This window comes from Cryptomeria japonica, chromosome 10, assembly GCF_030272615.1.
Source record: "Cryptomeria japonica chromosome 10, Sugi_1.0, whole genome shotgun sequence".
In the NCBI taxonomy this organism is placed as follows: Eukaryota; Viridiplantae; Streptophyta; class Pinopsida; order Cupressales; family Cupressaceae; genus Cryptomeria; species Cryptomeria japonica.
Genome location: NC_081414.1, coordinates 332,177,339 through 332,249,427, shown reverse-complemented (window position 1 = coordinate 332,249,427; position 72,089 = coordinate 332,177,339). Strand labels below are relative to the sequence as shown.

The window sequence follows — 72,089 nt, the reverse complement described above, 5'->3', positions numbered from 1 at the left end:
GCCTGTTAAAGCTTTTACAATAAATCCTGTTAAGAACTGATCCTGTTAGGAATCACCTGGTTAAGGGATTTACAAAATGCCTTAATGAAAAGAAAATAACCTATTAGGAGTAACCTCGATGGAGGATTTGAGAATCCAAGCTAATGGATCACCTTGTTAGAGGATTTAAGAAGTAACCAAGCTTGTTAGAGCTTACCTAGTTTAAGGGATTTCAATTCTGTTGTAATTGTTAGAAAACAAAAGGTTTTCTTGATCTGTCTAAATAGCACTTAATTTGCTTGATCAAATCCTTTTAAGCTTCAATCTGCCTTTACTCAAACTGTAGATCCATTCTCCGGTTAGGCAACCACACACTCAACTGATTTCTGCCAACACTTTGCCAATAAATTTACAAACAACTTCATTGACCTTAAATACAAATCAATTAGGTCAGTAACACAACAAAAACCTAATTCTGTCATAGAGATTACAAACAAATCAGTTCAAGTGTGACCGTTGGATTTACATAGCAATCTATACACATTCTTCAAGAAAATTCCAACCGCTCCATGATCACCGCTTCATCGGACTTGTAACTCATCACGCGCTATGCATTAGATGCAATCCACTTTTCTCATTCCCTAGACAATCAAACAAATGAACAAATGTGGCAAAAACAATATGAACTTATCCTCATACAATGATTACACGTGTTGCCACCATTACCGCTCATCATTAGATCTTAAACCAACAAACTTGATCGGTTAGGGTTTAACAAAAACAACTAGTAGGGTTTACCGATTACATTGCATAGAAAAGGATTTTAACCTTATACACTGGTTTACCGGTTCAACTCACAAACTAACATATCGGTTTACAACATCTTCCTCAAAAGTTCTTCCTACTGGTTACAAGACAGTATCAATAACAACAATCATATCAACAATATCATAAATACCATTACCGGTTTAATTGACATAAATGATAACATAACATATCACTAATGTAATCTTCATGCAAATACCAACAAGCCCTTGTTACCATACATTTATGCAACTGACTCATCCCTTAGAGCACTTTTGGCATAGCAAGATGACTAGGGGAAAGAACGTGCCATTTACTATATCAATAGAACATTAGTGGGCTATGAACCGAACTACACTCCAATAGAGTGAGCATGTATAGCTGTGATTTTTGCATCCCAAAAGCTACGACACTATATGCTAAGTTACAAGGTGAAACTTATAGCAAGTATTGATCCACTCAAATGCCTCCTGAATAAAGCTAGATTGACAGGAAGGTTGGCAAAATGGGTCATGATCCTCAACAAGTTTGACATTGAATATGTGGATTGGAAAGCAGTCAAAATACATATTATAGCAAACAAACTAGTAGAAGCTCCACTTCAAGCTGATCACCCCTTGTTAATTAACTTCCCTAACGAATCAATATTCACCTTAGTGACAATGAAAGTTATACTTTGATGGATCTTTCATTAATCACAGAGTGTGGGCAAGAGTTCTCTTTGTGACAACTCAAGGGGATTCAATCCCTAAATCATACATAATCAATTTTCCCTGCACGAACAATATGGCAGCATACGAGGCTCTCGTCACAGGACTTTGAACCGTTATGCAATGAAAAATCCGATATCTTCATGTGTATCAGGATTCATAGCTTATAATCAATCAAGTTAATTATGATTACACAACTAAAGATGATACATTGATGCCATTTAAGCACATGGTGGACGACTTTAAATAATATTTTGAGTAGATCATCTTTGAACAAGTCCCCTCTGTCCAAAGCAGTTGATGCAATGGTTGTTGGTATTTTGTTATGATTTTGTCATTGATGTCAACACTTACTAACACTTGTCAACTCCGACACTTTGAAGAATCGACAATGTTCACCGACAAGCAAGTGACTTATGCACAGTCACCGGTATCTAGTACACCGACAGGATATATTGTTCACCAACACTTGGAATGATATGGAAAACACCTGGTTATGTCAAAGACATTGTTTGGACACCTTGTCTTGGAGATTTGTTCATTGGCATATTTGTATTTGCATATTTGCTGTTACCGGCAAATAGGTCCAAGTTATGCACCGGCAGGCTTATCTATTCTAGATCAACACGACACGTTTTGGAGATGATTTTGTTGTTATTGTAAATACATTAAGTTGACATGTTGAATCAGATATTGCATCGGTTATTGATTTACTTGTAATCATTTTATTGTAATATCTTTTAGAGCCGACCTACTAAAATTGGTCTTAGGTTATGGTATATATGTAAGATCAATATGCGATTGGGATAAGGAATTGTAAGAAGGTATATGCGAGAATAAGCAGAGCTATACACACAGACATCATTTGAAGGTGAAGCAAGGTATTTGTGAAGACAATCAGAACTACACCGGTACTGAATCCAGCATATGAAGATGCTATTTTGAGTAGTACATTATTATTGGATTTAACCATCCAATTGTAGTCAGTGTGACTCCTATTTGTGTTTGAGCAGTGAGCTCTAGGCGCTTGGCCTTTCTGCATGTGCAAACCCCATTTGTATACACATACTATCTGCAGTAGTATCATCTGATTGTGGGTAAGGTTTCCCACCGTGGTTTTTCCCCTTACAGGGTTTCCACGTACAAATATTGGTGTTATGTGTTGTGGATGTTATTGTCTTTCTGTTTCATGCATTAATCTTTATCGGTACTGTAATTAACTGATAAACTGTCTATCGACATAAAGTTTTGTTTAGCGGTATTAAGAATTAAGGTTGGTTAAGTTGTTTTTGGTTTGAATTTATTTGAAAATTGATTCACCTCCCCCCCCTCTCAGTTGTCTCTGGGACCTAACAATTGGTATCAAAGCTTAGTCCTCTTTTTGCAGAAGCTTAACAGCTTGAGGAGATCCAATGTCTACTAACTATTTCAAGAAGGACAGTCCTAAACTTGATGGAACCAACTATGGTATATGGAAGATCATAATGGAGACACATCTAAATTGCATTAGAAAGGACATCTGGGATGTTACAAAGAATGGCTATACTGCTCCTACATCCGGTCAGCCTAATCCACCTACATTGGGAAAAGATGAAGAAAATGATTGCAAAGCAAGAGAAGCACTTTTGAGCGCATTAACAGATCAACAAATCATGGGATTATTTAATATTTCTACTGCTAAAGCTATTTGGGATCATTTGGAAACATTGAATGAAGGAGATTCCACAGTCAAAATTGCAAAACTTGAAACCTTCCGGGTCAAGTATGAAAATCTAAAAATGGAAGAAGATGAAAGGATTTCTACTTTTATGGAAAGAGTAAATGAAATTGTTTTGGGTATTAAATGTTGTGGAGGAACCTTAAGTGAAGATGAAATTGTTTCAAAAGTTTTAAGAGGATTTCCACTGGCATATAAAATGAAAGTCACTACTATAAATGAGTTGAGAACAATGCCTAATACATCAGTAACTAGGGATACATTGATTGGAAAACTTTCAGCTTTTGAAATTGAGGAATTTGGTCCTATTGCTACTATAAAGATAGATTTATCTTTTAAGGCATCAACATCATCTGCACCATCTTTTGACAAATTTGATTGGAAAGCCTTTTATGCAAGAGAACTTGAGGAAAGCAGGAGAGAAAATGAAGAACTTGAAGCACTATCTGCAAGGAAAATGCCTAAAGGTCCAGTTGGAAGTAAGTATGAAGGTAAAGCACCCTTTAAATGTTTTAACTGTAATAAGATTGGTCATGTGGCTTTGAGATGCCCTGATAGACATGCTAGACTAAGAGAAGAAGCTAGAAGAGCATACAAGCCTAACCTTGAATATCAAAGATACAAATTGAAGAAGAATAAAGATAAATCTTGTTATCTTACTGATGAAGGAGTCACTGATAATTCTGATGAAGATCCAACAGATAATGGATGGGTTTTTGTTGCTATAATAGAAGATCAACCGTCACCTACTGTTCAACCGGTAGAGCAGGCCCTGGTAGCTAAAGTTGAAGTTAAGGATGAATGGATCATTGATTCAGGATGTTCACATCACATGATTGGTGATAAAGGTAAATTCTTGAACTTTCAGGAATACAATGGAGGTCTAGTAAGATTTGGAGATGATAAAGCTTGTTTGATCAAAGGAAAAGGTACTATATCTCTTGATGGCAAGCATAATATTGACAATGTTTACTATGTAGAAGGTTTAAAGCATAATCTTTTGAGTGTTGGTCAATTAGTTGAAAAAGGATTTCAGTTACAATTCAAGAATGGTAAATGCAAAATTATGAACAAAACTGGCTTGGAAATTGCAACCGGAAATCAAACTAGAGGTAATATCTTTCATTTGAATAACAGTGAAAAGACATGCTTGATTGCACATATTGATGAAAGTTGGCTATGGCATAAGAGACTGTCATGTAAATTTTGATTGCATGGTAAAAATCAGTACTACTAAGGCAGTTAGAGATTTACCTAAGATTGTTAAGCTTCACAATCCGGTATGTAAGAAATGTCAATTTGGAAAACAAGTTAGAGCATCTTTTAAAAGTATTCCAGATAAATCAAATAATGCTCTTGACTTAATTCACACTAATTTATGTGGTCTTGCTAAAATTAAAAGCTTACAAGGTGATAGATATTTCATGCTAATCATTGATGACTATTCTAGAATGTGTTGGGTTACTTTTCTCTGAGAAAAATCAGAAGCACATGGAAAGTTCAAACTATTCAAAGCAATGGTAGAGAATGAAATCGGTAAGAAAATCAAATATCTGAGATCATATCAAGGAGGATAATTCACATTTAAGGAATTTAATACATTCTGTGAAGTGAATGGAATCAGAAGATAGTTATCAGCACCCTGGACACCACAACAGAATGGAGTTGTAGAAAGGAAAAACAAAACTATCTTGGATGCAGCCAGAAGTATGTTATCTGAAGAAAATCTACCACATGTATATTGGAGAGAGGCAGTAAGCACAACGGTCTACACATTCAACAAAATTCAAATCAAAGGAGAAACCGGTAAGACCCCTCATGAACTATGGTTTGGTATTACTCTTACTCTTTAATATTTTAGAATACTTGGAAGTAAATGCTATATTAGAAGAGATGAGTATATTGGCAAATTTGATCCTAGAAGTGATGAAGGAATATTTCTTGGTTATTCATCTAAGAGCAAGGCATATAGATGTTTTAACAAGAGATTGCCGAAAATTGTTGAGAGTACAAATGTGAAGATTGATGACAAATTTAGAGGAACTTCAAGGTATATAGACTCTGAACCGGCAACAGAGATACTGACAAATGAATTGAATCCACCGGTATAGAATGAAGATCCAGTTACACCGGTATCATCTGAAGATTCCATTGTAACTGAGGAACAACATCAAACAAAGACACCCCGGTATGTAAGACTGAATCACTCTGAAGATTAGATAATTGGAAACAAGTATAAAGGAGTTATGACAAGATGAAGACTGGCAAATGAAGAGGTATGTCTTATTTCTCAAATAGAACCATCATCAATAAATGAGGCATGTGAAGATAAACACTAGATTAAAGCTATGGAAGAGGAACCCGAACAAATTGAGAAAAATAACACATGGACATTAGTTCCCCGGCCTAAAGATAAAAATGTTATTGGAACAAAATGGGTATTTAGAAACAAACTTAATGAAGATGGTAAGGTAATCAGAAATAAAGCAAGACTAGTGTGTAAGGGATATTCTCAGAAAGAAGGAATTGATTATAATGAAACCTTTGCACCGGTAGCTAGAATTGAGGCAGTCGGATTATTCTTGGCTTTTGCAGCACACAAGAACTACAAAGTATATCAAATGGATATTAAATGTGCATTTTTGAATGGAGATCTTGAAGAAGAAGTTTACATTGAGCAACCTGATGGATTTTCTTTGACAGATAACAAAGATATGGTTTGCAGGTTAAGAAAAGCTTTGTATGGGTTGAAGCAAGCTCCAAGAGCTTGGTATGCAAGATTGGATAAGTATCTTTTGAAGATTGGATTTTCTAAAGGTAATGCTGACAACAACTTATACTATAAAGTGACTAATGATGACATCTTGGTTATCAAAGTTTTTATTGATGATATAATCTTTGGAGGAGAAGATAGATTATGTAAAGACTTTTCTATTGAAATGCAACAAGAATCTGAAATGTCCATGATTGGAAAGATAAAATTCCTTTTAGGATTGCAGATTTCATAGATTGATAAAGGTATATTCTTAAGTCAATCCAAATACTTGAAAGAGTTACTAAAGAAATTCGGGATGGAGAACTCTAAACCGGTAAGCACACCTATGACTACAAATGACAAACTATCACTAAGGGATGAATCTACACCTGTTAATCCGACTAGGTACAAGTCTATGATAGGAGGCCTACTGTATTTGACACAAACAAGACCAGATACTATGAATGCAGTATGTATTGTTTCAAGATTTTAGAGTAATCCTAGAGAAAATCATGAATCAACAGTAAAAAGGATTTTTCGATACTTGCAAGGAACTACAAATCTTGGTTTATGATATCGTAGAGATGAAAACTTTGAATTATGTGCATACACAGATGAAAATTGGGCAAGAGATGTGGATGATAGAAAAAGCACCACCAGCAGAGCATTTTTTCTTGGAAGTAGATTAATTTCTTGGTTGAGTAAGAAACAAAGTTGTACATCCTTATCAACAACAGAATCGGAATATGTTGCAGCAACAACTAACTATACATGGGTATTATGGCTTAAGCAAATGTTGAAGGACATAAAGGTAAAATGCAAGGAACCTATAACTATCTATTGTGATAACACTGCAACAATTGATATATATCTAAGAATCCGGTATTACATTCTAAAACCAAACATGTTTCTATCAAACTAAATTTTCTGAAAGAGAATGTTGAAGCAAAAGAAGTAAAACTGGTTTATGTGAATACTAAAGAGTAGATTGTAGATATTTTCACTAAACCTCTGCCTAAGGAAACCTTTGAATATCTTAGAGATCAGCTTGGGGTCATACCCCCACCGGTAGAGACTTAGACAGTTGATGTTTGTCATCAACTGACATAATTAACAGATAAATCTTTTACTCGGCTTTGATGAGGAGAGTTACTTCTCAGGGGGAGTAGTTGGCATACTGAATTGGTTGGTATTTTGTATTTGAACCTAGATTTTGTATTGGCTTTGGCATTTGATGTCAAAGGGGGAGAGATTGATATGGAAAACACAAGGAAAAAACATGTTACTCTCAGGGGGAGAGATTGTTACTCTCAAGAGATTGATTCTGATTTTTGATTTTTGGTTATGATCTCTTTTGAGAGATTGTTGGTTTTTGGTATTTGGCATTTCTATTTTGGCACTTTGATGGTTTTTCCATCTCGTGTTGCCATCAATGCTAAAGGGGGAGATTGCTGGTATTTTGGTATGGTTTTATCATTGATGTCAACACTTACTAACACTTATCAACTCTGGCACTTTGAAGAATCGGCAATGTTCACCGACAAGAAAGTGACTTATGCACAGTCACCGGTATCTAGTACACCGGCAGGATATATTGTTCACCGACACTTGGAATGATATGGAAAACACTTGGTTATGTTGAAGACATTGTTTGGACACCTTGTCTTGGAGATTTGTTCATTGGCATATTCGTATTTGCATATTTGTTGTTACTGGCAAATAGGTCTAGGTTATGCACCAACAGGCTTATCTATTCTAGATTAGCACGACACGTTTTGGAGATGATTTTGTTGTTATTGTAAATACATTAAGCTGACATGTTGAATCGGATATTGCATCGGTTATTGATTTACTTGTAATTATTTTATTGTAATATCTTTTAGAGTTGACCTACTAAAATTGGTCTTAGGTTATGGTATATATGTAAGATCTTATTGTAAGATCAATATGCGATTGGGATAAGGAATTGTAAGAAGGTATATGCAAGAATAAGTAGAGCTATACACACAGACATCATTTGAAGGCGAAGCAAGGTATTTGTGAAGACAATCAGAACTACATCGGTACTGAATCCAGCATATGAAGATGCTATTTTGAGCAGTACATTCTTATTGGATTTAACCATCCAATTGTAGTTAGTGTGACTCATATTTGTGTTTGAGCAGTGAGCTCTAGGCGCTTGGCCTTTCTGCATGTGCAGACCCCATTTGTATACACATACTATCTACAATAGTATCATCTGATTGTGGGTAAGGTTTCCCATTGTGGTTTTTCCCCTTACAGGGCTTCCACGTACAAATATTAGTGTTATGTGTCATGGATGCTATTGTCTTTCTGTTTCATGCATTAATCTTTACTGGTACTGTAATTAATTGATAAACTGTCTACCGGCATAAAGTTTTGTTTACCGGTATTAAGCATTAAGGTTGGTTAAGTTGTTTTTGGTTTGAATTTATTTGAAAACTGATTCACACCCCCCCCCCTCTCAGTTGTCTCTGGGACCTAACAATAGCAACATTGGGATCTCTCCTAGACATGCAAAGTAATATCACACACTTTGACTTCTTAGTCGAACAACTAATGATCCTAGCTTCTGAAATTCCTCAATCAGAATGTGTGTGTATGATAGTTGCCCCTAAATCCCCATGGTACAAAGATATATATGCATATCTTCATGATCAATACATGTCTCCTAATCTCTTCCACAATCAACAAAAGACTTTGATCTGACAAGCATCAAGGCATGCCATCATTATGGATACCTTATACTAGAAAAGTATAGATGGTACCCTCCTTCGATGTCTCAACACTGAGGAAACACAATTCACTTTGAGGGAAGTACACGAGGAAATATGTGGTTCTCACTCTAGCGGTCCTGCTTTGGCTAAGAAGCTAATGCACAATAGATATTACTAGCCAACAATAGAAAATCATGCATACAAATATGTTCAGAAATGTCAGCAGTGTCAGATACATGGTGATCTCATTCATGTGCCAACACAAGATCTCCAATTTATGACATCACCATGGCCCTTTTCAGAATGGGGACTTGACCTTGTAGGGAAAATCAATTCTACCTCTTCCAATGAACATAAGTTTATTTTGGCTACTACAAAATACTTCACTAAGTGGGTGGAGGTGATACCACTTACATACATTGTTGGTAAAAAAATAGCAAAGTTCCTCCTTAATTACATCATTTGCCGATATGGAATCCCAATGACTATAATCATGGACAAAACTCACCCTTTTAAAATAAAAAAGTGCACAATCTTTGTGATCAATTTTATATCCAACATCGTTTTGCCACTCCTTATTACCCACAAAGCAATTGTTAAGTGGAAGAAACTAATAAAACAATCCTAAAGATCCTCAAGAAAGTTGCCAACGAAGTAGGATGTGATTGGCATTTATAGCTAAATCCTGCTCTTTGGGCTTGCCGAACATGTGTCTGTACCCCTACACGTGCTACTCCATACTCCTTTGTATTGAGATTAGAAGCTATTCTCCCTATCGAGGTTGAGTTACCATCCCTTCATGTCTCCTTGCAACATGTCATTTTAGAAGAAGAATATAGGGTGACCAGATTACAAGAATCAGAGATGATTGATGAAAGGAGACAGTTCCCTAAACCATCTAAAACCATATCAAAACCACCTGAGAAGAAGTTACAACAAAAGGGTGAGAGTCTGATTCTTTGAAATAGGAGACCTAGTTCTGAGGGAAATTTAGAGAAATCTTGCAAAAAGAGAAACACTAGACAAGTTTGAATGGAACTGGTTGGGTCCTTATGTGATCATAGGAGTTCTTGGCAATGACGATCCAGTCTACAACATGCACTTAAAGAAATACTACATCTAGACTCTATATACTTTAGTTTAGTTGCATTAGCTATAGTTTGCTTTTAGTTTTAGCGATAGTTATTTTTCATAATTATAGGTGTCCTAAGTAGGATTCTTCATTTGTACAAAAGGTGTTTGTGTTGTTTTGTCATACACTTACACCCACACAATTTTACATTCAATCCATTTCCTAGAAGACCTATTCATGAATTGCTTTGGAATCTGAGGTTGCTTATCTTTAATATCAATCTTTGGTTAGGATCTGTGCTTGACTTGGAAGAGGATCTCTTGTTATATCTTGATGCCAACATCTTTATATTAATATATCTTACACAACTTAATAATTTACTCTAAATCGTTGTGGTTTCTTAGTTGAAGATGTGACTACTGAAAAATCTAAAATCTTGCTTCAGTGTTGTTGTAATTATCAAACCCATGTGAGCTTCATTGCTTACAAGCTAGTGTGTGAAAAATAAATGGTGATAAAATGCAATATCAAAAGAGATCAAAAGAAAGAATGAGCAAGAAAATAATATAAAAAAGAAAATGTAAAAATGATTTGAAAAAGAACATAAAAAGACTTGTCTTTGGAATATGTGAGTAAGTCCATTAGGAATATAGATGCCTGGCTGACAATGGAGCAATATTTGTGAGATTACAATGATAACCTTGTCGGGGCTATATATGTTTGCTAGCAACAAGGCTCTATCCAGGATGCTTTTGAAGTCAGGATAACTCACGTAGCTAGTCACATTGGATTCTAAGGATACTAATGATCATATGCACTAGAATAAACCCACTTGCACACATGTAGGTAATCAAAGACTAAGTACCTTGATCCAATATGGGACTTCTCTTCCCTTTTGAGCACATATCTTAGTCACTAGACGTGTTCAGTTGAGTTTTCTAAAGATTTTGAGCATAGATTGAGTCCTTATCTTTGAAATGTTATGTAACACCTGATGAATAATGATGAACAACAAATACCCTAATTGGTACTGCGAGGGGGGGGGGGTGGGGGTGAATCAGTACATACAAAAACTTCTCCACAACTTATCAAGTTAAAACAATGATAACGGTTGTCTTCATCACTGAACTTAACCATGACAATACCGGTTAAACATAGTAAGACTTCAGACATCTAAACCAGTAAAACTGAATACTTCAAATATCATTCAACACTTGATAACTACTTCACCAAAACACATATGCATGTGTTGTATCAGTAATACCATAACCATTAGCTTTGCATGCATAATCACCTAAACAAGAATACTGAATCATCACATGAAAAATGCACAACTCATAACACACATATTTTTCACGTGGGAACCCAAATGGGAAAAACCACGGTGGGGATGAATACCCACAAGCTTGTTTTTGGTCTCTTTTGAAGCTCGCTCTATTAGGAGCCTAGTCCGGTTAAAGACTTTACAATAAGGTTCTATTAGGAATCGATCCTATTAAAGATCACCCGGTAAAGGGATGGCTATATACCCTGTTAAAGGTTACCTTGGTAGAGGATTTGAAGAACTTAATGAACTTGAGTCACCTGGTTAGAGGTTTTACAATAAGTCTATTAAAGCTACCCGACAAAGGGATTTTCCTACTATTGAAATGGTTAGAAGACAACAGGTAAAGCTCTGATCTGATAACAACACTACATGCTAAGGCAGGTCCTTTTCAGTTCCTCTACTCTGCAACCACACTCTGCAGTTTTCCACTCACTGGTCTAGAAAGTATCTCATCACTTGGATACACACAACATTTGCCAACACTTACAATATCAAAACTCATCGACCTTATAGACAAAAATTAGGTCGGTAACATAAACCCTAAACCCTAATAAATTTAGGTTTACAATTACAAGCGGTTCAATCCTGCCCATCCAAACACATTACATAGAATGAAACAATCTCAAACAAATCACAAGTAATTCTGCATCATCCATTCTTCACCGCACATAAAAATCAATAACCCATCACACTTTCTTCTCATACCGCTAAGAAAAATGTTCATTCCCTAGGTAGACATTTAATGCAATCGATCTTCACATGCAAGATCCTCAAGGAAATCCTTCACGTGCACAAAACTGACGTGGCATCTCGATCTCATTCTCATCTCTTAGCTAACTCATCATAGAATATCACTGGTTGCATCGCACAAGCTAGATTGTCAAATCAGAAACCCTAGAGCTGAGACTACCAACCGGTAGTCACACTTAGTGAAACCCTGACACCAGTTCACTTCATCTCTTCATACCGGTTCTCCAACTTGAACATCAATAACAACTTCTTCCAATCTTCATACCAGTTCTCTTGTACTTATTGGCATCAATGACAACATACATTATCATCATATCATCATATGCCAACAACACCTATTCAACTGATGTAAGATAATATGGAATGTTCACAAATCGCCCTTGTGCAAATGGAAACTTCTAGTTTAAGTCCATAACATCATTCCTTTGTCTAGTCAAATGGTTTCATGAAACTTTCCTTTATTAGTAGCTATGAATTTGAGATGTCACACAAACTCCCATCATCAAGTAATGATCAAGTTAGACCACCCAACACATCACTGAAAAAATACGTACCCATTTTGGCTTGAAATACATTACCCTTTATCACACATACTGTTACAAGAGAAGCTACAGTCCTATACCTGATTGGGGGCAAATCCTTGATCACCTAAATTTTTTTATGAAAAGTCCTAAAAAAAATCCATAATAAATCAAAGAATGTCTTTGAAAAAATCCATAAAAAAATCATAAAATGTCTTGAAAAATACAAAAAAGTCATAAAAAATCAAATAATGTCTTGAAAAAATCATAAAAAGTCTTGAAAAAATACAAAAAATAATAAAAATACTTGAAAAAATCCCCCAAAATCATAAAAAGTCTTGACAAAATCCATTAAAAATCATAAAATATCTTAAAAAAAGCGCAAAACTTGAAGAAAACCATTCAATCAATTATCTCATGGAGATTAAATACTTAAGTAGATACCTAGTGAGCAATCAACGAAAATCAACAAAATATAAACTATCATACCAAAGTCTACAATCAAATCGATCAAATGTCTTATTAATCAATTCATCCAGCATAAATCATCAACTTGTCTTAACCAGGGAAGGATACACTTGAAACAAGACAAATTGGTCTTACACGGGGTACTCAATCTCTGAAATCAGACATCAACCATCACAACAAGCAATCAAAACATTGACACAAATCAATATGGCTATCGGATTTTGTCCTAGTTAGTCTTATCTTTATCAATTGATGATAGGATGTGTTCCTATGCTACTCGGGGATGTCCACAAGTGACTAGAGGAGCCCAGATGGTTCACGATCCTTAATCTTTGTTTGCTATTTGTGGCATGAATTGATGAAGTTCTGGGGCAAAGGTACTTTGGGTGTTTGTGCTGGTAGGTTCATTCGACAAGTATCCTATGTAAAAATGAAAGTCAAGGATAGCTATGCATGTGACTATCACACATACCTCAACACTTAGTGATATACTGTAAAATGAAGGGATTCACTCCTTATCTGCTAACTGTTTGTTTCTGCAATGGGATATCATTTACACCTTGGTTTCTTATACCCCAATGTGTGAAATTTCATTGTTACATGTAATAAAGGCTCAATGTTGAAAATGTTGAATTGTAATAAAGACACAAGAATTCGTGATGGTATATCATTTTATTTCTATTAATCACTTTTCAATCAATTTTATTCATTTCTTACTAATTCCTCTTCATACTAATATTTGAGTATTTGCTTTCAACTGGTCTTTGTTGTGTGGTTGAGAGTTTGTCAATTGCTAAGAGTAGCTCCCTTTGATCAAACCCTTAGTATTTGAATTAATTTTTGCACAAAAACTTGGTTGTGTGGTTGGGAGTTTGTCATTTTCTAAGAGTGTTTTCCTTTGATCAAACCCTTAGGATACTGAGAAGAAATAATTGAAGACAACAAACAAGTATGCAACAAATTTTATAGATGTTAATGTAATCATGCTAAGTTATGCAAACACTTTGATTATGTGAATGAATGCGACTTCAATGCTCTTGTTAGATCATTTATAGGGTAATCCAACTGAAATAGGATTAGTCCTTAAATACTTCTCCAAAGGACACAATTAACATGTTTCATACTTTGAGTTGACACATAATGAATAATTAGAAGGATTAGGTTGACCTTAAATTTGAATTTGAAGTCTAAAAGTTTTGGGTCATTTCTATGAATAGTATAACCGACTAAGGTCACTTATGTAAATCACACATTTGATCCCACATGAAGAATATATAAAGTTTAGGATCAACATTGGTCCTTAGAAGTGAGAACAAATGGAAACATGCATGATTCAAGTTATGTGCCAACTTTTAACAAAAATCTCTATATTTATATAAATATCATTGCATAAAAGATGAGGTAATCAAAATTAGTCCAAAGCAAAAGCAAAAGATAAGATACACAATTTTCATAAGTGAAGTTGAATGACTCAATATCAATTATGCAAGTAGCCAATACCTATATTGATGTAGATATTTACGCTGAGAGGGGTAAACCTACAATCACAGGCATTTGCCAATAATTTTATTTGTGCATTGGTGAAACTTGTCACACAATTTTGAAATCATCACTCATGAAATATTCGTAATTTTCAATAAGAAGAACAATTTTTTCCCAAAATATCTCCAATAATGGTTTACGTGTTTGACATGTCTCTCTCAATGCCAAATTAGTTATTTTGCAACCAATTACAATAAAAAGCGATTAACATTTATATTAAATTTAATATTTGCATTATAAGAGTTTTCAAGCTTCAATTCCCATTATGTATTTTTGAAAACGTACAATACTGTTTTACAACAGAGGTATAACTCTCTTCTCATCAGAAATATCATATATGTTTATTTTAAAAAATAATTAAACATAAAAATTAATTATACATTAAATATATTAACATTAATTACATATTCTAAAATTATTATTACATTATAACTATATATATATATATATATATATATATATATATATATATATATATATATATATATATATATATATATATATATATATATATATATAAATAAAATTATAAATGACTATCAATAAATAGAAATTAAACATCATATAAACATCATATAGTATAACTAAAAATTGATTATATAAAAATTCATTTAATCTAAATATAAATAAATAAATGAAATTAATATTCATTTTCTTTCTTTATTTATTCAAATTCAAAATCTTATGAAATTAATATTAATTTAAAAGAAAAAATAGAAGTGCCTGGAATGAAGATATATAGAGTAGTCCAGATGTTTTAAAATCTTATTATAGGGTGAGTAGATTTAATTTGCCAGCTATTCTATATGTGCAGAAAATTGCATTCCTTTCCCTTTAACGTGGATGATCACGTTTCTGGTATAATCCTCATATGGGCATTTTTAATTTCAGGGGAAATTTTGCTTCATCCCAACAGGTACGGTTGTAGTAATCTGTAACAGATATTGAAAAAGTCTTTTCGTTTGAGTATTTATTGTTTTATAAGTTTCGAAAAGGTCAGGGTTTAGGAATTAGGGTTTAGCAGTAATGGAAGCCTTCATCACCAGAAGAACTGTTGCCTTCATGAGAAACATCATTAGGAAATCAAAATGTGAGAGAACGCATTACAATTACCGGTGGTCAGCTCATATTAGCACAAAAATATCTGGCAGCGGCCATTTAAATAGCTTTGAAGCCTCACCTAACACCCCTTCCGCATTGGAACTTCATTCGTCCATGCCCAACCCAACATTCCTGGGTGCCCACAAACAAGAAGAAGAAGCGGCTGCACTTAATGAGTTCTTGGAAAGGTTTGAGGGAGTCATGCGATCTAAACTCTCAGAAGCTTATCCGGATGATGGTATAGAAATCATAGATGGTATGCTTGAAATCATAGTTAATAAAGTTGTAGTAGAAATCGAGAAAGGAAATTTCAATGAATTTGATAAAATGAACGTGTCCTCTTCTGAAACCCAAGATTTGAGTGAAGAGATGTGGAAAATTGTATGTGAGGTTTCAAACAGCATTGTTGAAGATATGCGAAATAACCGAGTGAATAGGGAGATTCATTCATATTTACAATCTGAGGAGATGAAAAACATCAGTAGGTTTGCGAAGGATGTTGGCATCACGGGAGACCTTCTCAGGGATTTGAAAATGCATTTTGTGGAAGAGAAGAAATCAGAGATTGAGTATAAGAAGAGGTTAGACAGATTGGTTGGTAAGGAGTCGACTGTAAATTTGTTTGGAAATGGGTATGTTCAAACACAATCTTCTCTGGATAAGGGTGGTTTGTCACAAGGGCGTGCAAAACTGGATTTTTTGGAGTATGGGTTAGATCTTTCTGATCCAAGCTGGACTGAAATCGGCCAAAGGTTGGAAGTAGCAGAGAAAAAGATAACTCCAGTAGAACCTGTTGTGTTGTCAGGAAAAGCCAAGGCTATAACTAAGCAGATCATTTCCTTGTCTGATGACAAAGATTTATCAGATTTATTGACACGCTGGATGGAAAACGTTAAACCATCTAGGATAGATTGGCTTGCCTTGCTGCAACAATTGAATAAATCAAATAAGAATATCTTTTTCAAGGTCAGTGCAATGAACTAAAATTCTGCTTTACGATTCTAGTTTAGTTTATTGAACTAGGGAAACTCTGTAGTGCTACAATGCGAAGCTGGACAAAAAATAATATATCTGCTTTAAACTGGTTAAATGTGGAAATATGTACTGAGTTGCCTTATATAACTTTTTCCAACGTGCTATTGACATATTGCCTTTATTAGTTTAATGTAATGAGAAGAGGTTTAGATTAGCATTGGCCTACAGCCATCATTTTTGGGTCACCTTTCTAATATTTCTTAGCTTGCAATAAATTATGGAAATGCCTGCGAAATTTATAACTTTATATCATTCTACCTGCAGTAGTCAAAGCTTATTCATATTCTAATGGACTTCCATTGTTTGTGAGTCTTGGTTGGTGGGGGGGATTCACCTAATGAGGGAAGGAAAGGAGGGCGATGAGAATGTGAATGAGGTTAGTGATAACAAACCATTGAGATGGTGCAAGTAAATCATGGAATTTAAAAAAAAGTAAATCTTGAAACTTTTTTGTGGTTTGGTAAGCAGAACTCCTACAACTGTCCTTGGTACCAATTCAAATTCCAAGGAACATCAAGGTTTGTTGCGGATCCTTCAAACTGATTTGTAAATGCTCTAGGAACAAAGAAGAAAGAATGTGAGAGTGATACCCTAAAACCTAGTTGGCAAATGCTGACTTGGTAAAAACTCGGCAGACTCAAAATTTGTGACTCAGCAAAAACTTGGGATAAACTCAACAACTTAAAAATTGCTTAGATTTATTTAAAAACAATTTTTTTTTGTTGCAAAATTCAATGACAAATGTATCCATTGAGGCCATAAATGAGTACAAAAGATTTTTCTATTAAATTTGATTAATTTGGGTACAAATTGCATCACCATGTGGAATCTTGATACAATCGATACTGACAACTATTATGAATTTGTGATGATTTCCTTTGAAAATCATCATCATAATTCATAAATCGCATATTACAACATTATACATCTCCCTCTTCCCTAATTTAGTGAAAACTTGGGGAGAGGTTCAAATCCTTGCACTCTACTGGGGCTCCTCACTTGGAATAGAAGGCTGTGCCTGTGGCTCTGATTTGACATCCGTCCTACTAGTAGATGGCAATGACTCCTCTACCTCATTAATGCAATACACTAGCAATCCAGTAGCTCCTTATTTTGCAGCCACATCCTCCATTGCTTGACTTTCAAAATCAAGAATCTCATTAATAGTAAACAATGCGGCTCCTCATTCCGCCCTGTCCAATTGTTATAAGGATCAATTTCATCCAAATCAATGACCTCCTCGGATTTGTCTTTGAAATGTACTTGCTAGAGATTTTTACTAATCACAGATAAGAACGAAGGCCAATTCAAGAGATAATTTATTTCAAGAACATCTTGCAAGCTACAGGCAGTTCAATATGATATTTATTGATATTCAACAATGGCCTTTTTAATTCCAAATCCATTAACAAATGCTACAGCCAGAATCAGTAATAACTTCGAGTGACCAATTCATTACAAGTGTTGAACACAAGCATACCAATTATCGCTCCCAAATGTCATGCCACAAAACCTTGTCATGAGCTCATGATGAATAAATGCAGAGAAGGGCTGTTCACAAACGATTTGCTGATGCTGATGATGATCTGCTACTGCTGTTGATGTCTGATCAGCGAATCTGAACCCTTGTCTCAAGCGCTGTAAACCCTTCTAACTGGCTGCAATACCAAACAAACTGATATTGTTGCCTTCCAATCACCAAATGAACACCTTCAGCCCTAGCGATAAAGATTTTAACAGACTTAATGCTTCCAGAATGAATTAGAATGCTGTTGCAGACCTGGGGCTACGTACAAAGCTGCTTGGACAGGGTTTCCGTCCTGTTCCTTGACCTCAAATTGCAGAGAAAGAAATTCAATATAATGAATCGTATGAATGAATTCCTTGATGCATCGAACCCCTTTATATAATAACTCCAGCAATGCCAAAAGGCCATCGATGCCTCTAGAAGCCTCATCATTGGTGACTTAGCAATATATCCAAGGTTTACCTTAATTATTAAATAGCCCCCCATGAAGATATCGCCTAGAATAACACCATTGTAACTTAAAAGTGGCCCCTTTATTGGTCTTAATGAATCATTAAATATATTGCACTTAAATTTTAGCTTTTTGGGCTAATATTTAATTATTCACTCATTGTCTTATTATTCATTTAATTTTCTAGCCTCAGGGAATGGGGAAAGGCTAGAAATTTCTTCTCCGCATAACCATCACTCAGAAGGGGACATTATAGTCCTCCCTTCTTGGGATTTCTGGCCCTCTAGCAATCGCAAATTGGGATGTTGCAAGATCTCTTCACCTTCCCATGTTGCATCCTCAATTAGTAAGTCCTTCCATTTTATCAGATGTTCCCAGACCACCTTGTTTCTCAACTTCCTCTCTCTCCAATCAGCAATACCTTCAGGGACTATACCAAATTCCCTTCCTCATCTAATGGAGGCAGCTCTGGAGATGCGATTGTGTGCTGGCCCAATGCCTTCTGGAGGCATGAAACGTGAAACACATTATGTATTTTGCTACCTTTTGGCAATTCCAGCTCATATGCAACTTCTTGAACTCTCTTCAGTATCTTGTAAGGCGCATAGAAACGTGGTTTTAGTTTTTTTGTGCCACTCTTCTTCAGTGTGGATTGCTTGCAAGGTTGTAGACGCAAAAAAACCAAGTCCTCAACCTCAAATGATCTCTCAACTTCCGTCTACACACATCTTCTGTTGATTTTGAGTATGCTGAATATTATCTTTTAATGTCTTGAGATTATTCTGATAATTCTGCATTGTTTCCTTCGCATGAGGTGTTGTTTATAACTAGGGAAAGATGGGTTCGGATTGCCTTAAGGCAACATCCGAACCCATTTAGGACTGGGTCCTATCCTTAAGGGGTAGCGTGGCCCCAAGACAAGTCCAGCCCCATCCTCCACGCTACACCAAAAAGGACTCACCCCACAAAATATAAATTGGTGCCAAAAAGGATTGAGGCCGACCTTGGTCAAAAGATCCATATAAATAAAGTTAAAGTGCAAACACAATTCAATCATCAATGCAATCAGCGAATTAGCTCTGCTAATAAAAGTGCGAATTTATCCAAGGATTGTGTGAACTTGTCAAGGATTGTGCGAACTTGTCCAAGAGGATATAGGCCTCTTTTGGTGCAGACTTCAAGTGCTTAGAAGTGCAGATCTGACATACAAAAGGGATCAGATCTGGAGAAGCAAGCTAAGTATTGTATTTGTGCAATTAAGAGAGAATATATAATCTGACCTGTGGGTCTTTAATGCTGGGTTTTTCCTCCTTGGAGGTTTTCCCAGGGTATTTGCGTTTGTCTCTTGTTTACTTGTTTCATTTCTGAGTTTACTGAATTATGGTTTAATAAAATATTACAAATCTGATTAACAAACTAGGGCATAATTAAAAGACATAAATCTGATTACTGATCTAGGGCACAAAATTAACACGAGGGACCTTTCTATCATCAAAGGCTAAGTCCATAAATGATAGTGCTTCATATCCGTAAAGTGCTATGAAAGGAGACATGCCAATGGACATGTGGTAGGTGGTATTGGAGTAATATTCACCTAGGTAAAGCCATCTCACCCAAGCACACTACTGCCCTGAAACATAATTCTGTAGGTAGCCTTCAATCCACTTATTCACTATCTTTGTCTGCCCATCCGTTTGAGGATGGTAGTTTGTGCTTGGTGTCAACTCTGTTCCCGCCAATTTGAATAAGTATTGCTAGAACATACTTAAAAATCTACTATCTCTGTCACTCACAATTGTTTTGGGGAGGCCGTGCAACCTAAACACTTCATTGAAGAACGACTGTACGACTTGCGATGTTGAGAATTTTGTAGGGACAGCAAAGAAGTGTACATATTTCGTTAGTCTATCAACGACTACAAATATGCAATCTTTCCCTTGAATATGAGGAAGTCCTATAATAAAATCCATTGATATCCCTTCCCACCTTTGTTCAGGTATCGGTAGTGGCTGAAGAAGGCATGCAGGGAAAGTATGTTCTTTGCTCTGCAAATCAAACACTCTCTAACATGCTGCAACACATCATCTTTCGATCCCTTTTAGGTAAACCTCTCACGGATTTGGCGATAAGTTTTGAAGAAACTTGGGTGCCTTGCTAAAGGTGTATCATGTAACACCCTCAAAATCTTGGCCTTCAATCTAGATCTTGGTACAAGATAAATTCAGTTCTTGTAATAAATGATGTTATCAATCATCGAGTATCTATAATCTTGTACCTTGCCATCTATCAAATCACAAGCAAATGAATTTTTTGAATACTCGGCCAACAATTGAGATTTCCAGTTAGCTGAAATTTCAATGAGAGAACAAAGTGTTGGTCATCTGGATAAGGCATTGACAACAACATTTTTCTTACCCTTTACATACTCCACATTGAAGTCGTAAGCCTGAATCTTGCTTACCCATTTCTGCTACCGCTCGTTCAAGTCCTGCTCCAGAAAGTACTTAAGACTATCGTTATCCGTTCTGACCACAAATCTAGTTCCCACCTGATACTGTCTAAACTTGGCTAGTGCATGCATAATCGCTAGCATCTCCTTATCGTATGTGGAATACAATCTCTCCATGTCTCTCAATTTCTTGCTCTCGTATGCAATCGGCTGTCAATTCTGCATCAGCATTGCACCTATCCCTTGACTCGATGCGTCTCATTCCAAGACAAATGGTTGTGTGAAGTCTGACAATGCTATTACTGGGCACAAGCTCATGGCTTCCTTTAGCTTGTCAAAAGTCATTTGCGCCTCCTCAGACCATAGAAATGCACCCTTCTTAGTCAAATCTGTCAATGGGAACGTTGGCTGTGAAAAACCTCTCACAAACCTCTTGTAGTAAGAGCACAACCCCAAGAAGCCTCTCAACTCAAATATATTCTGTGGTGGCGGCCAGTCTAGGAATGCCTGTATCTTCTCCTAATGCACTTTCACACCATCTACACCAATGATATGTCCAAGATATAGTATCTCTGTCATCTCGAACTCACACTTGGAAGCTTTTGCATAGAGCGACCGAGCCTCCATGATACTCAATACCACATCCAAATGGTGCAGATGATCATTGCAAGTCCTGCTGTAAATCAAGATATCATCGAAGAAAACCAGAACAAATTCCCTCGATCGATCACGAAATACGTGATTCATGCAGGACTGAAATGTCGCCGGTGCATTTGTGAGCTCGAATGGCATGACCAGGAACTCAAAAGTGTTCGCAATGGCAATTGAAGGCAGTCTAATGAATGTCTTTCTCTCGGACCTGTTGTTTTTTAGGCACATGCAAACACAAAATAAAATACCCAAAACTATCTTATTCTCTCTTGATCAAAGTCTCTCAAATGCCGAAGATTTGCTTAAGGATCACTTGAGATAATTCCATGGTTCTTATATGTCGGGTCACGACGTGTGGATAAGCTCAATGGTTGGATGTGATTATGCTGGAATCACAATGGGACTTACGTTGAATATTTGAATACTTGAATTGCTGGAACTAGGATTCTATCTACTTGCTTGGAGAATTAAAACAGGCAAAAGACATAGGGTTTAGGAATGCTAAGAATGTAGGAACGATGGATAATCTTTGGTGCAACTCAACTAAGCCTTGCTTTGACATGCGAAGCAACAACTCCACAAAGATTAGTCCGATCTTCTAAGGAAATTAGATGATTTTCAAATCATTATCAAGCATAGACACCATTAATTGAATGCATATCAATGATTGAATAACAATTGAACTTAAGCTCATTCAAGTATTCTAGTTGACCACACAAGGCGAATTTGCAATCAACAAATTGCTAGTGGTATGGATTAGGAGTTTCATCATGAATCATACACAACGCTCTATCATTCAACTAATCAACATGAAAGCAAATGAATCGAGAAGTAGAGACTATGTGACTTGTTGAAATAACGCATTAATTCACCATAACTTCAATGAAATCATATGCTTGACTATACCTCTAAAATGCTTTCCCTTCTCTCTGACCCCTCTTGTTATAGGATTTTACCTCTCAACCCTTGCCCCAAAATTTTCAAAAAAGTCAAACTCGCCATTTCTCGCTCATCATTTGATGATTCCACTAAGAGATCTTTGTACCCTTCCAAAGAAATTACCCTCGCATCTATGGTGTCCCTAAAATTGACAAACCTGGCATTCCTCTCCGTCCCATTGTTGACACCATGGGTTCTCCTACCTACAATCTCGCAACCTTTTTAGCCAAACTAATCTCTCCCTTAGTCGGTAAATCCAACACTTTCATCAAAGACTCCACCCATTTTGTTGACTTTATCAAGAACCAAAATTTGGAGAGTCATGACCTCTTAGTGAGCTTTGACTCCCTTTTCACTAGAGTCCCTCTTCCTGATGCCATTGAGATCATCAAGCGTAAGACCAATGATGAGCTTGCCTCTCTTGTTGAGCTTTGACTTAGATCCACATTTTTCTCCTTCCAAGGGGTTATTTATGAGCAAGTAGATAGTGTAGCCATGGGTTCCCCCTCTCTCCTATCACTGCTAACCTCTACATAGAGTACTTTGAAGAATATGCCCTCTCCTCTTTTCTCCTCAAACCAAAATGGTGGAAGCGCTATGTGGACGACACCAATGTTTGTTGGTCACATGGACGGGAAAAATTAGAAGAATTCCATGCTCACCTTAATAGCTTAGCCCCTTCCATCTCCTTCACCATTGAGATGGAGTCTGATAACTATATCCCTTTCCTTGACATTTTGCTCTCTAGGAAACTTGACGGTACTTTAGCTCGGTCAGTTTATCGCAAATCCATCCACACTGACCTGTACCCTCACTCTTCCTCCCACCACCACCTTGCCCAGAAAGCTAGCATTCTTAAAACTTTAACCATTAGGGCTTGGCACATTTGTGATGAGGACCACTTGAACCAAGAGTTAGCCCATCTTCGTCACGTTTTCCTTTTGAATGGCTATAGCAACAAACAAATATCCAGAACCTTCAAGCCAGCCAAATCTGTTATTTTCTCCAATCCTAAGCCCTTTGGTCCCTTCACCCCCCCTTCTGCCACTCTTCCTTACATCAAAGGCCTTTCCCACAAGATTTCCAAAATCCTTCTTAGGAAAGGCATTTGTTGTACCTTCAAACCAGTTTCAACCTTAATCAAGTGTCTCCCTTCCATCAAGGATCCTAGAGACAACTTTATTAATTATGGGGTTTACAAAGTCATTTGCTCCTGTGGCACCCCATACATAGGTGAAACTAGCCGCTCTTTTAAGACTAGAATCAAAGAACACGATGCAAACATTAAGCATGAGTGTGTTCTCAAGTCAGCCCTTGCTGAGCATTCCTCTTCCACCAAGCACCATGTGTGCCTAGACAAGATCCAAATCCTTTCTATTGAAGATAACTTCTTCAAAAGAAAGCTCAAGGAAGCCATTGAAATCTATAACCATCCATCCAACCTTAATCATGATGAAGGTTGAAACCTGAACTCCTCATGGCATCCTCTTTTATCCTTCCTTAGAAACCCTCGCCTCCCCCCTCCTTAATCTCGCTTCTCTGTTGCCCCCCCCCTCCCCCCCACCCCTCTTTGTTTCCCTCTTCCTTCTTCTTTCCTCTTTTGTAGTCTCCTCTCCTTTGCATCCCCTAGGTTTTCCTTTAGCCCTTTATCCCCCTCCTTTCCCTCTCTTTGTTTGGTTTTTTGATATTCTTGTTTTTCTATATATATATAGTTTATTTGTTCTTTTGTATTCTTTTATTTTTTCTTGTTCTTTTTTGTATATGTATGCTTAATGTGTGTGGGTACACACACACATATACATACATATGTATGTGTGTATATATATATAAATATATGTACACACACACACATGTCCGTGTGTGTATGTGGGGTTGCTGGTGTAGGTGTAGGTTTATACACATACAGATTTTTAGTTACTTTTGTTCATTTGCTTGTTTTTGTTTATTTCTCGTGCGTGGTTTTTATTTGTCTAATTTTTGTCCTCTTATTATTTTTTAATTTCCCTTCTTTCTTATTTTTTATTTTCTCATTTTTTTTTTAATTTTATTTTAATTTTCTATTTATTTATTGGTTCCCTTCTTCAATTCTTCTTCCTTTTTCTTCTAGCTTTTGCTTTGTCTTTTTTTATTTCTTTATTTATTTTTATCTTGTGATATTTGGTTCTTTTTTTGTTTTTGTTATTTAAAAAAAATTGTCCTTGCTTCCCTTTCCTCAACCCTATTTACCCCTTCTTGGTCTGCAATTTCACTCATTCTCATCCCACAACTCTCTCATCCTGATGATGGATCATTGAGTATGATCCGAAACGTTGATGCAAAAAAATTTACTTAGTTGAATTCCAAAAAACAAAGACAACAATCTTGATGGACTGTGGAAATCTAATCTCATTGAAATCATATGCTCTTTACAACAAGATTTTGGCAACAATCTTTGCCTTCTCCCAATCTAACTTCTACTCTAATTGCTACCTACTATTCACTATTCACTATTACTAACTATTAACCTTTACAAATGAAGAGTTTGAGCTTTATATGGAGAGCTCATTACAATTCAAAGGCTCAGATCGATTTGAGATCAATGGTCGAGATTACAAGATGAAAACCCTAATTAGGGTTTGTTACAACAAACTCTTCTTAGCCAATGAAATAATTACAGCATTTGGACACATGTCCTCTTTAGCATATTTGACCAATAGATAATTGTTGGTGTTGGAAATAAGCCACACCTGGACCGACGAGGGACTGGTCCAAGAGGGGCCAGCAGCTTAGTGGTAGAGCACTCCAACAGCGTATGGAAGGTCCTAGGTTCGAGTCCTAGCTGGTCCATGTCTCAACATGGTATCAGAGCCAGGTCCAGGCTAGGAGCCCCAAGCACACGAGAGGTGTGGCTTAAGGGGGGGTGTTGGTGTTGGAAATAAGCCACACTCGGACCGACGATGGACTGGTCCAAGAGGGGCCAGTAGCTCAGTGGTAGAGCACTCCAGCAGCGTATGGAAGGTCCTAGGTTCAAGTCCTAGCTGGTCCATGTCTCAACAATAATGGGGGTAGGTACATTGGAGTTTGTGCACCCAATGGATGAGCTTGGTTCATTGAATCCGGACATGCTGAGGTGAAACCTTCTGATTGTTGGAATGGTGACAAGGATGCCACCTCAATTTGCTTGTAGACTTGGTAGATCATCATGATGGAATGTTGAGTGATATCTCTTGATATTCAACATTAGTCACTTGCTTAATGTGGTGATGATGATGAATGCGTGTTTCCAAATTATATCATGTTAATCAAGCTGATCTTCTAACTTTGATCAACTCTTTTTTAACTATCCTCTTGAATGTCTCAATGCTGAAAGCCATGAAGGTGCAAGGTGTAGATGTTGACTTCCTCTTAGTCTTGAATTTTGATGTTGCCTTGGAATGAACCCTTGATGTCACAACTGCCTCTTCACTCCTTTGGAATTCTTTCTTTGTGATTCCCTTCATGCAGTTGATTCTTTCATCTGCATATTTGGATGTGTGGATCATGCTCTAGTATTAGTGAATCCTTCTTGTGTAGTCACCTTCCTTGATACCCTTGTGTTTGCTGATGAAGTTTTCCCCTTGAAGTTGCATGATGGTGTAGGTCTTGCAATCTCCTCTCTCTTATTCCTTCAAGGTGTTGGTTTGCAATTTGCATCATCATCCTTTCTCATCTGCAAAACAAAACAAATATGTTATCAAACACACACCCTCATAATTTGATACGATTTCTGATTTTTTATGTGTTGCAGGTCTGATGTAATGTGAATTCTCACACAATTCTACCTTTATCTGCTTTCAAAGTCAAAATCGCCCTCTTTAAGTCTATTTTGATCAAATGCAATGATCAAAATGATTACAAAATTACTGTCTGAGATGAAATTCACTGTCTCTTTAACTGCAGATCAGAATTAGAGATTGTTTTCAATGAATTAAGACACCCCTCTATACAGGCGCTATTGGATGGAGGGATGTATCTTTTCATCTCAATTTAATTAAGCCGACTTGCTTTTCAATTTTTTTTTTTATTTGATTATATTTAAGATTGATTTGTCTTTGCCCGAGTCAGTTTTATTCACTTAGCTGGCATCTATTTTCTTTAATATCCATCGGGCGTTTTGGAGTTAAAGCATGATTGCTTAATGTGTGGGGCCCCTCATTATTCTTAGGCGGTGCTAAGACTTTTCTTCATGTTTTGTTTTTAGGTGGGCCCCTCTTTTCTCCTAGATGGTGCTTCTTATATGCCTTGTTTTGTCTTTGATAGGAAGTTCGCTCTAAATCAAGTGCAATGGAAGTGCTTAAAGGGGAGATCAGTCCAATTTTGAGGCAAAGGAAGTGCCTCTAGGAATGTTCGCTCAAAATGAGTAGCAAAGGAAGCGCTACATAAGAAAATCACTCCATTTCCCAAGAAAAGGAATCGCTCTAAATCAAGAGCAAAGGAAGTCACTTCTAGGTGGAGATCGCTCAAATTCGAGAGCAATGGAAGTCACTTCTAGGTGGAGATCGCTCAAATTTGAGAGCAATGGAAGTCACTTAAAAGGAGATACTCTCGAATTTCAATGCAAAGGAAGTGACTTCTCATGAAGATCACTCAAATTGGGAGGCAATGGAAATGGTCTAAAAAGCATCGCTCAAAAACATGAGCAATGGAAATGCTCTCTCAAAGGCATCGCTCAAAAACATGAGCAATGGAAATGCTCTCTCAAAGGCATCTCTCAAAATTTAGAGCAATGGAAATGGTTCAACAAGGAGATCGCACAAAATCATGAGCAAAGGAAATCACTCAAATTATGAGGCAATGGAAGTGCTTGATAGAAAATCACTCTTGTTTGAGGGCAAAGGAAGTGCTTTCCATGCAGTTCGCTCAAATTTGTGAGCAAAGGAAATCATCCTCAATATTGATTTCATCCAAAGAAATGGGACTCGGACTCGGCTCGGACTCGGCAAGGCCAACTCGGACTCGGACTCGGGACTCGGCTCCAGACTCGGCTGGACTCGGGATAGTGAAAAACTCAAGAAATTTAGAGATTTTTAAATATTTAAAACTTGTTTCAGACACCCTTTATTGAATACACCTTAAAGACACAATAACATCATCAAACTCGGCTCATTTGATTACATACACAAGTATACATCAATCACATAAGCATAAACGCAAATTGTAGCTGAAGAAAATAACAAACATAGATATATAAATATTGTCAAATGTATACAATATTACAAAACTCATGGAATAAAAAATCCATGTCATCATATGATCATCATCAAATGTTTCATACAAATACCAAAGGTAAATACAACTACAAGTCTATGGCTCAGAGGAGCCTGCACCCTCCAGCCCCAGCCCCCTGCGAAGGCGTCTAAGGTAGGTCCTGGATGATTCGACTGCCATAGCCGCTCCCCGTGACACCATGCCATGCTCACCAACATCAGGAACATCCGTGTCACTATCTGCCCTCTAAATCTCCTGTTTGTGCTCGTGCTCTCCGCTCCTCCTCTGCCATGGCTACAGTCTCAACCTCTATATCTACCTGGTCGATCCAATCAATGTCAGACTCGGAGGTTAAATTTTCTCTACTTCTATTGACGCAGTTTCCCCCATATTTTTCGACGGGGGTTTGGGGGCAGCGCCCCTTGCGCGCTCCCTGTCGCGATACAGGGCGAGGTCGAGGGGCAGCGCCCCGCGAGGCCAAAAAAACTTATTACAAGTCTGAATTAGGGTTTCTTTGAGAGTCTTCCTTAGGGCTTGGTTTTTCTCTTGTTGCTAATTGGGTCTTGCTTGGTGAGTGAGTATCATTCTTGAAGGTCCAAGCTAGGTCAAGTTGGTGAGTGATAAAGTCTGGAATGTCATCCTGATCTTCAAATGCCCTGAAATTTGGCTAAGTCTGGAATGTCCTGATCCTGAAATTTGACTAAGTCTGGAAAACTGAAGAATCCTCCAAAAACTAGATTTTGCAATATAACTCCTGGAGGCCCGAAACCACTCTCAAACATCCTGACAGTATATATGGAATATAACTTATACTTAAATGTTATATTCCATAAAATAATCCTGACGGAGAGACCAAAATGTCAAATTTCGCCCTTCCAAAAAAACTTATTACTTTTTTAAAAAACTTTTTAAAATGTTTTTTTTTTGTCATTTTATTAACCCAGCCAGTAGCCGAGTCTGGGGCTCAGGACTCGCCGAGTCTGGCGATTTTGAGCCAAAATCGCCAACTCGGCGAGTCTGGCGAGTTTACTCTCCAGTCTCGGCCGAGTCCGAGTCCGAGCCCCTGGGACTCGTTTGGCCTAACTCGGACTCGGACTCGCCGAGTTTGGGCGATTTCGGGCGAGTCTCGTTTCTCTGATTTCATCCCTTAATACCTTAAGTCTCTTGACCTCTATGCATTAAAGCTATCAAAACACCTTCAATGAATGCCTTTGGAAATGACCTCGCTCCAATTTCAAGGCAATGGAAATACAATCTAAGAGGATCGCTCAAATTTTAGAGCAATGGAAATCTCTTCAAGGAAAATTGCTCAAAAACATGAGCAAAGGAAGTCTCTTCAATGGAAGATCGCTCAAATTTGAGAGCAATGGAAGAGCTTCTAAGAGTTCGCTCTAAATCAAGAGCAATGGAAATCGCTCCAATTTGGAAGCAATGGAAGTGATTCACCTCTTGCAATGCTGATTAGGACAGTCAAAGGAAGTGCTGCTGTCAGTGCTTGAAATGCCTTAGTAACTTTGATTTACATCCATTATTTAATTAATGGGACCCAAGCAAGGCTATGGTGGCAAAGGAAGTCAAAGGAAATGCTATGCCTTAAGGCAAGCTTTTAAATCTCCATTTCAGATTTTGTGGGGCCCAGCAGGTATGAGAGGAGTGTGAGGGAAGTGGTAAGGGGAGCTGCTACGTGGGGAAAGAGGAGGAATGGGATGTTGGAGGAAAGGGAGACATAAGAGGTATGGATGTGTGGAAAGAGTGCTACGGTGAAGGGAAGGGAATTTGGGAGGTATAAGGGGTAGTAAAGGAGTTAGGATATATGGGGAGTAAAGGGGTAGTAAAGGAGTTAGGATATATGGGGAGTAAAGTGGAATGGGAGGGGTAGTAAAAAGGGTAAGGGGTAGGGTGTTATGTTAGAAAATGTAGGAAATGGAAGATGGGTTAGGATAGGATAGGGGTAGGGGGTAGAGTGGTAGGTAAAGGGAAAGGGTAGGCTAAGGGAAGTAGAAGGGTAAGGGGTGTGAGATGGAGGGTAGAGGATGTAGGTGTAGGTGTGGGTGAGGGTGAAGTAGAAGGGTGGAAGGGTAGGGAAGTGAAGGAAGTTAAGGGGTGAGGGTATGAAAGGAGAGGTAGTGGTAGGGGAATACGATAGTGGATGGGTAGGATAAGGGAGAGGTAGTGGGTAAGGAAACAAAGGGAGGTCTAGAGAATGTGGTTGAAGGTAGAGGTAGGTGGAAATGTAGGTGAAGGTGAGGGGATGGGTATGCTAGGATGGGAAAAGGGTTAGGTAGGTGAGAGCATAGGTGAGGGTAGGTGAAGGTGAGGGTGAGGGTATAGGTGAAGGTAGGTGAAGGGAAGGGTAAGATGAATGGAAAGAAATGGAAGGAGATGAGAGGGAGTGAGGGAAAATGGAAATGGAAGGGGAGATGTGAGGGATGTGGTGAAGGCATAGAGGGGTGGAAGTGGAAGGAAGTGGAAAGTAGAGAAGATGGAAGGGCTATGGGATGGAGAGAGAGAAGGTGGAAATGGAATGGTGAAATGGTGATGGCAATGGTGATGGCAATGGTGAGGAATGGAAATTGGTGTGATTGGGTCTGGGCACCCACTGACAGTGTTGGGAGAAGTGGAAGTGATTATGCCTTGGCTGGGCAAAGGGAGTGTTGAACTCACTTCATCCTTAAGAAAGAGACTTGATCAGCTCCTGAACGACTACAAACAAAAGGTTAATAGCAAAGACTCGATAACAACCAACAACTAAGCTAAGCCAACTAACCTAGAAAGCGAAAAAGTGGGGGTCCCCATTTGCAATGGGGTGATGTGTGAATACGTTACAGCAGGACCCATATCTGATGATATCTAGAGTAGAGATCAATCTTTGAAAAATACACGGCCCCTTGTAGCTCATCAATCAACTCGTCGATCCTGGGTATAGGGTATCTGTTTTTTATTGTCCTCTTATTCAATGTTCTTTAATCTATGTACATACGCACGGTCCCATCTTTCTTTTTCACCAGAACCATTAATGAAGTAAAAGGGCTCGAGCTAGGCCGTATGTGTCCCATCTTTAAAAGCTCCTTGATCGTCTTCTCAATCTCTTCCTTGAAATGCCGTGGGTGGCGGTAGGGCGTGGTAATCATTGGCTTCGCGCCTTCTTCTAACTCAATAACATGTTCAAAGCCACGATCAGGTGGACGACCAAGAGGAATGTCATCAAACACTATGTTGTGTTTACCCAATACTATCTGGATGTCTACATGGTATTCTGGCTTGTTGCTGGAAGTTGGTGTGGTGGATACAAAAACACTGAGCTGCCCAATCTACCTCTCCATGTTTGAAAAGCGCCTCCATCCTTCTTGCTGAAATCTCTCGAGGACCCCCAACTGCTATAGCCTTGAGCACCGTTTTCTTGCCAGCAACCATAAACTCAAGTTGCATCTGGTTGAAGTCTTGAACATACCGTCCAAGTGATTCTAACCACTGGAGGCCCAATACAACATCAATATTGCTGAGACTCCCCACATAAAAATCATCTATCGAGGTATAGTCTTCAATCTGAATACTCACCTATGGAATCACCCTAGTGCAACTCAAGTAAATGCATTAGCAACAGTGAAACTGAACCCGTAAATTCTTCAACCTGTACTCCACTCCTCACCACTAACCCTTTATCAATAAAGTTATGCGTGGCTCCACTATCCACTTAAACAGACCATTCTTTGTCCCTTAAGGACACCTCTCAATCGGAAAGGGCGATTGCGTGGAACTCTCAATAGAGTGGCAATGCGAGGAATCTCTTTCGTTGGAGTGGCCTCCAACTCTATCTGTGGCTGGTCCAACTATGCATTATCCTCTTCCGTACTAGCATCTTGCTCATCCTGTTCATCATCTTCAGATATGACTTTAATCAAGTGCACTTTGCCTTTCCCAAGGCAACGATTACCAGGCTCCCACGGCTCCTTGCAGGTGAAGCACAACTTTCTGTGAAATTCATTTCTGGATTCCTGTTCCGGTTTCGGTGGGGTGCTCTTTTGCTGGTTGAAACTTTTTTGTTTTGACAGAAATCCACCGAAGGTCTTCCTTTGAGGCTGAAAGGCAGGTGTTGTCTCCAAGTCAAGTGCTAGACCAATGGCGTCATGAAGTGTGCTAGGCTTTTGAGCCTTCACCAATCCTTGCAGTCTATCACTCAGACCCTCGACAAACAACATAGTAACACGCCTCTCAGTCATTTCAGGAACCTTAACAGCTATTTTCTGGAACTCATTCATATAAGTCTCAACATGACCAAACTGCTTCAGCTAAGCCAACTCCTTGTAATAAACCTCAACATCCTTCCTATCAAATCGTGCAGTCAACTTATTGACAAACTCCTCATATGAATGAATCAAGCCATGATCCTACGACACTAGTCCATGGTGCCAACAATCGTATGCCGCACCCTCCAAATGCATCGTAGCAAATTGTATGGCCTTGTCCTCCTCCATAGGCTTCAGTGACAAGAATGTGTCAAGTTTGTGCACCCAAGACCTGGCTTCCATCAAACGTGGGAAAAGAGACCTTATTTAAAACATCCTTGAATTCTTTAGGCTGTGTGCCAAGCCTAGCTTGTCCTCTACGCCTCCTTTCCTGTCTCTCCAGGCAGAATTTGGCTTTATCCGTCCGCTGGTTCATGAATTGATTAGGTTCATTAGCTGCCTTACATCAACCGGAAGCATTCTGTACTCATCATATGCTACCGTGACATCATCCGTGATTTGAGTCTCCTCTTCCTCTACCTTTGGAACCGCTTCCTCTTCAACTGGCCTTGATAAAAACACAGGTCTTAGAGGCTGATCAGATCTGGTGTTCGCTGTCCTAACAGTGTTAGAGGCTGTCCTACCTTGATGATAATTCCCGGCATCACTTCTATCTCCATCCCGACCTTGTGCCTGCGGTTGTTGGACCCTTAGATTTTGGATTGTAGCTAGAAGCTGCTGCCGAGACTGCATAAATGTTTGCATCATCTATTATTGCTGCTGTGCCATCTGTGCCATAATAACCTGAAGGTTTGGTTGACCATTTCCACCATCATTTCTCTGTTCAGCCATGTTGCCAGAATCAAACAAGGAGTTCTCTTCTTCCAACTGCTGCTTGGCCCTACTCCTGGTGAAGTATCTATGTGATCCTGACTCTCTAGAGTGCATAGAACCGATTCAAGCTGACATGCAACTGATTTAATCACCCTCAAATTGACATGCATAGGAAAACCCTCACAGGCTGGCAGGGTCACTGTGCTCTAATACCACTGAAATATACTTGCTAGAGATTTTTACTAATCATAGATAAGAACGAAGGCCAATTCAAGAGTTAATTTATTTCAAGAACATTTTGCAAGCTACAGGCAGTTCAATATGATATTTATTGATATTCAACAATGGCTTTAACAATTCCAAATCCATTAACAAGTGCTACAGCCAGAATCAGTAATAACTTCGAGTGACTAATTCATTACAAGTGTTGAACATAAGCATACCAATTATTGCTCCCAAATATCATGCCACAAAACCTTGTCATGAGCTCATGATGAATAAATGCAGAGAAGGGCTGTTCACAAACGATTTGCTGATGCTGATGCTGATCTGCTACTGCTGTTGATGTCTGATCAGCGAATCTGAACCCTTGTCTTGAGCGCTGTAAACCCTTCTAACTGGCTGCAATACTAAACAAACTGATATTGATGCCTTCCAATCACCAAATGAACACCTTCAGCCCTAGTGATAAAGCTTTGAACTGACTTAATGCTTCCAGAATAAATTAGAATGCTGTTGCAGACCTGAGGCTATGTCCAGATCTGCTTGGACAGGGTTTCCGTCCTGTTCTTGACCTCAAATTGCAGAGAAAGAAATTCAATATAATGAATCGTATGAATGAATTCCTTGATGCATCAAACCCCTTTATATAATAACTCCAGCAATGCCAAAAAGCCATCGATGCCTCTAGAAGCCTCATCATTGACGACTTAGCAATATATACAAGGTTTACATTAATTATTAAATAGCCCCCCATGAAGATATCGCCTAGAATAATAACGTTGTAACTTAAAAGTGGCCCCTTTATTGGTCTTAATGAATCATTAAATATATTGCACTTAAACTTTAGCTTTTTGGGCTAATGTTTAATTATTTTCTCATTCCCTTATTATTCATTTAATTTTTTAGCCTCAGGGAATGGGGAAAGGCTAGAGATTTCTTCTCTGCATAACCATCACTCAAAAGGGGACATTACAGTCTTCTACCTTTCTTGTGCAAAGTTGAAGGTCGCATTGTACAAAGACAAGGTCATTGAGGTGTTTTTGAGTTAATTTATTTTGTTTTTTCATGTGAATGGTCTCAAACAAATTCCAGTTGTGTTACAATGAGATGCACAACAAGGTTGACACAAAAATACAAAGGGATTTCTTCTATGTTACCCCAAGTTTCCGGAACGGGGGGACGAGGAAACGGGTTTCCGGGACGTTTTTTTATTTGCCCAGATTAGGGGACGACTAGCTATATATATATATATATTTTGATAATGAAATTTAATAATAGCAAGTAGCAACATAATAACATTGAGAAGATAAATCATTAAATATTACCTTAGGTTAGGATTGTCTTTCCAAATGTATCTGCATGCAAAATGGAACTTTACTTGTCAGTAAAAAAATGTGAATATTGGCGAACTTTATTTGTGCTTTCTTTATTTGCCAATAGAAAGAAATACAGGATTTGTCATTTTTTATCCATTTCCTATTTGTAAATAAGAAAACTATTATCTGTTTGTACAGTTATGCATGAACACAACACAATGAACACGTCCATCTGTGGTCGAGAGCCTATTTTCACTTGTTCGTCATATGCCAAATGGTGAAGACTCAGCTAATTGTGCCATTGGTGGTTTGTTTTTCTTTTTACTCATGCGTGATTGTCCCATATGATATCGATATCATATTATATGATATTGATATAATATATCGATCGCCGGTGATAATAATGAAGTTAATAAACTTATTACCTTTTCTGCAGACTATAGATTATAAATTATAATTTATTAAATTTATAATTTATTAATTTGTAATTTTTAAATTATAAAATTATTATAATATTTATTATGTATTAATAATTATTAATAAATTATAAATATTATAATATTATATAAGCGATTTAAAAAAAATAAAAAAAACTTACTTTGTTATAAAAAAATTACTTTAACAATCAGGGATCCAAATTTAAAAACTAAAATTAATTGCTCTTAAAATAATAATAATTTTTTTAATTTTTTTTTTTAATGCTGTACCTGGGGAAAATGTTGACTGTCCCCGAGTTTCCGGCCGTCCCCAAGTCCCTGAAACTGGGACGGTTTCCGAAACAGGTGCCTTGAAGCCGGAAACGCGTTTCCGGGTAACATAGGATTTCTTTGATGATTTGGGGTATTTGCACCTGAATCTACCCTCCAAGAACTTACAAAATAAGATATTCACGAGTTAGTAAGAAAACCATATTTTATCAATAGAAAAATTGAAATTTGTAACTTGCAAAATGCATGTGATGTAAAGATTCCAATTTTTGTTAATTAGTGATTGAGTTTCTCTTCCTCAAATAGCTAGTGCAAAGAAAAAAGCTTACCCCTACAAGTTTTGTAACTATGCAATTCTTGAAGAGTGAGGCCTCTCAATTCTGTAACGTCCCCTACTTGGAGCTGCCATAGTTTCAATAATTTATCAATCATTACTGAACAAATTACCAAGCTATCATACTTAATAATTAATTCAATTATTCATAATTTATACTTTCTAATGTTGATGGATAGTTTCGGTCGAATCCTCTGAGCCGACTATACCATCAAATGTGTGAAGGGCCTTTTCGCCCTTACACATTTAAATATGTTCGATTTATATATATTTCTGATTTTCATATTGAAACCGTTGGATCTGCCACATTGGAAGACATGTAATTATAATGTAATCTTTCACTAACAAAAAGATGTGTTGGTTTAGATATATCCGATCACTAATGAAGAGGCATAATTGTTAATTAGAAGCCGACCCTTGAAGGATCATGTTGTTTGGCATCACCAATACATGGGTATATAGTTCTTGTTCCCTTTCACTTCCAAGGCGATTGATTCAACATTACAGCAGTCTGACTTTTCTCTATCTTCAGCGATTCATATCAAGTGGATCGTGTTCCTTCTCTTGCAGATCGGAGTGCATACATTCTACAGCAGTTCACATCATTCACTCTGCAGTCCATTGATATTCATCTACAGCAGTTGGTGAATTAACCAAGGAAGACCGAGTCTTACAGCAGATCGTAGATTCTCTATTGTGGATTGTTGTCATTCCTATATAGCTTCAAGAGTGAATCCAATTCATTGTAAAGACATCTATTATATTGATAAATACAATAAGGAACATTATTGCTGGGTTTTTCACCTTCAAGAGGAAGGTTTTCCCAGGATAATATCGGTGCATTTGTGTTTGATTTATTGCCTATCTAATCTGGTCATTAAAACTTAACATCTAATGCAATGTTCAACCCTTGTTACTACCCAGTCCTAAAAGGAGATGATTATGTTGCCAAAGCGCTTAGATACCAAAACACAATAGGCTCCCTCAAAGTTTACGGATGCAGGCCCTTACCCTATCTTGGGACCATGCCCTCAAATTTTACGGGACTCTGATCCTTACCCTATCTTGGGAATCATCCTAGTGGCTGGATTTAGACTGCCCCTCTTTGGAAACAATTCGGTCCCTTCTTCTTAGATATTGACAGTAGTAACAAGAATGGAATCATATATATATTCTTCTTAATGTTTACTACTTTAAGAGTTCTTTCTGTTATATAATCTGTCATTGATTTTGCTATTTGACTGGTTAATTACTTAAGACATTATATAGATTCTTTCATTTATATTTCACAATTAATTATAAATTTACTGCAAAACAGTATCAGAAAGAATTTTCAATGCTGTAGTAAATATTGATTCAGCATACCGTTTACAGGATCAAGATGTATTCACTTATTGACATCGCCACTGATCTCCATCCTTTTCTTTTTTCCCTCCCCTCCTCCTTTGGAGTGATTTGAGAGTCTCTTTAATATGCCATGAGGAGATGTGGATATTAGGAGTTGCATCTCTTTATTATTTGGCAAATCAAACCCTTGGTTTGGGATGGACACGTCCCTTCCTAGCATCTCATCATAGTTAATTGTTAGGGTCCTAATCACACTTTTACGTTGATGTTGATTACATGTGTGAATAGCACCATTTACACGAATATTATTTATTAATAAGACATACGTTAATCCCACCTTCTGAGTGCTGGCCATCTTAAGAGAATTCGAATACAATTCCTTGTGATTGCTGAATGTCCCCAATACACATAACATTATCATAATGTCGTTATGTTCACATTACCAATCGTTCTATTAAGGAGTCGATATATTAATTCTACTTTGATATCTTAAGACTTGAATCATCTTTGGCACTCGCTGCTATATCATATGAACGATTTGCCACCTAATCATTGCCTCCTTATATGTATCTAATATTATTGTTGACTTGGATTTCATAATGATGGTGAGATACAATTGTCCCATATACAACTCCAATTTTCATTGCTTTGCCATATGGTTGGTCTTAAGTCATAATTGGTAGCTGCTTGTTTGCCCATCTGATTATTGTTTTTGCTAGTGATTGACACAAATGTGTCCTAGGTTTGCCCTGCTAGGACTACACCATGTTTAGTCTCAGAACTGGGGACATTACAATCTTCCCCTCCCAAATTTGCTTGTCCTCAAGCAAAGACAAGTGATCATGGAAACCTATGCGTAATCCATCCTACATTGCGCTATTATGATATTATCATACATGTCTCCCCCCTTATCGCTATTTGATAGTAGAAACTTGCCCAAACTTAAGATAAGTTTTCTCTCATCTTCAAAGAAAGGGAATCAAAGCCATCTCGTATTTGCAAATTGATTAGGTTGTATGATGTTATGTTTGTCTTTTAAGTTAAGGCAAGGGCAAACCATCCATTTTCTGAAAAGAGAAGCTTGACACACATTTATGACCTCGAATGCAATGTTCTTAAACAGTTATAAGTACTCACTAAGCATGTTCAAGGAAGGCGCAGACACACATGAAGCAATCATATTAAAATTTGTAAGTTATGAAGCACCCATTTAATACAAAAAACATTCATGCTGAAAATACATGAGCAATCTCATAAGATACAAGGCACATCCATGGATACTCCTGAACACGGTCATAACACATGGAAAGTATAAAGTAATTGCATGAACACTCGCAAGGCTTGATGTATACATATAAGTATTGAAACATAAACATAAGTAATGCTTGAAGCAATACCCATAAATTGACATGAGATATGAAGCATACACGTCACATAGAGGCTTAAAGCATACATATGAAACACATACAGATTAAACACTTTATGCATAAATCAAGTATGAAGCATACACATGAATACATAAGACATGAGTCACACACATGAATACGCATAAGGTGTATAGCACAAATCATATAAGGCAAGGAACATCTACATAAACATGGAGTATACACATAAGTTATGAATACATGTAACACATGAAGTATACATGTGAATACACGAAGCATAAAGTATACATATGAGGCATGAAGTAACATGCATAAACACCACAAGACATGAAGTGTACACCTACGACATGCAATAATGGACACATGTAAGGCAAGAAGCAACACACACATGAGTATATGTAAGACATAAAGTAATGCACTATGTAAAGCACAAATCATGTATATGAATACATGCAAATCATGAATCACATATGAAAGACATGAAGTAATACGTAAATACACATAAGGTACAAGCATATATGAGAAAGGCACTCAGAGAATGCACATGGAGTAAACACTCTTGAAACACATCAGTCATGAAGTAAATATGCTCAAGATATGAAGCTTTCGAGAAATGCATACATAAAATGCACATGGAATAAACATGTTGAAAACACATCAATCATGATGTGAAGCATATTCAAAACATAAAGCATACATTAGGAAGGTGCATGATGTAATCATGCTGAAAATATGACAAACATGGAGCAATCACATAAGTATACATATAATACAAACGTAAATGAGAAAAGTATATGTATATACAATGGAGCGATCATGCTGAAGACACACAAACACATAAATATCCGCAAATTGGGAGGTATACATATACATGAAATATACATAAGGCATGTGAATACACTTAAAGCATGAAGTATACACTTAAGACAAGAAGTATGTATGTAAAACATAAAGTATAGGCATAGGACATAGAGCATATACATGAATATACTTAAGGCAAGAAGCATTCACATGAATACACCATGAAGTATGAAGTATACAGGTAAGGCACATAAATTTGAGCAAGACAGTAAGTATTCACATATATAGACTTAAGGCAGGAAGCTTGTACATAAATACATGTCGATATGAAGCATATACGTTTCAAAGCATGAAATCTGCAAGTAAGGCATGAATATATATACCGCATGAGTCATATACACGAATATACAAAGGACATAGATCATACATATGGATACACATAAGGTGTGAAGCACCTATATGAATGCACATAAGGCATAAGGTACAAACACAGGGCATGAAGCATACATACAAATATACGAGCATACAGTTAAATACAATCAAGACATACCCATACATTTGAAGCATTTCAAATTACATAAAGCATTAAAACTATACTCATTGAATAGATGCAAGGCATGAATCATAAAGGCACGTAAGTCATTAGATATACGCATGAAGGGCATAAGTATATATAAGGTGCAAATACACGCAAGGTATGTATCATGCATGGAGTTTGAATTTAGGAATCACAAGTATTTGCAAGGTAGGAGGCATACACTTATAAAAGCAATGTTGGCTTTATAATTAACTCTAACTATATGATGGTTGTGTAGTTATATCCCACAGGATGGCAGGTTTATGCTTTGATACCAATTGTAATGTCCCCTACTTGGAGCTGCCATAGTTTCAATAATTTATCAATCATTACTGAACAAATTACCAATCTATTCATAATCCATGATTTCTAATGTATTGTTCAACCCTTGTTACGCTTCATGCCCTGTGTTATGTACCTTATGCCTTATGTGTATACTTCATGCTTTAGGTGTATAAGTATTAGGTATTGTACATTGTAATCATCCATAACTTATCAATACCGAAGCCTATTCAGAAGCTTTTTTGGTTTAATGTAATTCTCAAGGTTGCATAGCAAGTTGGTTTCTTTTTTCTTTTTATGTGATAAGTGTTTTGGCTGCAAGTGATCTTTGGGTGTTGTGTGGTTCAACAATCAACTCCAACACCTTGCCATCATTGTGCTCCGTCATGAGATTCAAGATCTTTGTGTGGTTGTATTTTGTGACCTTCCTTCCATCTGAACGATGTTCTTCAGCCAACTAAGCTGCCCAATATCTTCAATGATAAGGTCAATGCATTGGGCCGCATAAGGGCTCTAAACAAAGTAGGGTGTTTTGCCTCTATCATGTGACTAGTTGATACACACATAGCTACATAGTCCTTAACTACCCAGACAAGGATCTCCACCTCTACCTCCATCATTACTTGATCCAACTAGTTGCACAAGGTGTTGGTATTTTTTTAATTTTTTGGAGGTATCAATTGTCTTCGAAAACATTAATTGTCCTCTTGAAGCCATGAGGAAGTTGATTAAAGTTTGTTTCTATCATTTGTCCACTCTTTTGATAAAATGCTGCAGTCGTCCTTTTGCCAAATTATTTTTTGTTCATCTACTAGTAGGCTTGTGTTTTTGAATGTACCCTACAACAATGGCCCACTCAATTCATAACAACTTAGTACTTTGAACTGTTTATCTGCCACAGTCAATGCTGTACCATTGTTGAAAATCTACTTGCAAGTCAAATCCTAGCCAAGCCTGAAAATGCCTAAAAATCCCAAATGTAAAGCTCAAATAGTTGAATACAACAGAATAAAAATAGATTAATAAAATCATATCCAAAAAATATGAGTTTTTGAGTGAGTCTACAGTGAGTTTTTTAAAAACGTCAGCAGCAAGTTGTACCATAAGTAAGTCACGAGCCTTTTTGACTTGTGAATCTGAGTGAGTTTTTCATCTATGTTTTAATTAGGGTTTTGTTAGTGCCTTTGTCTTTTAATAAATCTTTGATTGTGTAGACCTATTTTGCTAGTAGAGCATGTGGGTGTAGTGTGCTTTAATGTTATATTGGTATGTTAAGTCCCATGTAGGGTTGTGGGAGAGTTGGTAAGTCCATGGTACATTTTTATATGAGCTATTGAGAGAGAAAATAACATTACCATGTCTCGGCTTTTGATTTATGTAATTATGTTTGTCACTAGGAACCCCAAAGGAACTTATACCGGACTAGGGTGGGTTTCGATAGTTGGGCCAAATGGGTAGACCATGATGAATACCCCATCTCAGTAACCAGGCCAAGGGTAAACCCTGGCCAAACCCATAGGGTTCCCAAAAATAAATGTGGATTTTTAAAAGAAAGTATGCCCCTAAAAGTGCATTTTTTGAAGAGTTTGGAACTTGGTTAAAAGTTGGTAAAGTTATGAAAATGACATACACTATGAAGGTCTCTATCCTGCTCTGGTTTTAAAAGTAAAAACTAAACATTGTTTTGGGCTGCATTGGGTTAAAAGCAGTCTTTTTGCTTGAGTTTTCCTCCCAATTATATCCCAAGAATTGAAGTGCATTTTTGCTTTTTGTTGCCAAGTCAATCCTAATTCTGAGTAGTGTTACAATGATACTTGTAGTTGTTGTGATAAGTGAGCAAATCTCTATGGTATTCGTATGTGTGTAGTGTGCTGGTTAGATGTAAGTGGACTCTATGCTGGTCGGAAGGTGTATTGTCCTTTTGCAACATGGTAGGGAGTTGATGATGTGTTTTTATGCACCATGCAACACAAAATAAAATACCAAAGGCACTCTATCCTCTCTTGATCAAAATCTCCTTGGATACTGAATTATGTGATCAACGGAGATGACTCCGAGGTTTCTATAGTTAGGTCTTGACGTGTAGATAGCTCGATGATTGATGTGATATTGCTGGAATCACAAGGTGGACTTACGTTGAATCTTGAATGCTTGAATGTAGTTGGAACGTGGAAAATCACCTGATTTGGAAAAAAGAGCAAAAAGGGACACAAGGGTTTAAATAGCTAGTTTAATCCTAAGAATGCAAGAGGAATGGACACTCATTGGTGAAACTCAACTAATCTTTGCTTCACCATCAACAAACAACCCGACAAAGCTAGTGCGAGCTTCTAAGGTAAGCACTTGATGTTCAAATCACTATTAACAACTAGGATACCTTCAAGGCAATGCATATCAAAGTGTGAATAGCAATTGAAGTTAAGCTCATTTAAGGATTCCAATTGACCACACAAGGCAAACTTACAATCAGCAAATAGCTAGTGGTATGGATATATGAATTTCACCATTGATCATGCACAAAGTTCTTTCATTCATCTAAACAACATGAAAGCAAATGAGAAGTAGAGACCATGCAACTTGTTGAAATAACGCATCAAATCCACCATAGCTTCAATGAAATCATATGCTCTTTACAACGAAGTCTTGACAACAATCTTTGCCTTCTCCTAATCTAACTTCTATTCTAATTGCTAACTATTGATTTCTATCTATGAACTATTATCTATTACTCCACTAGTACTCTACTCTTGTTAACCTTTACAAATGATATATTTGAGCCTTTTATAGCGCTCTCAATACAATTCAATGGCTCATATTGATTCATAAATCAATGGCCAAGATTACAAGATGGAAACCCTAATTAGGGTTTGTTACAACAATTCCCTTTTCGGCCAATGAAATAATTACAAGATTTGGACACATGTCCATCTTTGAATGTGAACCAATGAAATATGAGGTTAGGTATGTTGAATTTTGTGCCTCCATTGAATGAGTCAAGTACATTGCATTTGGACGTGCTGATGTGGAATGTGTGGAACTCCTCAATTGGGTGAGTGATGACAAGGATGCCACTTCAACTTGCTCTTATAGACATGATACCTCATCACAAGCAAGTCTGATGTCTTCAGCAATATTTCTTGATATTCAACTCTTCTTCATGATATTTCCATCCTTGATCTTAGATTCTCTCATCTCAACGTCCCTCATTGAGGTTCCCCTTTTGGTGTACTAGCAATGGTTCTTGAATTTCCAGAGGAAGTTCATGATTGTAAAACATCTTCTCATCTTGTATGTTTTCTCTCCTTCATGCCTTAAAGCCTTGACTTCCTCATGTCACAATGATGTGATGGGAGGTAGGAATGCATTTTTGCTTCTCATGTTGTTTTTGAATACTGAGGTTGTAAGATTCTTTCTTACGGACCGGACCTTCTTTGAGCTTGTCTTCCCTTGACTTTGCTGAGCATTGACTTTCTCCAGCATTGTTGTAAAGCTCTTCAACCTTTTCATTTATCATTTGACTTGGAAATATGATTTCCTCTGTCCTGAATTTGCATTCATCTCAGTTGGTATTCACTTTTGTTTCTAATGTTGCCGCTAACTTGTTCTTGTGAAGTCATGATGATGTTTGGATTTCTTCAGCTACATCTCTTTTTGATGCTTCTTGTTCTTCTTGAGATGTGGAATACATCTTTCATGTTAAAAGGTACCTCTTATTGTGCAATATTTTGAACCCTCTTCCTTGTGGTGAAGTCCTTCCTTGAAGTGCTGTTTTGATCCTCCCACAATCAGACCTGCTCCTGATTTCTTCCTTAGTCACTTAAAAGCGAAAAATAGGGCATCATACACATATAACACATACTATTTTCACCTATCTTATGTATGCAAGTAAGGCCTTGATGAATTGATCATCCAAGCAACTTAATTGAGCAACCTTCAATACAACACAATCAACCTGTTGATGTGTTTTTACGCACATGCGAACACAAAATAAAATTCCCAAAAGTATCTTATCCTCTCTTGAAAAAAATCTCTCAAATGCTGAAGATTAGCTTAAGGATCACTTGAAAAGACTCCAAGGTTCATGAATGTAGGGTCACTACGTGTGGATAAGCACAGTTGGTTGATGTGATTGTTGGTATCACAAGGGGACTTACATTTGAATGCTTGAATGCTTAAATTGCTGGAACCTAGATCATCTGATGTTACAATCTGGTGATGCTTTTTTGTCTTAGACTAGCTCGAATTGAAAAAAAGGCGAAAGGAAAGGATTGAGAGAGTCTATTCTAAGACTTAGAATGTGAGAAGATGGATGAATGATTAGGCGGAATCCTACTGGGCAAGGTCTCACCGTCAAACTGAACAATTTGACACAAGCTCAGTGCAATCTTCTAAGGACATTTCAAAGATGTTCAAATCATTACCATCGAACATTGATCACCATTCAAGTTAATGCATAAACAATGGACGCATAACAATTTAAAGTTAAGCTCATATCATTCCAGTTGACCACACAAGGCACACTTACAATCAGTAAGAGGCTAGTGGTATGGACGAAATGGATTCTACATAAATGCATTCAACAAATTCTTCCATTCAATCTAATTATTTATCATCTAACATGAAGATCCAACAAGAAACCATGCACATTATAATAAAACAACACACTTCACCATAACTTCAATGAAAATGGAGTTCTTTTACAACTTAGGCAACAATTTCTGCCTTCTCCTCCTACTCTACTCTAATTGCTATTCTATTCTTCTATTCTATTCTTCTTCTGCTACTAGCTATTCACTATTAACTATTAACTTCTACAAATGAAGAGCTTGAGCTTATATGGAAATCTCATTACAATTAACGACCAGGATCAAATCTCCATCAACGGCTAAGATTTTACAATGAAAACCCTAATTAGGGTTTATTACAACAAACTCTCCTTAGCCAATGAGAAAATTACATTTAGAGAATGTGGACCAATAGATATTGAGGGTAGTTAGATCGGAGTTTGTGCCTTCATGTATGAGCTTGATTCATTGAACTTAGACGTGTCGATGTGGACTTCATTGATTGGTGGAAGGGATGACGGGGCTGCCACCTCAATCTTGCACTTGTGCTTGGTCAAGGAACGTTGAGCAATATCTATTGATACTCAACATTATTCAGTTGCTCAATGTGATGATTGATGAGAAGCGGACTTTGATTAACTCTTCTGAAACTATCTGCTTCTTTGATCATGTTTGATATTGTGTGATGACCTTGATTGTTCCTCCCTTGTTCTTGATACATTTGATGAATGATGCATTTGGTTGAATGTAACTCTTCAATGTACTGACTTCAGTTCTTGGATTCCCGAAGGGAATTCAAGATTGTAAAACATTCTCTCACCATGTAGGTTATTCTTCCTTCATGCTCTAGTGTTTGCTGATGAAGCTTACTCTTGAACTTGCATAGTGGTGATAGGAAGTATTTGTCATGGCCGAGTCATTCCTTCAAGGTGTTGCTTTGCATCATCTTCTTTGCATGTCTGCAAAACAAAGCAAACATAGTATTAAATACATAACATATGATCTTCACACACATCCTGTTTTAAATTGATCTCTCACTCTGATTTTATGATTTTTTAAACTAAATCTGATTAAAAGAGGAGTGATATTAGTCAGTGAACTTTCTGTAGTTGAAGGGAGTTTGCTGTATAGGAGATGAATTCTCTGTTTATATGATGAATCTGGGCTACTTAGTAGTGAAATTCCCTCCCCTTGATGACTGGATCTGCACCTTCAATGCCTAAATTCACTTTAATGCTGACTGATTCTGCTCCTGCATTGACAAAATTCGCTCATATGCTGATCAGATTTGCTAATGATGTTGATTGGGTTCCTTGCCTTGCTGATGAAATTCACTGTTGAAGGAAGAACCTGCTGTGAATTGGTGATTGAATGATTGCTTTGAGTCCTACTATATAGGTGTCTTAATGAGGAGATGTGTCCTTTTAGGGTGAAGCCGACTTGAACATTTCAACCTCTCCTTTTGGAATTCGAATTTTAAATTGATTTTTTGGCGCCAAAATGTTTTGATCTTGAGGAATTCGCTCAAGATAGAGAGCAAGGTACATGATTTCAAAAAATTCGCTCTCAAGCTTGGACAAGGTACATGCCCTGGTAAAAATTCGCTCTAAGGCTTGGACAAGGTACATGCCTTAATGAAACTGTTCGCTCTCAATCCTTAGCAAGGTACAGGGTCCAAGTGAGAAATTCGCTCTATGTCCTTAGCAAAGTACACTGCCTTAAGGTATTTCGCTTGAAAGTTGGGAGCAAGGTACATGCAAATGAGTATTTCGCTTCAAACAGGCTGCAAGGTACATGGTTCTTAATGAATTTCGCTCCAAATCAAGAGTAAGATACATGCCTCTTGTTGAAAATTTCGCTCCAAATGTGTGGTAAGGGACGGGCTTTTACCAATTTTACTCAAATTAAGGAGCAGGGTACATTGTCTTGGTGGAAGACTTTACTCCAAAAATGATGCAAGGGACAGATTCAAGACAAACTCTCTCTAATCTTGAGGCAAGGTACATGATCTAACCAAATTTGCTCTATGACCTCTCTAAGGTACATGAAATGATAAGAAAGTTCGATCTCAAAATCTTAACAAGGTATATGCTTGAACAAAGTTCTCTAAAATCTCTTTAAGACTTCAAAATTCACTCTTGATCTTCCCTTGGATAAATTCGCTCTTGATCCCTTGCAAAGTACACAACTTGGCAAAAATTCGCTTTGGACCCTTAGGAAGGTACATGTCCTTGTGAAGAAATTCGCTCTATGCCCTTTGCAAGGTACATGACTTGGAGATGAAATTCGCTCTAGGACCTCAACAAGGTACACTATAATTTCGCTCTAGACCCTTAGGAAGGTACGCAACTTGGTGAAAATAATTTCGCTCTTGATCCTCCGGAGCAAGGTACACGGTCTTTAGGAAAGACTCTTGACTTAGTCCTTTCACCTGACTTTGCTCAATTTGTTCAATCCTCAAGTCTTTCACCTATAAATCATTCTTGCAACATGGTGGATGTCATGTGAGAGACTCCATGACTTAGCACTTGTGTTTATTCACCCTCTAGGAGTAGCCATGGTGAACGTCATGATGAGATGATGACATCACGTTAAGGATTTTGTGATGGGCACTTGTGTTCATTTGCTTTTCCACCCTCTGGGAGTAGCCATGGTGGATGTCATGTGTGTGACGCCATGACAACATCACTTGAGAGAGTCTGTGATCATTTTCTTGTACTTGTGTGTTCACCCTCTGGGATGAGCCATGGTGAATCTCATTGTGAGGTGACGATCTCACAATGATGAACACTTGTGCATTTTACCATCATTGTGAGGTGACGATCTCACAATAATGGTTGATATCACGGTGAGGTGATATCTTTCCCTTCCACATATGGGAGTAGCTATTGTGGTCAAACATCACGATGAGGTGACAAGCTTCTTTCATACACATGAGTGTAGTCATTGTGTTAGTCATCACGATGAGGTGATGTGACTTGTAGAGATTGAGAAGGATTCCTTCCTAGATAAGAGGGAGTGTTGATGATATAGCTTCGGTCGGATTCTTACAGGCCGACTCGGCAAGATCAAATGTGTGAATGGCCTATCGGCCTTACACATTTGATGAACCGATAAACTTATATTAATCTATATCTTTATTAGGTCATATGTGCATTATCAGGTTTGATGTTTAAATGTGCCTTATCGATTTGTTAATATGTATGATTATCAAAGGGGCCAACTTTTGGCAAAAGTTGCCATCCCTTAATGGAAGTACACGTTACATCATATGAGGAGGTGCCTCATATTGAAGGGAGCCGACTCCTCTTGTGATGTCATTGGGCTAGATATATAGGAGTTCGGATCTCCTCTCTTTGAGATCACAGACAACAACAGTTTGGCATCCTTCTGCAGATTGAATAACATACAATCAGCAGAACAGTATTCACGTGAGCATAGCTGTAGTATTAACTTAGAAGAGAAGTGCTCGGGGGAGACGATCAAGTATTGTCTATGGTTGGGAGGGCAAATCATTGCTCGTGGTTAATCGAGCACACCTACCATTTAACACACTTCCCAAAAACATTCTTGTCATTAAATCATGAGACACCAAAACTTGTTTTTTACTGCACCATTTTGTAGGGCTTGAAAAAAACTAGACAATTTCAAATGTTATTGCATTTTGAAAATTTGTTTCCAGTTAAAATTATAAAGCAAGTCTTAAACCATTGGTACTTATTATTGTCTAGGCAGCTAAAAAATTATATGTCTAGGTAGCTAAACCACCCATCAAACTTCAAAGGGATCAATTTAAAAAAGAAATGGATAACAAAATGAAAAATCAATGATCATGAAATTGAATCTTAGGTGTCAACAAAAGCTTAAACATTTGATGTTTTAAAGTCTTTCAAAATGGTTTTTTATGATTTTAAAAGGAGAACACAATTTTAAAACGAGACAGCTGTTGGCAAGAAACTCTAAAAAGTAGCCAAAAGAGTTTGCAAATGATCAAGAATATTTTCCCCTCCTATCAAATTCATAGACATTGATTTAACAGCTTTGTTTAAGGATTGTAGACAATAATCAATTAAGTGGCAATGCCTAGGATGCTATGCAGATATCAGTGCTGTAAGGAAAACATAGTGAACAATGAAGTGTTCTTGATAGTTGCGAGATGTGTTAAAAATTTGCTTGGTGCTCCATATGAATGGGGTTTTTTTTCTTTTTCTACAACACTTTATCGAGCAATTCAAAAGATCATTTCCCTAATCCGTGAGATAGAACCAAGATGATGAAGGCAAAAATTGAAGATCAAATCTGGACTCTTAAAATTAATGTGATAACTGAACTTTTTTTGATACTTTTGATACCTATACTCTCAATCTGAATGTGATAACAATTCTTTTTTGAAAAATGTCTTTGCTACAATTCCTCTTCTTAATGTGCTTGGCATGTTATCATAATTGTTTAAGTCATCTATGTTGATGTTATATATAGGAAAGTGTTTTACAATTAATTACCATCTAACATCTAAGTGTTCCTCCTAATGTTATGTATGTTCAGGTGGCAGAATTTGTTCTTAATGAGGATTCATTTGAAGCCAGCGTAAGAGATTATACCAAACTTTTAGATAGCTTTGCAAAGGAAGATCGTTTGGAAGATGCTGAAAGGCTTCTGCATATTATGGAGGAAAAGAAGTTTGCTCGGGATGCAGTGACATGCTCCGTGTTGATTCGCATGTACAGCAAGCTAGGAAATCTTGATCGAGCCAAAGAAGCATTTGATGAGATAAGAACTCTTGGACTTCAACCAGATCAGAAAGCATACAGCTTAATGATCATGGCTTATGTGAAAGCAGGATTACCCAAAACAGGAGAGTCTTTGATGAGAGAGATGGAAGCTAAGGATATTGAACCAGGGAAGGAAGTATACTTGGCATTGCTTAGAGCTTTTGCAGAGAGAGGTCATATTGATGGTGCACAAAGAATTTTCAACACTATGCAGTTTGCTGGTATAATGCCAAACTTGGAATCATGCACCTTATTGGTGGAGGCTTATGGTCAATCTGGTGATCCAGATCAGGCTAGAAATGTTTTTGATCATATGATGAAGGCTGGACACAAGCCAGATGATAAATGCACATCTAGCATGCTAGCTGCATATGAGAAGAAGAATTATCTTGACAAAGCACTGAGCTTGCTGTTGGATCTTGAGAAAGACGGTTTTAAACCTGGGGTTGAAACATCAATCATATTGATTCACTGGCTATGTAAATTGGGTTTGGTAGATGAAGCCGAGCAAGTCTTTAAGGGAATTTCTGCAAATGAAGTAATTCCATGTAAAGTTCATGTAAGTGTTTGTGGTATGTATGTAAGGGCAGGCTTAAAGGAAAAGGCATTATATACACTGAGCATTGTAGAGAAACACATCGAACAATTGGATTCCGAAGGATTTGAAAGGTTGATACAGGGGCTTCTTGCTGGTGGCTTTATCGATGAAGCAAAAAGAATGCACGATGCTATGCAGAACCAGGGTATCATTCCTTCAGACCTTGTCAGAGTAGCCTTGATGACAGCTCAGGCCATTCCTCGCAGGCAATCTGCAGTAAGGGAGGAGATGTTTGGAGCCTAGTCAATGTAAGCAAGAACTTAGATGTATGCATGAATGAGAGTTTAGGATAACGTGAAAGTGTAATAAACTGTAATATTTTGTCGTTGCATGAAAGCCAAGTTTGGTTTGCAAGCAAATTGCAGGAGACTTTTTCTTTTCTTTTTTTAATCTGGCAAAAATCTTACTCCTATTTTCATTTTCCAATATGAGCTATGGATCATTTTGGGATGCTCTCTGTTGCAATCCTTGATTGAGCAGCAATACTATGGTTGCTTATTGCTTAATGTGGGAATGGAAAAAACCCTTAAACTTCAAGACCATTTCTAGAATGTATAGTATAGTTTCTAAATATTCCGATTAAATTTATCCCATCTTTGCAAGATTTAGTTACTTTCTTGTATGTTATTTTAGAAAACTTGTGAGCCTTGAAGCTGTTAAAATTTATTGAACTTCATTCCTATCCTGTCAATATTTGTTGTTTTTGAGTTTCTGATGCCCTTTTCACTTTTTGAATGTTTTGGACCTGATGAATTATTCAAGTTTTTTGCAAATTTCATTATGAATTATTGACCAAATTTATAACTGTTAGATGTTTGAGTTAGAATTCTACATAAAGACAGATTGAAACTCAAAAGCATTCTCTTGTAATGCTGAATCACAATTATTAAATTACCCCATTAACATGATGTTGGTTTCTCTCAAGCCATACTCTCCCAACAATACAACATAAAGCAATACATCTGAATAATTTCAAATTTACAGTCCCAATGAACCAATTGCACGTGATTCCTACAGTTATGTAGGAAGGCCCAACACGTTCTGAGACAATAAATCACAAAGGTCCAGATTTCTATAGAAAACAAGTAAAGTAGCACGAGGTGATCTACAACTTTATAGGCAACATGGCAAAGAGCACAATAAGGTATATGAAATCCCCTTTGGACAATATTGTCATGAGTGAGAATATGGTTAACCTTTGCTAGCTAGACAAATGAATCACATTTTAGGGGCACTTCCATTCACCAAAACATATCACACAACTAGTCCACCAAAGGGGAAAGAACCAACTTTCTGAAAAATTTGTATCCCAAATTGACAAGATCAAAATCACATAGGTTACCTTTTCAAATTAAGGAATAATTACAATATATTATAGGGATACAAATTTTAGACAACAAAGAGTTTGAAAGAACTTTCTAATCTTAAAGGAAGGGAAGAAGCTCAAAGCTCTTCCAGTCGCTCAACATAAACCCATCTTTTTCCACGGAACAACCCTAATCTCTTACCAAATAATCCTAGATGCTCTTCAAACAAATTTGAGCCTTCACTAAACTATCAATATTCTTTAGGGGTAGATGACTATCCTAGAAAAGAGCTATGTTGCTAGTTTAAATATTCCAAGAGAATATCAACTTTAGTATTGTATAAAGAGGCAGTGAAGTTCCATATTGCCAAGCCATGAAGACGAGAAAAAAGTTTTAAATAGAGAGATAGCTGTTGGTTCCCAAACCAACAGTCCCCGAGTCCCAGAGGAATTGCCACTAACTCATCGACAAACTCGGGGAAGGATTTGGCCAACGAACGAGATTCAGTCACAAGGATTGAGATCTCTTGCACTTTTGGCTCTGCGAGACCAAGATGGGTGAACTTATGTAGTGTCTAATAACTTTCAGCTTCATGACACTATGAAAATGTACTAAGGAAGATGGATGAACTCCTGGTTTTGGCTTTAACCTGAGTTTCTAAGCATCTATGCATTTCATTGAGGAGGGGGGTTTCTACATTAATCCTACTCCTAATGCAGAAAGAAATGCAGAAATAAAAGAGATTTTGATAAAGGAAAGATTCTAAAGACTGGAAACAATAACCATGACCAGTGCCTTGTATGGGCAGCAAAGTCAACTTCACAATATGTAGATTTAACATCCAAAAAGGGTAACATGCAACCATCGAGCTTGAAATGTTAATGCATTACACCAACATTCTCCCTTTTGATTTCACCAACAACCATATTTGAGAATCTCATATATACACAACATTATCTCTATACCTTGAAGAAGCAAATTAATCTTTTCCTTGAAGAGAAGCAAACAACAAGATATACACCTAACTTGCAGGGACAAAACAAAGATCCTTGATCATTTCGTTTCATAAAATAGAGCATATATAACAGAGACAGCTGCAAATAAAACCTCTGAAATTGTTTGTATTCAGATTACAAACTGTTTGAAATATTAAAAACTACAAATTGAAAGAAAAACTCTAATTGACATTAAAATTTGCACTACATGCATGGAAGCCTTGCTTCCAAGTTGCTTCTAGAATGAAAAATTACATTCATAATTCTCTAAACTGAGAAGAACAAGAATCATATACCAGAGAGAAGAAAACCCCTTAAGGAATCTCAAAAAGAGACCTCTCTTCATCTTGGAATCTGCATCTTTCAAATCTGCCCTCTTCTTTCAAAGTGCCAAAATTATGCACTTGCACACCTGCTGGAAAATATCAAACATCTGAAAATTACTACTACATGCACTTGTGAATTCTCCTTTTGTACCTTGTTCAAAGTTTGCCATATTTGGTCTCTGTCCACCTTTGACTGGGTAAAAGAAAATTACCCCCTTTCGTGAAATTCAAAATTCTGATTTTTACTGTGGGTTTTCCCCTTGTTCAGAATTAGCAAAAATATCCCTGACTGAAAATGACCTCTTTGTGCCTTGTCACTCCTTGATTCTGCACCTTTATCTCTTAGAGAAAAAGAAACATTTCCCCCTTTGCAAACAAGAATCCATGAGTCTGAAAATAAAATCCCATGTGCAAAAGTTAAAAATCTAGGAGAAAATCATCTCCAAGTGAAGACATTTCCTTTGACTGTGAAAATTCTTTGTGCAACACACTTCACTTGTGCGTAAAAACATATACAATGTTTTTCACTCAATTCCCCTTTCTCAAAGATTCACTACTTAGTGAAAACATTACCCTCTGAGATCGCAAAAACTCTGATTTTAACTTCAATTCTATGCACATTTTCAAAAGTTTTCACCATTGACAAGAAATCACTCATATTAGCACACTATACCACTCACGCTTGCATTTCCAGTGAATCCTCTTCCATAACATTCTGCACAAGAAGTGCTTTAAAACGGGTGTGCCAAATGTGATCTTGGTGTGACTAAGAAACGCTTCGTGTCTTGGTGGAACGGTGCTTCAGCTCAACATTATTCTGTTGTGAAGAATTTTTCACAACGAAGTTTTTCCCAGGTGGTTACTCAGGACAACCCGACTGCCACAACGGTCCTGTTGACGGATGGGGTGGCTTCCCCCATGGTGGGTGTCTCTATTTCTTCGCGGCCTGAGGTGGCTGCTGGGGGTTGTGGGTTGCAGGCTAGTGTTTCTTCAGTTGAGGTTGTCCCTCTCGTTGCTGTTAGGAAGGAAGGTGATGTTGCTGGCTCTTTGGTTACTGGATTTGCCTTGGTTGCTGGATCTGACCGGTCTGCTGGGGCTGTTCCTGTCTCTGGGGAGATTGCTGGTGTGGTCCCTTTGCTTGGTTCTATTGCTAGGGCTGATTCTGGCCCTAGCCCTGTTGGTCCTGCTGGAGTTGCGTCGTATGCTGGTCACTCCATGGTTGCTAGGTTTTGTTGTGACCCTTTCACACATCGCCCCATCTGAATGGGGACCCCCTCTCCTTTTTTTGGTCATGCTTTCTCTTAGCTTAGTTTTCTTTGCTTGCTAGGTGTTTTGAGTGAGTTAGTGGTCGCCTAGGCTAGGTAAGTTAGGGTTTCCTTCTTAGAGCCTGCCTAGGGTTCCTTTCAAAGCCCAAATTTGACTTGCGCTTGGGAAAGTCATTTGTTTTGTGCCTAGAGCCCTGATGTAATTTTAGAGAGATCTTGCCTTTGAAGGATGGAAAATGTATATTTTGCAAAGAAGCTGAAAAGTTTGAGTCAGGATGGGTCAAGGTTGTAAGTTTTAGGGCCAGAGTCTTGTCTTCTGTCGAGTCGAAGTCAATTGAATGAAGCCAATGATCAAAGTATAGGCTCGAAAGGTGAGTGCTAGCATGAGCAAGCTTGGAGAGATATGATTATAAGGAGTTGGCTTGGAAATTCAAAGAAAAGGTTAAGGATGTGAGCTAAAACTCAAATTTCGCTCTTGACCCTTCCAAAGGGTCCAGAGCAAAATTTCCCAAAGACCTAAGATTTCACCTAAGTCATTGAATGGTTGGGTTGATTTGCAAGACTATGGAAGGAAATGCATCAAAGGTTTAGTCTAAGGTGAAGTCAAGGCAATTTCAGGATGAATTAAGCCTAGAATAGAAATTTCGCTCCTGACCCTTCCAAAGGGTCCATAGCGAATTCCTCCATATGGCATTCTGCCTTGCCCAAACTATGAACCAATCCATGTCCCAGTCTTTGTTGAAGGCAAAGCACTTGTTTGGATAAGGAAATGTGGGAGATGAAGTCAAGATTTGAGCCTAAGTGTGAATTTCGCTCCTGACCCTTCCAAAGGGTCCAGAGTGAAATTCTTGTATGACCTTATTTCCTCACTAAACCTTGAAGTAAACGCCAGTTTGAGAGCAAATTGACTTGATCATGATAGAAAAAGGTTTGAGAAGTTAGATCCAAGGCAAAATCGAGAGGAAAGAAGTGAGAAATGAGCTCAAGTATGAATTTCGCTCCCGACCCTTCCAAAGGGTCCAAAGCGAAATTCCCATAACCTCTTCGTTGCTCTTTGTTATGACCAATCTTTTGACTTCTAAGGCATGGTTGGGATATTTTGATGTGTACTTGCCTTTGAAAGGTAGTTTGAGGCAATGGAGTGGTGAAGATCAACCTAAAACTTGACCCTCTATTTTGCCTAATACATCAAAATGACCTTGTTTTGAGCTAAGTGGATGGCAGATTGACTTGATTATGGTGAGGAGAGATAGGTTTGATCAAGTTTGAAGTGAATTGAGGAGAGAAGTGTGAAATCAACCCAAAGTATGAATTTCGCTCCTGACCCTTCCAAAGGGTCAAGAGCGAAATTCTCCATAGACACTATTTTCTTCCTTGTTTAGACCAAAATCCTTGTTCCTTGGACATAGTGGGGGTGGACTGGCATGTTTTTGCCTTTTGAAGTGATTGAAAGTGAAGGAAATTGGGAAAAAAGGGAGGTTTTGAGAATTTCGCTCTTGACCCTTCCAAAGGGTCCAGAGCGAAATTCTCAAAACCTCCCTTTTTTCCCAATTTTGTGTTGAGCCAAACATTGATGGGGGTGAATGGAGCTTGAAGATGTCCCTAGGCATGTATTTGAATGGGTTGTGATTCCAATAAGTGAAGATTTTGAGCTAAAACATGAATTTCGCTCCTAACCCTTCCAAAGGGTCCAGAGAGAAATTCTCTATAGGTCCTGTCCTTGGCCATGGTCCAGAGCGAAATCCTTTAAACTCCCTATTTTCACCTTGTTTGAGCTAGGAAAAAGGCTAGTTGTAAGATCATGATGGCTAGAGGATTTAAAGGTAAGATCAAGATTGTGAAATGATCAAAATGTGGAGTAAATGGAGCAAAATGGCAAAAATCATTCCTGACCCTTCCAAAGGGTCCAGAGCGAAATTTCTTGAAGACAGGTGTTTTACTAGTGGAGATGTCCAAACAAGCCTCCTTGAGGGTGGTTTAAGCCTTTCCCGCATCATGAATATTCTAATAATCATGAAGACTAAGTATGCCTTCATCAAATCTTGAAAAAACTTCAACATCTCCTAGGTTCGCCTATGTCTCTTCAAGACGTTCACAAGCAAATTTCTTCAAGACACATTATTCCTCTCTTAAATCGCTCATCAAACCTCATTTTGAGTAAATAATACAAATTCGCCTTGATTAAACACTTGTCAAATCGGCTAATTCGGCCTATGAGCATTAAAATTCAAAAAATTCACCCTTTGGCGCCCAATTATATTTTTTTTAAAGCTTTAATGATAAGTCGGCCAACTTGGGAAAGGAATTTTATTTTTTATGTTTATCTAAGCAAGGTCGGCCTTTTGGGAAAAAGGGTGAAAGCGCCCTATAAAGGAAGGTGGATTTCAGAATCATTAATCATTCATTCTTCCTAAAGCGAATTTAAGGAGCAGACTTGAAGAGCGAATTCCAGCAGGTATAGGCAAATTTCTGGATTTAGAAAGGTTGGTCAAGGTCTGAATTATCAAGGGCGTTGACTCCTTTGAATGTCACTTGGAAAGAAGGCGAATCCAGCAGCAAACTCCCCCTTTACCCATCTTTTTCAGGTTGATAGCTAGAAATCAAGATTAAGGTATGTGCGATCTGATTTTGAAGCTGTATTGAGGATCTGATTCAATTTTCTATATCAGTCTTTTGGGGTTAAGTCTTCAATAATCTGGTTTGATTCATAGGTGATATCGATTTGAAATTTCATAATTTTAAAGGTTTATCATTTTATTTTCAAATTAAAGTTCAATTATTTCTTTAAAAACTCAAATCACCTATCTAGGTTACTATACCTAAACCTAACTTAAGCCTTTTTGTAGGTAGCAAATGGCGGCCCCCAAGGCAAGTGGATCCTCTACCCGGCAGGCTCTCATTAAAGAAGATCAAAGAGTGATGACTTGGAGACAAGGATCATATCCAAATGGAGCAATATTGGAGACCCCAACTTAGGAAACTTCAATGTGAAGAAGTTTCAAGAAGCACCTTACATAGGCAAGCCATCGCCCGTAGCCAAGAAGATAATTGAGAGTGGGATCATCAAGGCCGCAGGCTTCCCTCCTGCAATCAGATGTCATGAGCTGATGATCGAATGCGCCAGGCACTATGATTCACATTCAAGGGCAATTGTAACCAAAGATGAAACTATCCTCGCCTATCTCTCAGAAGGAGCTATAAGTGAAGCTTTTCATCTTCCAGAACAGAGGGATATGATTTGCAAAAGCCTAGAAGGAGCCAAGTCTATCTTCGAAGATGATCCTGATACCTGTGTAAACTTCATCAATAAGAATTGGTTACTCAAGAGTAGGCCTCGCCTAAATAAGATACCCAATACGCCTCACAGAATTGATTTCCAAGAGGAATTCAGGGACTTGATAACCATGCTCAATCGAATTGTAGGTGCTTCCCAAGCCTTGTTTTTCGACAGATGGATGTTCTTCTTTATACAAGTGATCGTTCAAGGGAAATGAATGTTCAGCTGGGCTAAGATTATTAGCAATAACCTAGATGTGCAGTTGAGGAGGCTAGTCCCTACTAAGTCATTCCACATGAGTTCATATGTTATATATTCTTTAGCCAGATGCTTTGAATATGTAGGACTACCACACAGAGGAGTTGTTGGGAGAGGACCCGGAGAGATAAGAGTATGTGATTCTTATGCTCAATTCCATCATCCACCTAAGAGTTACTACAAGCTAGTCAACGATACTTTCACAATGCATGTCACCAGGACATTACAAGGAGGGATCCACCATCGACTATCTCTAGAAGCATAAGAATTCGTGAAGAAACATGGAGCATGGTTCATTCAATTTCCTAAATTCACTTACATCAGAATACATGGGTGTCCACCTCCTTATATGTTGCCAAGGTATCCTATGGATAGAATAGTACTACTTGAGGTGACTAGATAACTGGCAGCTTGTGCTAAGGCATCAAGACATAAGCATGGGAATGGTATCCCTATACCTATTTCACTTGGAAATTCAATTGAAGTATGTCCTAATTCTCAAGCAGCTGAAGATGCAGAAAAGGAACTATCTCTCTACTCATTCACGTCTTTTGCCTCGAGAGAATTTTGATCCTAATGGTCATATGGAAGAAATAGTTGGGAAGAAGTACAAGCATGTATTTCAAGTAGAGGACTTCTGGATGAATGTTCAGGATGATGTAGAGGTAAAAAGAAAGATGCACTCTCGATTGCCCTTAGATCTTATCAGGAAATGCAAAGTTTATAGAGTAGCAGATCAAGCACAAGACAATGGCAGATATCTTCAATCTTCCTATGAAAAAGAAGACAAAGAAGTGAAGATAGATTGGGATGAGCAAGAAGTAGCAGACTTAAGAGCATTAATGGATCCAGTCCTGAGTTGTACTCGTAGGTGGGTGGATATCCAACATCAAAAGTTGAAGGAACAGAACATAGATATGACATTCAGCTTAGAAACAAGAACGGAAGAAGGAGAGGCTAGTGCAAGTGATAACACTTCTCATTCTAAGGGATCAAAGAGAAAGGAGGGACCTGAAAAGAGAGAATCGTCCAAGAAGAGACAAAAGGTGAATCTTGGTCATCCCTCGAGTGCTTCTTCTAGACATGAAAAGGAGATAAGTCAAGGAGAGGATCAAAGAGAGAAGGTGTATGAGATAAATGAGTCTATGGAATCCACAGTACAGAATGACAAACAAGACAAAGGAAAGACACCTCAACACTCATCAAGTCAGTCTCTTCCTCTTCAAGTTGGTGCTAATGAGCAACAAGAAGAAAAGAATGATGATGAAGCAACATCTCCTTTTAGAGCCGAGAGACCTTTGCTTGAGGAAATACAAGGGAGAAAAAATCTTCCATTCCACAGTGGCTTAGAGAAAGACTTACAAAGGTAGTTGTGGTTGAAGATGAAGAGCAAGTATTTGATTTGGAAAGTCTTTTAGGAAACTCTCAAGAGGGGATCGAAAGGAAGAAGGTTACAAAGATGTCAAAGGTAATTAGAGATGATGCAGGGTCCAAAAAGATACAAATAGCTACACCAGCAATTGACAAGTATGATGATGAGATTATGGCAGAGGAATATGATTTAGAGACATTTGACCTTGGTCCACTTAACTCCGAGCAAGCCATGGAAGATGCGACTGATTCAGTAAGGGCAGTTAATGATAAACTAAAGGAAGAAATGGAAAAGAATAAAAGGTTGGAAAAGGAGATTAACGCTTCGAGGAATTATTTTAGCCACCTTAACCAGCCGTTAAGGCGACAGGATCCAATAGTCTCACCCTTGCAGGCACTCCCTCTTGAGTCAATAAATCAGGCAGAAAAGATGAAGAACTTGGCTCAACTCATGAATACATGGATTGATGGATCTTACAAGGTAGCCAAGGAATTTGTGGCAAGAATGATGAAGACAGTCGACAGAACTATCCAAGTCCTTGAGATCATTCATAATCTAGTGGTAACTGTTGATGCGTTCACTCACACTAGAGACATTGTCATCCCAGTATTGCAAGTGGTAAGAAGGACATCAAGACAGGTTTTAGCACAAGAGAGGATAATTGATGGTGGAACCCATAATCTCCTACAATGGTCAACTTTGCTCCAAATGAAAGAAGTTTTATTCAAGGACATCAATAGTAGGTGCAGCCGAATTGAGGACACTATCCATCCTATTCAGGATAAGGTGTTATATGTATTATGTGCAATCCTTGATAGAAGGATAGAGATTGAAACAGATGTGGACGTCCAAGAATTGGAGGACAGGATCAAGGTCATCTTTTGTAGAGAGGAAGACATAATCACAAAAGAGCAGCGAGATTAGATGTATACTACTATGTTCCTGATTGAGAAGACAAAAGAGTTGGAACATGGATGGGAGATGACTCTTCTTTCGACCTTTGATGAGGTCCTTCACTTGGAGGAGCGAATGAAGAACCTGCTTGAGATTCCCATTGTAGAGATCGAAGGGATTACATCTAGATTCATTGAATATGCTAGAAAGGAACATGGAAAAGGGAACAAAATTCTACATGAGAAGTTGTTATGAAATGATGTGACAATTCAATTCCTATTGGACGATGTTTCCTCGTTATTTTTGCCAATTTCTATTTGCAATGTTATGATAATGCTTATCTGATTAGGGTTATTTTTGTGGCAAACCCTAATTAGGGTTTAGGTGTCAAAATCTCAGCCCTTGATCTTCTCTAAATCTGGGCCATTCATTGTATTTGAGAAGGCTATATAAGCTCTCACTCATTTCATTTGTAGGTGAGAGTTAAGAGGAATGGACCCTAAGATTTGTAGGTGAGAGTTACAAACGTGATCCATCATATTGTAGCATGGACCCTAAGATTTGCCTCTTTTGAATTTTTCAACGTCATCGAGCTGCATTTTCTTTCTCCTTTTAACATACATTGGTATTTCAAAGAATGCAGCTGCAACTTTGGGTATGCCGACATAATTGCCATCTTCCCCTTTCACCAAAATTGACCTAAAAGCAGCAACATGCACTAAAGAATGCCCATGCCTCATCTTTTACATCATATGCCTGTATATAACAGCCTCCATCGTTCCCATCACACCATCGATTTGTTCTTCTGTTCTTCTCGAGGCTCTTTCATTTGCAAACTTCTGCCAAGGTGTTAAGTTCGCATTCTCTTTACACTACTCGAATGAGGATTTCGAGTCCATTTTCCTCTAGGTGAAACCATCGAGCACCTTCGCATCGAAGTTTAGGCCCCCTTCTTGTAGTGAGGAAATACATTTCGCAACAACATTACTGAAGCAAAGCATCTTCATCGCTGCTTTTGATGCCCCAACAAACTTTGGAAATAGACGGCCACAAGATGACTGGTGTGTGGTGAATGAAGTGAAGGATAACCCAGTAGAGCCTCTGCAACAATTCCTTAACTCATACCCCTATCAAATCTACAAACATCGGCCATAATTCATTTGAACGCACTCACTAGAAATTAGGGTTTTTAACAGCAACACATTTTCGTTTGCCCTCAGTTTCTTTATTCTTCGCGTTTTGTTCCTTTGTGATGAAAAATAAAAACTTATCCCACGGCTTCTTTCACCTACCTCCTGAGTTGCATGGGACAAAAGCTTTCCTTGCACTTTGTGTGGGGTCTTTATCCCGCAGTGTCATTGCTTGGTCTCTAGGACCCTGCAAGACAACAAATATTTCTCACATAGCACAAAAGGTTATCTCGCGGGTATTCTTTTCTTGGTTAGATCTTGCGCGGGATAGGGAAAAAATTCCTCCCGCTTTGCTACTCTTAGCCCGTGCCTCCTGCTTAAATATGATCCGTATTCATGTTGAGGGGAAGTAAAATTTTGAAAACCTTTGCAAAGTCACAAAATATTTTGTCTTTGCCCTTGGTGACTTTTGAAAACAAAAGGGGAAGGGGGCCACTATTCTTTATCAAATTCTTTTATTATTAAATCAAATAAATCTTGGTCTTTTAAATCAAATAAATGATTTAGCGAATTTGCTTCACTCCCCTTGTAATCATAGGATTTTAGAAATCACCAAACTGATCTTTTTATAATTTCCACACAACAACCCCTTTTGCCTTTTAAATATAATATTATTTTAATCGATATGATTAAAAATAATAAATATTTAATCCTTTAAGCTTCAATAGTCAAATTATGTATCAGCCCTAGTTGGGCCCCAAAGTGGGCCTGGCTAAAACATTTTTCGTTCTCAAACAACTGAACTGCTGGGAATGCTGACTGAAAATGCTCGGGAGTCGAGAAAATGATTATGAAATCATTAAATTTGATGTTTTGCAACTTTGGATTTTGACCCAAAACACCTGACTAGCTGCTGAAACGAGCTTTAAAAATTGAGCAAAACACCTGATCAGAGCTTGCAGACTGGCACACTAAAAAATTGCAATTCCGAGAATCTGGGAAATCTAACAGATCGTCATTATGACATCCGAGGCAAAAGTTATTAACTGTCAAAGTTGCCTACTCAGGCTTTTTTGAAACTGAAACTGCTGAGTCAACCTGAGTAGCCTTAAAAAACTGATTTGAAAAAATATCAAATTATCACTTCATGAGCTGCCACTTGGCACATTGGTGGATGAACATACCCTGAACACGTGTGCAGGAGGGTTTGGCCTGATTAGGTCACATGTGAAAATTATTCACCCTCAAAGTTGGCTCCTCTCAAAATCTGGAAATTGCTGCTCACAAAACCCTGAAAAAGTGCGTTTGGAATGGGCTTCAAAAACTGGGCAAATGACGAGCTGGGGGGCTACAAATTGGGGATATGGCAGATATATTTACTGAGAATCATGGGGTACAATTGATTTGAAGTGTAGGTCAATTGAGTGCGAAATAAAAATTCTCAAAGAGGGCACCAAATTGCTGTTTGACAATGTTCAGTTGCAGAACTGAACTTTTTTGCAAATGGATTTAGCTTTGAAAACTTGTCAAACGAATTGATGGGACCTAGCCACTTGGCATGGAGGCTTAAAAAATAGCAGGGAAACACAGACAACTCTCCGTTTAGCTTGACAATCACCCGACACAAATATAAAACTCTTCAAATAGGGCTTCTAAAAAAAACGCAAACATGCAATATGCAGACCTAACTTTAGGACCTCCAAAGGAGACTTCACAAACACATCAAAAATGATCTGAGGAGGCTTCAAAAAGGCATGTGGCATCTCCATAAGGGGTATAACAATCTCCCAAAGGGATTTCTCATGACAATTCTCCGGTGCAAAAATAGAAGCTCACCAAATGAGCTTTAAAGGTCTGATCTGAAAGGTGATTCTGAATGCAACTTACAAAATTTCGAGCCCGAGTCTTCAAAATTAGACAATTTTTGAAGTCCCAACAATAGCATCCCTAAAAGCAAAAACACTTGTAATGCAAAATAATAAACCTAGGGCTTGTTGGCAATATTCAGGAATTGATTGTGTTGTCATTGATGTCAACACTGCTTTGGTTGGTTGTTGACCTGCTCCGGTTGGACATGGTTTTGGCATAGGTTATCAGAGATTTTGCTCCAGTAGGATCAAATTGTTGGATGCGGTTTTGGAAGGATATTCATGATGATTATATGTATGTCATATTTAGTTGGTTCATGATTTGGTGCTTTGGAAGCTATTGATTATGGTCTAGACTGTTAGTTGATGTTCTTGGTCCCGAATGGTGATATTTGATGAAATGGTTAAGTGGTTTTGATGTGGCTTCTAGAAATGGTTCTTAACGTGCTGAAGGTGTTCTTGATTGCATCCCAATTGTTTGGTGGCTTCGCATTGTTTGGCGTGAAGATTTGGTGATCCTATTTGGGTCCGGTTGGATATTCTGTGTTATTGACACTGAGGGTTTTTCCTGGTTGATGTAATGTGTTGCGGTTGATCTTGGTGGGATTTCCAGTGGATGTAATTGTTTGGCAATTTGAATTAGGTCCATGCTATGTAATGTAAATCATAATATTGGTCCGGTGGTCGATCTTTGTATCGTGTAATGTAATCTTTGTAATTATGAGATGAGGGTTGAGGGTTTAGCTGACCTTGTTATCAAGGTTGATGATTTGTATATATAGGAGATATGTTTATGTAATTTGGGTGAAGATATTCTGTCTGCATTATCAGAGAGAGGTAAATGTGCGAACAAAGATATATCATTCAACGAAGTGTTGTGGAGAGTTTGGTGTTGCAGGGCAGACAACTGTGCTTAATCAGAACTATAACCAAGCATTAGGAGATGCTATTTCCACAGTTCATTTCCTCCGGATTGTAGTCCGATGTTTATGTAAGTCAGTGAGACTTCCCTTTTGTGTTGAGGAGTGTCCTCTAGGCGATTGGCCTGATTGCAAGTGCAATCTCCATTGTAATATTTTCACATACTGCTGCAGAAGTATTATCTGATTGTGGGTAGGGTTTCCTACCGTGGTTTTTCCCTTCACCGGGTTTTCCACGTCAAAATATTGGTGTTGTGTACTCTCATGCTTTATCTTTCTTTGTGCTGTTTTCATTTTGCTCTGGTAGAAGGTTTATAATCTGTAATAATTGTTTAACTTGTGGAAAACTGATTCACTCGCCCCCCCTCTTAGTTTTCCTTCGGTTCATTCTAACAATTGGTATCAGAGCGAGGTCCTCTCTGCAGAAGCCTAACCGCTTGAGGAGAACTGATGGCATCAAGTTCATCTAATTTCTACCGGAAGGAGAGTCCCAGATTTGATGGTACAAATTACAAATTATGGAAGGAGCGAATAAAGATTCATCTGAGATGTCTTGGAGCTGAGATATGGGAGATAACAAAAAAAGGTTATACACCTCATGATCCTAGTTCTGGAACTCCGACACCTGCTGATGAATAGGAGAATGTTGATAATGATGTCAGAGCAAAAGAAGCATTGTTAAGTGCCCTATCAGATGAAAAATTGTTGAATGTCATAGAGATGGAAAATGCAAAGCAGATCTGGTTGAAGCTTGAAACTCTATATGAAGGCGACCAAGCAGTAAAGATTGCAAAACTTGAAGGTTACCGAGTGAGATGTGAAAATTTGAAGATGGAAGAAGATGAAAAGATAAGTTCTTTCATGGATAGAGTGAATGAGATTGTCATGGGAATCAAATGTTGCGGTAAAACAGTTAATGAGGATGAGATTGTTTCAAAAATTCTAAGAGTTTTACCTCCGGCTTACAAAATGAAAGCTACTGCAATAAATGAACTCCGGACAATGTCAAATACCCCTGTTACCAGAGATACATTACTTGGCAAATTGACTGCTTTTGAACTTGAAGAGCTTGGAGATGAGAATGCTACTAAAACAAAAACTGCATTTAAAGCATCTGCCTCCGGTAAGCAAAAGATAGATTGGAAAGAGTTATATGCTAAAGAGATGGAAGACATTGAAAGAGAGAACAAAGAACTTGAAGAATTGGAAGCCTAATTGCTAGAAGAATCCCTAAAGGACCAGTTGGAAGTAACTATGAAGGAAAAGTTCCATTTAAATGTTTTTCATGCATTAAGATTGGTCATTTTGTTTCTAGATGTCCTGAAAGAGCTGCAAGGAATCATGAAAGATTTTTGAGGAATTATAAACCTAATCTGGAATATCAGATCAAACCTAAATATAGAAAGAATAAGGACAAATCATGTTACTATGATGGTGATGACGATTTTGGTATTACTGATGATTCTGATGATGATGAACCTGTAAGTGGATCCGGTAATGGAAGATTGGGTAGTGGAAAAGATTGGCTCTTTATTGCTATCAAGGATGAATCTTCGGAACCTGTCAATGATACAACTCATACTGAGGAGAAAGCCCTAACTGCTAAAATTGAAGAGAGAGATGAATGGGTTACAGATAGTGGTTGCTCTCACCACATGACCGGTGATAAGAGAAAATTCCTAACTCTGCAAGAATTTGATGGCAGACTAGTCAAATTTGGAGACAACAAGGCATGCAAGATCAAAGGAAAATGAATAATATCCTTGGATGGTAAGAACAATACTGATAATGTTTATTATGTTGAAGGTTTGAAGCATAATCTCTGAGTGTAGGACAAATGGTGGATAGAGGATTTCATTTGCAATTCAAAGATGGAAAATGCAAGATTATCAATAGATCTGGATTGGAAATTGCATCCGGAACTCAGACCAAAGGAAATATCTTTCATTTGAACTCCAGTGAGAAGACTTGCTTGATTGCTCAGATTGATGAAAGTTGGCTATGGTATAAAAGGATGTGTCATGCGAATTTTGATTACATAGTAAAGATTAGTTCAACCAAGGCTGTCGGATATTTGCCCAAGATCATTAAGCCTCATAATCCGGTATGTAGAGAATGTCAAATGGGTAAGCAAATCAGAACTTCTTTCAAAAGCATACATGATAGATCTAATGAAATTCTTGATCGTATTCATACTGATCTATGTGGTCCAACAAGGACTAAAAGCTTTCAAGGAGATAGATACTTTATGTTGCTTATTGATGATTACTCTAGAATGATGTGGGTTGCATTTTTGAAAGAAAAATCAGAAGCCCTTGACAAATTCAAAATATTTAAAGCTATGGTTGAGACAAAAACAAGATTGAAGATAAAATGCTTAAGATCAGATCAAGGTGGTGAATTTACATCCGATGAATTCAACAGTTTTTGTGAGAAACATGGAATTAGAAGACAATTATTTTTACCTAGAACTCCACAACAGAATGGAGTAGTGGAAAGAAAGAACATAACTATCTTAGATGCTACAAGGACAAATGATGATGGAAGCCAAATTGCTTGATATTTATTGGAGGGAAGCATTCAATATTGCAGTCTACACTTTCAATAGAATACACATAAAAGGTGATACCGGTAGGACTCATGAATTATGTTTCGGTCATACTCCTATTGTCAAGTATTTCAAAATTTTTGGAAGTAAATGCTAAATCAGAAAATATGATGGAATAGCGCAATTTGATCCTAGATGTGATGAAGGAATATTCTTGGGTTATTCTACTAAAAACAAAGCATATAGATGTTTTAACAAAAGATTGCAAAGGATAGTGGAAAGCATAAATGTTAGAGTGGATGAACAAAGTAACAATCAGATCATATCATATGACCATGGACCGGAAGATGAGATTGTCATATCAGAACCGATAATGCAAGAATCAGATCAAAGCATTGATCTAGTTGCTCTGGTAACATCAGCAAATTCCACAGTAACTGTTGAAGAGCAGAAAGAGTTAGAAATTCAAGATAATCCAAAGACTCCCAGGTGTGTAAAGCTGAATCATTCTGAAGATTAGATCATTGAAGATAAGAGAAAAGGTGTAATGACAAGAAGAAGGTTAGCTGCTAAAGAGGTACGTTTAATTTCTCATATTGAACCGGAATCAGTCATTGAAGCATGTAAAGATGAGAATTGGATGAAAGCAATGGAAGAGGAATTAAATCAGATAGAAAAGAATAACACATGGGAATTGGTTCCTAGGCCTAAAGATACAATTTTTATTGGAACTATGGGTATGCAGAAACAAATTAAATGAAGAAGGACAAGTTGTAAGAAACAAAGCTAGATTGGTGCAAAGGATACTAACAACAAGAAATAATTGATTATGATGAAACTTATGCTCCGGTTGCAAGGATTGAAGTAGTAAGACTATTTATTGCCTATGCTGCACATAAGAACTACAAGGTATATCAAATGGATGTCAAATGTGCATTCCTAAATGGAGATCTTGAAGAAGAAGTCTACATTGAGCAGTCTGATGGATTTTCACTATCAAAGGACAAGGACATGGTTTGCAGATTGAGGAAAACCTTATATGGATTGAAACAAGCCCCTAGAGCTTGGTATGCTAGATTGGATAAACATCTTTTGAAGCTCGGATTTAGCAAAGGTAATGCTGATAGCAACTTATATTATAAGATTGAGCATGATGACATATTGATCATTGAAGTCTTTGTTGATGATATCATTTTTGGAGGAGAAGAATGATAAACTTATAAGGCACTGAGAGGGGGGGGGGGGGTGGATCAGTGCAAGCAAAAACAACACAAATCTAATCACCACTTTTATCAATTTGAAACTCAACACGCATGCAAAGAAAATAACCACATAAGCTAACACCCAATAAAGTATGCACCACATAACACAATGTTTTTCCACGTGGGAACCAAAATGGGAAAAGCCACGATGGGAATTAGTACCCACAAGATCCACTAACTGCAGTATAATGATTAGACCGGTTAAGGTCATACAACAATGATGCCCGGTTAGGAGCAGACCCTGTTAGGAGTGACTCTGTCAAGGGATTTACAATATGAGCTATGTTAGGAGCTTTGCCTTATTAGAAGAAACCTCACAAAAGGATTTAAACTCAAGTTGTTAAGCTACCTGGTTAAGGGATTTAGACATTCAGGCCTGTTAGGACGGAAACAACAGGTAGTTGATCTGCATATAGCACCTATGTGCTTGATAAGATTTGCTTATGTTTTGCAACTAATATCGACTAAACATCAATACAGAGCTTCACCTTCCACCGCACAATCAAATCTTCAATCTAGATCCTTCATCTAATACACCATCACACAATATACTCCTTTTTATAAACAACTCTTCTAAGTCGGCAAACAACCTTGGAACAATTTCCTAGGTTCAATGTATCTGGTTAATCTTGCTTAACACGCTTTACTTATGTTGGCCACAAACAAAAATAAAACATTATATCTATCGGTTTTACCGATTTAAGTGATTTTGCTTTACCGGTTAACTGTTCTTCTTGATTCACTGTATAATACATCATAACTTGCTCCAAACTTTGAATCTGTCGATGCAGTTCTAGACAGACTCCTGCCATTGTCATAAACATTCACTCCAAACCGCAACACTTGACTCTTCACCGATTTCCCATACCGGTCGCTTGATCGTAACACTGTACTTCTTTACCGGTTCACTGTTTAACTGCTTTTACTACCGGTTAAGATTTACCGGTTGGACTAAATGACTTAGATGACTGACAAAACATGGTTTCCATCAATGACAACACAAAACAAGTCATCAATCAACCTATTACATCACAAACATCATCACCAAGCCAACAATCTCCCCCTTTGGCATTGATGGCAACACTTAGGAAATTTTTTGTCTAAGTGTCACATTACAAAAATTAATGACTCAAAACTCCCCCTTAGCAATTACATGCTATATACTACTACCCTTTACAAAATTTTCATACTACTACTCCCCCTTTGACAACAATGGAAAAGGTAAGCAAATACATGTGAAAAAGAAATACAATTAGACCAAACCCTTTGACAACAATGGAAAAGGTAAGCAAATACATGTGAAAAAGAAATACAATTAGACCAAAATTTGTATTTACCGGTGCAAAATGTATAAGAGTTCAACAGTTTACATATTACATTTTGAGAAAATGTCATCAAAATTAGTCTTCAAAGCCTGTAAGTCATTATCCCATGTTTCCAAAAGTATGGATGTGATCCCAATGTGTGTATGGATCTGTTGTGCAAGATCTTCCATGGTCACTAGAGTGCTCATCTCCGGTGTCGGCAAAATTGCCTATGTTTCCTTATATCCTCTCTGCAAAATTTGTAACTTGGGAACAATATGTGTCTGTAACTCCTATAGAGTTGCAGTCCTCTTGACCTTTTCTGCCTCATATGTCTTTAACTTATGCTGTACACTTACAATAGAACGACCAAAATTTTTAGTTGAATCATTTAGGGGATCAAATGATTCACTCATAACCTTTATTGCCTGTTGCTCTGCCTTGATCTTCTTCTCTATATCATCAAGAAATAATGAAAAATTACAAATTGTAGACAATATTTTCCTTCGGTCTTTAGTGCATCTTTTATCTGTTCCATATTATCACTAAAACCTACCTTGTCTCTGTCAATTGCTTTGATCAAAATTGCAATCCTTCTCCTCTCATATTCCTTCTCAGTGTTCTTGATTGCAGTTTCTTCCAAGCTCTTCATCTGCTCACCTGCTATTGTGACAAGTTGCTCCGGTTTGTCAATCGGTGTAGGAAGACTGGCTATGTCAGTCTTCGGTAATATATTGGATAAAATTTCAACAACACTTTGAATAGTTTGTGCTTCTTTTCTCTGAGCCTTCATCATTTCTTCTGTGCTCTAGATTGCATGGCAGATGCAATCTCCATTAGCTCAGTTGGACTTGGCATATCCATGTTAATCGGTCCTTGTATGCTAACAGTGTCATCCTCCTCATCATCAACAATTTTCTTAGATGAGTGACCGGGGTGTCACTTTTTGCTCATGTACCTTTGATGTTACCTTTTCTTCTTCCTCCTTCTTTTTTGCTTTCTCTTCAATTTTCTCCTTTTCCTTTTCATTATCCTTTACCGGTGGTGCAGTGGTCTGCACATCATCTGTTTGTGTGTTCACCGGTGATTCTTGTGTTTCAGTCTTGTCCGGTTTCTTAGTAGGCTGTACATTTTCAGTTTGCTCATTCACCGGTTGATCTGTCATTTCCTCATCTTTCTTTTCTGCATCTTCTTTACTTGTACCCGTTAGATTCACTTCCGGTAACACTGTCTCATCATCAGGGATAATGATTCGATCTTGCTTAGTGCTTGTATCAACTGATGTGTTAGCAAAGACAATATCATTCGGTATAATATCATCAATCTCCAAATAATTAGGGAGATCTTCTCCCTTTAATCTCTCCGGTTGCTCTTCTTCTTAAGGAATAAGGCCCAAAAACTTCTTCAAAATTTGCTCAGTATCAGCATGTACCAACTGAGATTCACCAACTAATAATCTTGTCAACCTTTTCTTTGTCAAGAATAATGGCCTTGTCTTGTAAATAATTTCTTGAATATCTTCCTTAGAGGTTTCCGGTTGTAGATGCATCAATATAAGTTCAATCAATTCTTTGACCTGTTTTATAGTAGTTTTCCATCTTGCTTCCAATTTATCATACAAAGAATTAGGTTTCAAACCTTGCAACTCAATCAATGCTTTACAGTACTTGTTCATATACTAGACAATAGTATCTTCAATTTGCATTTGCTTATCTTCACTAAAATGATTATAAAGTCTCTTTACATCAGTCAAAATGCCATGCTTTCTGATTTTCTCCAAAATCCTTTCAAGTAAAGTGAGTTTACTTACCGGTGGTTTCACAGATTTCACAGTAGGAGATCCGACCACTTTGGATTTCTTCCCACTAGCTCTCATTTCCTTCTGTCCACCTTCAGATTCAGTATCTTCTTCCTCAACAATGTCAAGTGTCCTTTGTGCTTGTTGTTTCTTTCTTTTCCTGTAGACTTCTTTCACCTTGGGTGCTTCAGGCTTAGCTTCCTTAGGTTTTCTTCTAATCTAGATCTTAGGAGTAGGAGGGGGCTTCTCCTTCACCACTGTACTCCTTGTTTGTCTACCGGTGCTGGTACCGGTTGGGGCACTAGAGGATTCAACTTTCCTTGCTTCAAACTTAGCTCTAGCCTCTGCAATTGCCTCTTTAGTAAAACCTTGTTCAATTGCAATTTGTTCCACTTCTTTTCTGACTTTCTTTGCAATGACTAGTCTGGCAAGCTCAAAATGCACCTCAATAGATTTCTCCTTATAAGTCGCAAACCTTGTAGCATTGGAATCTACCGGTTGTGCTAACAAATATCAGCATAGGCAATCAAAAGATCTTCTTCAACTTCATAACCCATCGGCATCACCCATGATGTCCTAGGGTCAGCTGCCTCCATTTGACAAGTGTCAGTATCTACCTGTTGTGACCATTTCACACATCGCCCCATCAGAATGGGGACCCCCTCTTTTTTGCTTTTGTTTTGCTTGTTCTTCTCTCTGCTTTTAGGGTTTTGAGTGAGTGAGTTGTCTGTCTGGGCTAGGGCTAAACCTTAGGGGTTTCTTTTGGATATTATACAAGCTGAGTCTAGTCAAATTTTGAAAGTTGTTAAGCGTCCTCCTGAGAATTGAGATTGTTGAAATAAGGTAAGCCTGTCGGGGGAGTCAAATAGGTCTCAGGTTAAGTCTAGATTGAGGGTTTTTAGGGTAAAATCCAATTTTGACTAAGTGTTAGCATTTTTTTAAGGGGAAATTGTGTGTTCTTGCCTAGGTGAGTTTTGATCAAATTTTTGAAGTAAGATGATGCCTGAAGCAGACAAATCACCCCTGACCCTCAGTGAAGGCCCAGGGCGAAATTTATCCTGAGTGCAAATTCTCGTTTTGAGAAGGCTTGCTAACTAGTTCCTGGCCTTAAGAATGACCTAACTCTGTCTTGTGAAGTGATTCGAGACTTAAATTTTGAATAGTTTAGCCAGAAAGGGTAAATTCGCTCCTGACCCTTGCCAAGGGTCCATGGCAAAAATGTTATATAAGGCATATTTGTCACTGACTTTTCGAATTTGTTTTGTGCAGGGTCTCTAGGAGGGATGATTGGACATGACTTGATGCTTTTGAAGATTTGAAGGCATGAAAATGATGAATTTTGAAGGCTAAGGGAAAATTCGCTCCTGACCCTCTCTGAAGGCCCAGGGCGAAATTTTGATTTCCCTCATCTTACGGCGAAAGAGGACCAAGTATTGGGCATGAACGGAAAATGAATGACTTTCTCCACCCACCTGAAGGAGTTTTAACTTGAAATGATGAAGGATCTTGTTGGAATCATCAAAATCGCTCCTGACCCTCTCTGAAGGTTCAGGGCGAAAAAGCTTATTAGAGTCATTCCTGACCTTGTTTGGTCAAATTGAGATATCAAAGGCGTGGTGGAGGACGAAATGAACATGATAAAGCATCCAGACTTGGTTGAAGATAATGAAATGATGGAGTTTTGCCCAAGAAGGGTACTTTCGCTCTTGACCCTCTCTTAAGGTCCAGAGCGAAATTCTTTATATGCACATTCTTAGACCTTTCTTGGACATGAACTTTTGTTCATGGTGTAAAACAAGATGAAATATTCCCTAGCAAGGACATTTCATGGCGAAA

At 37.7% G+C, this 72,089-nt stretch overlaps 1 protein-coding gene across 1 annotated transcript; it reads left to right on the top strand.

The window, feature by feature from the left end:
* Positions 1 to 15,156: 15,156 nt before the first annotated feature.
* On the top strand, positions 15,157 to 50,341 carry LOC131076133 (large ribosomal subunit protein mL101 (rPPR4)). The gene is made up of 2 exons (XM_058013193.2): positions 15,157 to 16,450; positions 48,905 to 50,341. The coding sequence occupies exons 1-2, from the start codon at positions 15,410 to 15,412 to the stop codon at positions 49,970 to 49,972; spliced, it is 2,109 nt and encodes a 702-aa protein (XP_057869176.2). The 5' UTR covers positions 15,157 to 15,409; the 3' UTR covers positions 49,973 to 50,341.
* Positions 50,342 to 72,089: the final 21,748 nt, after the last annotated feature.

Coding starts and splice junctions, on each gene's coding strand:
- LOC131076133 (XM_058013193.2), top strand. CDS start 15,410: ATGGAAGCCTTCATCACCAGAAGAACTGTTGCCTTCATGAGAAACATC. Junction 16,451..48,904: donor ATAAGAATATCTTTTTCAAG/GTCAGTGCAATG, acceptor ATGTATGTTCAG/GTGGCAGAATTTGTTCTTAA.